Source organism: Marmota monax, unplaced genomic scaffold (genome assembly GCF_021218885.2).
Source record: "Marmota monax isolate L192 unplaced genomic scaffold, Marmota_monax_Labrador192_F-V1.1 WCK01_AAM20220418_F8-fsc00149, whole genome shotgun sequence".
Taxonomy (NCBI): domain Eukaryota; kingdom Metazoa; phylum Chordata; class Mammalia; order Rodentia; family Sciuridae; genus Marmota; species Marmota monax.
In genome coordinates, this window is record NW_026693170.1 from 1,477,178 (window position 1) to 1,546,519 (window position 69,342).

At 51.0% G+C, this 69,342-nt stretch overlaps 4 protein-coding genes and 1 long non-coding RNA gene across 7 annotated transcripts in view; 4 read left to right on the forward strand and 1 right to left on the reverse strand.

Moving 5' to 3' along the window:
- Positions 1-1,938: 1,938 nt before the first annotated feature.
- LOC124100138 (uncharacterized) lies at positions 1,939-3,366 on the forward strand. Its single transcript, XM_046455466.1, has 3 exons — positions 1,939-1,974; positions 2,342-2,758; positions 3,058-3,366. Exons 1-3 carry the CDS (start codon positions 1,939-1,941, stop codon positions 3,364-3,366), a joined length of 762 nt encoding a protein of 253 aa, XP_046311422.1.
- A 12,834-nt stretch (positions 3,367-16,200) lies between these two features.
- On the forward strand, positions 16,201-19,294 carry Pglyrp1 (peptidoglycan recognition protein 1). Its single transcript, XM_046455653.2, has 3 exons — positions 16,201-16,652; positions 18,284-18,405; positions 18,852-19,294. The coding sequence occupies exons 1-3, from the start codon at positions 16,366-16,368 to the stop codon at positions 19,028-19,030; spliced, it is 588 nt and encodes a 195-aa protein (XP_046311609.1). The 5' UTR covers positions 16,201-16,365; the 3' UTR covers positions 19,031-19,294.
- A 524-nt stretch (positions 19,295-19,818) lies between these two features.
- Positions 19,819-37,331, reverse strand: Ccdc61 (coiled-coil domain containing 61). Of its 3 annotated transcripts, none has more exons than XM_046455651.1 (14): positions 37,283-37,331; positions 30,955-31,113; positions 30,628-30,710; positions 27,509-27,666; positions 26,138-26,299; positions 22,751-22,961; positions 22,577-22,659; positions 21,890-22,059; positions 21,700-21,775; positions 21,184-21,329; positions 21,029-21,107; positions 20,791-20,848; positions 20,249-20,321; positions 19,819-20,132 (listed from the first exon to the last, which is right to left on the reverse strand). In XM_046455651.1, exons 2-14 carry the CDS (start codon positions 31,100-31,102, stop codon positions 20,035-20,037), a joined length of 1,545 nt encoding a protein of 514 aa, XP_046311607.1. In that variant the 5' UTR covers positions 31,103-31,113; positions 37,283-37,331; the 3' UTR covers positions 19,819-20,034. The 3 variants fall into 3 exon arrangements, with proteins under 3 accessions (XP_046311607.1, XP_046311606.1, XP_046311608.1); XM_046455650.2 differs by lacking the exon at positions 37,283-37,331 and adding an exon at positions 33,731-34,210; XM_046455652.2 differs by lacking the exon at positions 37,283-37,331 and adding an exon at positions 33,043-33,196.
- On the forward strand, positions 21,583-24,794 carry LOC124100224 (uncharacterized). The gene is made up of 2 exons (XR_009227907.1): positions 21,583-21,828; positions 23,506-24,794. It is a non-coding gene; the product is annotated as an uncharacterized LOC124100224 (long non-coding RNA).
- Positions 37,332-51,602: 14,271 nt separating the features above from the next.
- The window catches only part of Nova2 (NOVA alternative splicing regulator 2), a 20,664-nt gene continuing 2,924 nt past the window's right edge, over positions 51,603-69,342 (forward strand). Inside the window, exons 1-3 of the mRNA XM_046455809.2 lie at positions 51,603-51,751; positions 59,706-59,849; positions 64,732-64,898. Of these exons, the coding sequence (XP_046311765.1) occupies positions 51,667-51,751; positions 59,706-59,849; positions 64,732-64,898 (396 nt within the window). The 5' untranslated portion in view covers positions 51,603-51,666. The remainder of the gene's footprint in view (positions 51,752-59,705; positions 59,850-64,731; positions 64,899-69,342) is intronic.

A 69,342-nucleotide genomic window follows, 5' to 3' on the forward strand; every position in this document is an offset into this window, starting at 1 on the left:
TAACGATGATGAACACCTTTGCGGTCTTTGCAAGTCTTGGCTGGTGTTGTCTCTCCCTGCTCCCAGGATTTCTAACCTCAGCCCCTCCCACGCCTCTCTGAACCCCAGGGGCTATTTTCAGCTGGCGTCAAGCCCAGAGCAAACTCAGGAGTAACCAGACGGCGTGGGCGGCCAGCAGTGGGCCCTCTGGGTTCCCAGAGCTGCGGGCCCAGCAGAAAAAGCGCTGTGGAGAGGCTGGTCCAATTAACTCCCCCAGAAAAACATCGGAGAGGGAGGCAGGGCAGAGGAGCCCCAGAACAGAGTCTGGAAGTAAACAATCAGGGGGGGAAGAAATGGAAGAGAAAGGGGAGTGGGGGAGGAAACCCACGGGGAGGGCCCCGGAATCTGGGATTCTCCAGTCTGTGTCCTTGTTCAGGGGAGTCGGGGACCTCAAACCCACCCCATCAGTCTTCCCAGCACAGCTGCAGTAATGGTCACTGGGTCGCAGGGGCCAGGCCCTAGGCACCCAGATAGCTCAACCCTGAGTTGAAGAGGTCACTGCTATGACCTTAAACAAAGTGCTTGGCATGGGACACCCATGCCTGTCTGGGTCCCCTTCATTCTTCCACACTGCAGACCATGGACGCTTCCTTCAAGGACATCCATCAGTGACCAACAGCTCTCCTTTTTCTCGGTAAAAGCTGTGTGGCTCAGATACCACCCACTCCCTGGTGTCCCACCTCAGTCTCTGCCTGTATGAGGCAGGACACTCCAAGCTCTGCTGCTGTCCCTGATCACTTACATTTGGCTCACAGCAGACTCACAGGGGACAGGAGGATGCCTGGGTTTGGAGACAGACAGCCCTGGCTGCACCTTACCACTTACTGACCATATATGACTTGGGACAAGCTCTCTGTGCAATGGGACTTTTAATAGACCCTCCTTCCCAGGGTCTGGGGAAGGGGTGTTCAATGAGAGCCCTGGGCATGGGACTGGCCCCAAGGAGACCTTCAGCAAGGGAGTCCCTAGGCTTATTGCATTAATTGTGCCTGAGTCACCATCGTGCCATTTCATGAGCACCTGGCCCAGGCCGGGCTCTGTGCTGGGACTTAGTGATCACAACAGCAGTCCGTGCTCTGGGGCAGGTGCTGACATCATCTTGGAACAACACAAGAGGAAACTGAGGCTGGGCAGAGTTAAATAACCAGCTGTTCAGAGCTGCAGGGAGTAGCCAGGGTTGAACCTGGGGCTGCTTCCTGAGCACTTATTGATGATGCTCTCTGTCCCCTCTCCAAACTATGGGAAAATTGTGCTCAACTCACGGCCAGGGTCCTCTGCCCCTTCTCCAGTGTTTCTGGAGATAAGACATAGGTGTCAATCTCAACTCTGCCTCTTCCCTACTGTGTGACCTTAAGTACATTCTTTAACTTCACAGTCTCTTTTTCTCCTTTATAAAATGTAAATAATCGTTGTCACCTCCTTGACATTCAAAGAGATCATGTGCACTGAGCACTGTAGCATATGCCCAATAAATATTCCTTGACTAAGTGTCTCCTTCTGGGTCTGGAGGTGTGGCTCAGTGGTAAAGTGCATGCTTAGCATGGGCAAGGCCCTATGTTCAATCCCTAGAGCACATACATTCACAAGCACATGCACACACACACACACACACACAAAAGTAGTTCAGAATGTAACTCAGCGGTCTAGTACTTGCCTAGCATGCTCAAGGCCCTGGGTTTCATTCCCAGTATAGCAAGAGGGGAAAAGTGGCTTCCACTTTAGGATTGATAAAAAGGTTTAAGAAGGACTTGCTTTGGAGTTCCACAGGCCCACTCCTGCCAATTGCATGCTGTGTGACCATGGGCCAATGAGTTTCCCTTCCAGAGCCTCAGTCAGCATCCATAAAACAAGATCATGACTGTGGCCCTCATGGAAATATTGTGAGGACTAAGTCAGATCATGCAGGTGACTGTGCCGCCCAGTGTCTGGCTCACAGTAAGGGACAGTTATAAAGAATAGCAATGGCTCTGGAGTATTCAGAGGGATCACCCTCCAGCCTTGGAGAAAGGAGGATGGTCAGGGCATTAAAAACCATATATCCTAATTGAGCAGACAGGGAAACTGAGGCCCAGGGAGTGGAAGGGCCTTTGCAGAGGACTCACAGCACCTTAGAGGCAACAGGACCAGGACCTGGAAATGACCGCCTTCTGGACCTCCGTGGGAGACCAGAGTCAAATGGGGGTCATAGGCAGGAGTGGGCCCTTTAAATCTAAACTCCACTTTGCTTAGAAGGGGGCTCTGGGGAGTATAAAAGGGGGTGCAGCTCCTTTGCTCCACAAAACACTGCTGCTCCTGCCCACAGGTCCTCAGGCCCAGCCCCCCTCCAGCCGCCCCCTGCCAGGAGCTGCCACCCTTTGACATGTGGAAGGACTACCTCAACCTGAACCAGGTGGTGCTGACTCTGACCCAGAGCAGGAGCCAGAGGCTGGAGGCAGAGGAGCTGGAGCAGCAGGGACCTGGCCCCCAGCTGGGGCAGGATCAGGGGCTGGGGACTGCCCTCTGCAACTTCTGCAAGCACAACGGGGAGTCCCGCCACGTCTACTCCTCCCACAAGCTGAAGACAGCCGAGGGCGTGGTGCTGTGTCCCATCCTGAGGCACTACGTGTGTCCCCTGTGCGGCGCCACCGGGGGCCAGGCCCACACTCTCAAGTATTGCCCTCTTAACGGCAACCAGCAGTCCCTCTACCGCCGCAGTGGACGCAACTCAGCCGGCCGCAAGGTCAAGCACTGAGGACCATGAGGTGCCCACCGCCCGCACCCCGCACCCCTCCCGGATCAGCCCCACCCAGTCCCTCCACCCTCCCTCCCACTCCCACAGCCCTGGGATCCCTGGCCCCCAGCACTCCATCCCTGCTGGATCCCCAAATAACGGAGGCTGCTGGCAGCCAGGCCTGGCGCAGGAGCCCTGCGCTGAGCACTCCCGCCCGCCCCCGTGGCTGTCTCTGGGCCACAGGTCTCAGAACTTCAGTCCTTCTGGGGCCTGCTGGTAGCACTAGCCCTGCTCCTTTGACTTCTCAGCCCCAGGCCTGGGGGAACCCCGGATCCCTGGCCCCACAGGACCCCGTGTGCTTCTCCAAACTGGCCTCAGAATTTGGAGTGGGTGACAAGCTGGCCCGACGCTCCCACCGAGAACTTGAGAATGGGCGCTGGCTCCACACCCACCTTCCCTGGTCCTTCAGCACCTGCAGACCCACGGAGGCAGCAGGGACCACGCTGTTCATTCCTCCCTGCCTCATCGCCTATCGCCAGGAGCTGAGGCAAGGGACTGGACCACACTGGAGGGATCCTGTGTCTTCCCAGGCTACCTGGAGTGCGGCCTTCCAGTGAGCGGACACTCTCATGCTCCCTTGTTGTTCTCCGTTCTTCAACCCATTTCACTCCGCTGCTGTCCCCAACTCCAGTTCCCGCAGTGAGATGCATCTCCCTGCCACCTCCTCCCCACCCCCAAATCATGAGAGGTGACTTTTTCATCCTCCAACAGTTAAATTTGCAAAGCTCCCACAGGAAAGAGTCTGCGTGCCTGGATGGGAATGGCAACTGCCTAGATTTTGTTTTATTTTAGTAATATTTTTTTAGTTATAGATGGACACAATTCCTTTATTTATTTATTTTTATGTGGTGCTGAGGGTGGAACCCAGGGCCTCCCACATGCCAGGCAACTGCAAGGGGAATAAAAAGAGCCCTGGTCAGATTTTAAGTTAATTGCTTATTTCTTTATTATTATTTATTTATTTATTTTACACAAATGCAGCCCAACAAATTGATTGCTTTTGGGCTCAGAATGGAAGGCCTTGGCATTAAGCTCTGTTGAATAAAGATCGTTTTGACTTGTCCTTGAAGTCCTTGTGCTTCTGCCTTGTCTCCTGGCCCTGCCCTTGGAGATAGGGGAGGATGCCCAGGAGCTGTATTTACCCCAAATCCCAGGAAGCAGGAGGTGGGGTGGGAAGGGATGCAGGGCTCCTCTCCAGCCCTGTCCACAGGTGTCCAGTTCCCAAGTTCCTCCACAGCCTCCACCTTGACCTCATATTCCCTTTCCATGCCCTGGCTGTGGATTCTCATCCCACCCTGCAAAACCTGACTTTTGGATAGTTCTGAAGAAGTATTGAAAAATATGGTCCCTCCCAGGAAACACACACACCAGCACAAAATGCTGCGTGTAGTATCACTGGGTTTCTATTCCCTTGTTGCACAATTATTTATTGGGTATCTCTTAGGTGCCACTGTTCTGGGCACTGGGGAAACAGTGGGATCAAAACAGACAAGGTCAGGGTCACCTCGTGGAGCTGACATTCTAGTGGAGGGTGCTAAAATAATGTTAGAGGGTGAGAAGCCCAGTGAAGGACAACAAGGTCGGGTAGCAGAGGGAGAATGGAAGAGGGTGGTGGTCAGTGGGTCACATCTGAACAGAGTCCAAATGAAAGGCGGGACCAACAGAGTATCTGGAGGAGGGCATTCCTGGCAGAGGGAGAGCAAGTTCAAAGGTCCTGAGGTGGCACTGGGAACCTGGTGTGTTTGCAGAATGTGCAGGAAGCTGGCTAGGACAGAAGATCAGAGTGGAGGACGGGGTGGGGCGCGCAGAGAGTTCAGGATGTTGCTGACCCTGGAGAGAACCTGGCCTTTAGTGTTCGTTCTCAAGACGCTCAAATCCACCCGTGGACTCTGTGGATTCTTCATCCAGACACTGGTTACAGGGAGAACCAAAGACCCCAGCTAAGTCCTCCACTCACAGCTCCTCTGAATACGCAGCTCTGCCCCCAGGAGCCTGACTCCCAGGTGGAACCAAACAGTGGGGGAAAATAAAAGAAGCCCAAGTTCAGAGCTGGGGTGCCGGCATGGCGGGCAGGGGGAGTCCTACACAAGAGCACCCAGCAGGGGTCCTGCTGTTCCTGCTCTGCCCACTGGAGGAAGGGCACCCCTTTCTGATTCATATCTAGGCCAATGGCCTCTCAACTGAGTGACAGTTTAAAGGGACTGATCCCTGACAAGGTGTGGGCAGTGGTTATGGAAAGCAATGGATGGTGTCCTCAGTACTTGGGAGAACTACTCATGCTCAGTGCTCAGGAAAATACTCAGGACTCAGGATGGGGGGGGGGTGTAGATCTGCAAAAGTGAGAAAGGGCAGATGCTGAGTCAGCTGGGGAATGGAGGATACATAGTACCTGGGGGCATCCAAGGTGAAATTTCTGGAAGTGATGGACACCCTGGAGAGGCTCAGGGTTGGAGACAGACAAATCACGATCATCAAATTTTTTGGTAATGAATTGAGTCATTTATTCAACAATTATTGTCTGAACTAGAACTGGGGACACTCAGGGAGCTGAGGAACCAAGGCCCTAGCCTCTCCCCCCAGACTCCCAGGGAGCCTGCAGCCCAGCAATTCGTCTCCTAGGGCTGTTGTCACAAAGTGCCACAAGCCCAGTGGTTCCAAACAAAGGAACCGGCCAGGCACAGTGATGCATCCACCCTCACAGAAACTCAAGTTCAAGGCCAGCTCAGCAACTTTGGGAGACCCTCAGCAACTTAGTGAGACCCTGTCTTAAAAGAAAAAATAAAAAGGGCTGGAGATGTAGCTCAGCAGTAGAGTGCCCTTGGGGTCAATTTCCAGTGGAAGAAAGAAGAAACCAACAAACAAAACAAATGGACGCCTGGTCCCGGAGGCCGGCACCTGAGATCAAGATGTGGGAGGCCTCCCGCTTCCAAGAGCCTTGGCCCTTCCCTGGCTTGAGGCTGCACTGCTCCTGCCTCTGCCTCTCAGCCCTCTGCAGTCTGAGCCCCTCTGTCCTCTTCTTACAAGGACACTAATTATTTGGGATCAAGGGCCCACCCTACTGCAGCATGACCTCACCTTAACTAAGGACATCTCCAATGACCTATTTTCAGAGAAGGTCACATACTGAAGGGCTGGGGGTTGGGACACAAGCAGCAACAGCCACTACACTCAGTGAGCATCCCACAACCACCATATCCTAGGTGAAACCACACCTTCATCTGGTTCCTGGGCTCGGGACCTGGGTGTCCCCTATACTTCCCCTCCCCTCCCCTCCCAGTGCTCTGAATCCTGCCTCTCAAACTGTCTCTCCAGTTCATTCCCAACCATGCCACTGTCTGCCCTGATCTAGTCTCTCCCTTCCCTGTCCCCAGTTCCCTCCTCACCCCTGCCCCAGATGTCCCTGACACTCAGCCCCTGTCCTTCCCTGCTCAATCCTGCTTACAGCTCATGTTCAACCTCCTTTAAAACACTGACCATGGGCTGAGGCTGGAGCTCAGTGGTAGAGAGGTTGCCTAGCCCATGTGAGGCACTGGGTTTGATACTCAGCACCACATAAAAATAAATGAATTTTTAAAAAGGCATTATGTGGGAATGAATAAAATAAAGGCATTGTATCCATCTACAACTAAAAATATTTTTTTAATTTGCCCATAATGCCCAGTGTGGACCCTGATCTCATGACACATGGCGGGACCTCACCTAAGACCAGCTGGCCACTGCTCACAAAAGCAGGACCAGAGAAACACACCCCAGGGCCTGCCTCACTCCAGTTTCATCACCAGCAATCTCAGGTTGGCTCTACTTGTCAACATTTCCCCGTCCCCAATGAGACCCTGAAGACTCCCAAGTTTATATCTCTTGTCCCCTAACCCAGCATCTCCCCGTCACCCGTGACCCAGCTTCCTGCTCTACTGAGACCACAACAGAGAATGTTCACGTCTCCTGACCCTACAGCTCTCCTCATGCCTGCAGCAGCCCTGCATCCCCTCCCCTGCCGCTGCAGGACCCAGGCCCCTTAGTCCCCTTCCACTTGTGCTCTGGGTCCCACCCGCCTCAATCTCCTGTTTTATAGCACAGAAACATACTGTTAGATTTCCTTGATTAAATAAGCCTCATGTGACCCCAAACTCCCTTCCAGATACCACCAATGTCTCTGCTTGAATGCTAGAGAGGACCATCTTCACTAAACCCTCTCCTGAACACACTCAATTAGCCATCACCCTCACCACACCACCCAAAATCCTTCCCCCCACTTCAGCACTGGGGATTGACCGCAGAGTGCTCTACCACCACTGAGCTCAAATCTCAGTCTTCCTTTTTTTTTTTTTAATTTTGAGACAGGGTCTTGCTAGCCTCAAACTTGTCATCCTCCTGCCTCAACCTCCTGAGTGAATGGTTACAGGAGTGCATCACTGTGCCCAGCAAAAGTGCTCTTTCAAGATTAGACAATTGATCCAGTGGCATGGGAGGCTGAGACAGGAGAATCTTGCATTCAAAGCCAGCCTCAACAAAAGCGAGGTGCTAAGCAACTCAGTGAGACCCTGTCTCTAAATAAAATGCAAACAAGACTCAGTGATTGAGTGCTACTGAGTTCAATCCCAGGTACACCCCTCAAAAAAAAAAAAGGATTGTACAACTGGACTGATGATACAGCTCAGTGGAAAAGCACTTCCCTAGATTGTGTGTGGACCAGATTTTTATCCCAGCACTATAAATGAATAAGATAGATCACTGACAATCTCCATATTGCTAGCTCTGGTGGCCAGTTCTCAGTTTACACTGGGCTTGGCCTCTGGGCAGCATTTGGCACCCTGAGTCTTTCCCTCATCCTCGAATTCACCCTTCACTTGGCCTCCTGGCCACCACATAGCCCTGCTCCTCCCTGGTACCTTTGCTGATTCCTGCCCTTACCTTCCAAGTAGGAATGTACAGCCTCAGCCTTCAGAACTCTTCTCTATCTACACCTGCTTCCTTAGGAACCCCTCTTAGTCACACATAATTAAATGTCACTTACTCACTGACGACTCCCAAATTTATATCTCAAGCCTGGATGTTGGTCCCCAAGTCCAGACTCAAATATCTAACATTCACACTTAACAGCAACTTGTAGAAGGGCAGTTCTTCCCCTCAATGAGGAGGAAGAAAGAAACAGTGTTTCTCACCTGTGTTCCCACTTGCTCAGAAAACAGCTGACAGATGGTGGCCAGATGAGTCAAAAGCCACCCACCCCCTTCCCGCCTCTGACCCCAGCTCCCCAGAGTGAACCGCAGGCTTTGATAGAAGAGTGATCCATTCAGAATCTGCGCTGTCCACAGTCGTTTGATGTGGGCTGTTGCCTGGTACCTCTCTCCCTCTCTGTTTTGTTTTTGAAGGTGTGTCCTTGGTGCAGGGGGTAGACCAGATGTCATTTAGCAGCTGTTAGTGTAATATGTAAGTTTCACCACTTTAATCAACTACATGTATTCCCTCCCCTGTACTCTGTCCAGGAGCCCACAGATGAGGAGCAGCCCTGATGCAGGCAACAGCCCTGTGGGAGAGGAACTGTCACTAAGTCCCAATGCACAGATGGGGAAACTGAGAACAGATCCATGTGTGTGACTCAACTGCACAGATCACAACCTAGGATGTGCACTAGGGACCGGGTTTATAATAGTGAGGGAGAAATGGCCGTCCCTTCCTTATCTTTAAATGGGACAGTGTTACATCTGGGACTGAGACAGTCTTCCTGTGCCTATTGACCCAGAATAGATATTCAGAGCAGCCTCCTTTGCTCTCAGAGTTGGCATTTGGACAATGAGCCATTACCAGTCTCACCTGAACCCCTGCAGGCACTTCTCACTGGGCACCTACCTCCCACCACGCCCCAGGAATCTCATGAAAGCCTGGGTCAGAGCTCACCTTCCTCTACTCCTGACCCTCCATGGCTCTCACCAGTTTGGGCTGGCTTTTGTGAAGCTCCTTCCAGCTCATGTAACATAAGGTAACTCTGTTACCTTATACATATTTAGGTATATTTAGGGTCAGCTCAAAGAGGAAACTCAGGTGATAGAGTTATTTTCCATGTCAAAAGATGGAGAGGTTCCTAGCTACACAGGAGGCTGAGGCAGGAGGATTGCAAGTGTGAGTACAGCCTCAGCAACTTAGCAAGACCCTGTCCCAAAATAAAACCTAAAAAAGGGCTGGGGATGTGGCTCCGTGGTTAAGCACCCCTGGGTTCAATCCCTGGTACAAAAAAAAAAAAAAGCTAAGTGAAGCGCATCACTTCCTGAAATGCTCTTCCATGGCTCCCTGGGGCCCACAGCATGAAGTGCAGACCCTTATAATGCCCGGCAAGCCCAGGAGTGGTCTGGCTCCGCTGGCCTGGCCAGCTGCCTCACTGCCCTTCACACCCCGGCAACACCAGCCTCTTGTACTTGCAGACACACCGGCCTCCTCTCCTCTGTGCCTCTGCTCGCGCGGGGCCATCTGCTGGAGCAGCCTCCGCTCCTCACCCTGCCCCTGAGGGACTGAAATACTGTGGACAGCAGCATAAACCCGGTAGCCCTCGGCTCTTGGTATTTCACACTGTGGTCCTTACTACTGTTGACCGGAGCAGACTGCTCCCTGGGGGAGGCGGACCTCAGGGAAATCACAGAAGGCGCCCTGCCAGGCCGAGGCGGTCTCTGCACCAGCGGGTGTTGGACAGAGCTGCGGGGAGGACAAATGCCCACGGCGCGCTCTGGCGGTGGAAGAGGGAACTGCAGGGAACCACGAGGCTTCTTTTCCCCGGAGCCAAGCCCAAGCCCAAGCCCAGGGTCAGAATTGATGATAGAGCCTCCCTGGGAGCTTGTCACCTGCCACTACCACGCTAACCGCGCCATTCACGTGAAATGTAGCGTATCTGTGTGAACACTTACCAGTTTTTTTCATTTATTGCCTGTCTTCCCCACTGCTACCTGTGAGTACCGAAACTTCAATAAGTAATGGAATGGAATAGAAGTCACATCAATTCTGCCTTTAGATTCAAGCCTGAGTGTCCCCCACAGAGCAAGGAGTCCTTACCAGCAAAGAGATGTGCCCGTGCCGTTTCTGTTTCCTTCCTCCCTCCCTCGCTTCCTTCCTTCCTTCCTTTTTAATGTGGTGCTGAGAATCCGACCCAGTGCCTCACAGTCCTAGGCAAACACTCCACCATTAAGCCACAACCCCAGCCCCAGTCCCTTTCTGGATCTCCAGATCCTGGAATTGCCCATACAGACAGCCCCAAGCCTCCTTCCAGAACCTGCACCAGCCTCTTCCCCGAATCTGTGATGGAAGAGGGTCAGGTGTGATTCCTAAACCCAAAGGGCACCTGTCACTGGGGCTATGCCCAGAACTGGTGCAAGTTGTGGTGTGCCCAGGAGCCCCTCACCTCCACTGTGGGGAAGGATGCCAAGGATTTAGGGACAAAGAGAACTGCAAGTTGGGAGCCAGAAGCTGCCTCTGGGCAAAATTTTAAATTGTCTAAGAATTCTAAATGCCAACAAGTTCTTCTAGCCTCTGGCTCTTCTAAGGAACTGAAAAGGGTGCTGCCTACAGTGGGGGGCTGGGAGCACCTGGAAAGAGAGATTACCTGAGTTAGCTCAGGTGAGGGCAGGCGAGAGGGCAGTTCTCCCCCTCAATGAGGAGGAAGAAACGGCCTTTCTCACCTGTGTTCCCACATTGCTCAGAAAAGAGCTGACAGATGGTGGCCAGGTGAGTCAACAAAAGCTACCCACATCCGGTCGCCTACCCCAGCTCCAGAGAGAGCCACAGGCTTTGATAGAAGAGTAGTCCACTCAGAATCTGCGCTGTCCAGTCATTTGATATGGGCTGTCGTCTGGCACCTGTGTTTTGTCTTTTTGAAGGTGTGTTGGTGCAGGGGGTAGATCAGATGTCGTTTAGCAGCTGTTAGCTTGATGTGTAAGTGTCACCACTTAATCAATTACATGTGTTCCCTCCCTGAATTCTTGTCCAGGAGCCCACAGATGAGGGGCAGCCCTGATGCAGGCAACAGTCCTGTGGGGGAGGGACTGTCGCTAAGTCCCAATGCACAGATGGGGAAACTGAGAACAGATCTGTGTGTGTGTGACTCACCTGCACAGATCACCACCTAGGATGTGCACTAGGGACCGGGTTTGTAATGGCGAGGGGGAAATGGCCGTCCCCTCTTTGTCTTTAACTGGGACAGTGATACATCTGGGACTATCTAAGACAGTCTAACTTGACCATTGACCCAGAATAGGTATTCATAGCTTCCTCCTTTGCTCTCAGAGTTGGCATTTGGACAATAAATTAAATGATGACCCTATGTATAGACATCATTATACACTAGGAAAGATAGAAATTGACCAAAGAAGAAAACCGGCAAATAAAAAGCTACAGTTGTGATAATAGTAAGAGAGGAAATGGTGTGGAGAAAACAGAGGGATTTTTTCCTACTCTGACATACTAGAAAGGAGCATGTCCCCTTAAGGAGGGAACATGGAAGGAACATAGGTCACAACTAGGATGGGAGAGGAGGAGGAGAGCATTCTAGGCTTAGGGACATCAAAAAAATCAAGATGCCACTTTGTAGTTAAATGTCACCTTCATTTAAGATTATTTCTATCATTTCTGATACAACAAAGAAAACAAATGTTTTTACCAACTCCGGGAGAATCTGAGTTCTCACACGAGCTAAACTAAGACAACATGTGAGGTAAAGGCAGCTGGTGGGCTAGAGATTTTAAAATTCAACTTTCTTGGGGGCTGGGGATGTGGCTCAAGCGGTAGCGTGCTCGCCTGGCATGTGTGAGGCCCGGGTTCGATCCTCAGCACCACATACAAACAAAGATGTTGCGTCAGCCGAAAACTAAAAAATAAATATTAAAAAAAAATTCTTCTCTCTCCCTATGTCTCTCTCTCTCTCTCTCTCTCTCTCAAAAAAAAAAAAAATTCAACTTTCTAAAACATATAGGAAGTAATTTCTCTCATTAAAAACATACACAGTAATATAGACTCAGGATTGAATGTAATATATAAAAATTACCCATTGAAGCTGCAGTAAATGCCTATAAGGCATGCTTCCTTTTACGCTGGCAGAATACAGAATAAATCAAACTCTAACAAGGGGAGACTTCACCCCATCTGGCTAATGTTCATATTCTTAGGACCCATAAGGAATCTGATATGCTAATGTCCCTGTCCTTTTACAAAAAGCTAGCTCAGTGTTTTGTAATCTTAAAGCTGAGGGACAAAGTTCCTGATTTCTCAAGTTTCCCCTATTTAGAATTTGTACAGGGTATGTACAAAGTCCCCGTGGTTACAGGGCAGACCACATATATTCAAGTGTAGTAAGGACAGGGTGGCTGGGGGTCTCAGGCACGGCTGTGGTAAGAGCAGTCTATGCTGTCAGTCATGGCAAAGAGCTCAGGATTTATCCTACAGATCATGAGAAATCACAAGAGATGTGACTCATTTTGAAGATGACTTTCAGAAAAGACTTGACCAGATCTGAACTTTGGCCTCACAGGGCAAGAGTGCATACTAGGAGATCACTGAGGAGCAGGGAGAGAAATCCAAGTGAGAGGAGATGGTGATTAGACAGAGTGGAGGAAGTGGAACATACAGAAGCAGTCCAATGCCTAAGATATTTGGAGGTAACAGCAACGTGACTTGGAGGAGGATTGTATATTCATTCAACCATCCAGTAACTATTTGTTGAGCACCTGCTATGTGCAGGGCATTGTGTTAGGTGCTAAAGGTACAAAAGGAGAAAGAATAGAAATTGATCAAGGAAGGTGCTCAGATTTATGGTTTCTGTAACAGATAGATGCTGATATCATCCCCTTGTATAGGGACCCCTGAAAGAGGACTAATTTGAAGGAGAATATCTCCAGCCATCATCTGCTGGAGGTGGTAGGATGTCAAGTAGGCAGGTGGACATACAGATCCAGAACTCAGCTGAGGCTAGACATAAAAATCTCACAGTTGCAGGGTGTGAAGGCACATGCCTGCAATCCCAGCAGCTCAGGAGGCTGGGACAGGAGGACCTCGAGTCCAAGACCAGCCTCAGCAACTTAGTGAGGCCCTAAGCAAGATAGTGAGACCCTGTCTCCAAAAAAGGGGGAGAGGGGGATTGGGATATGGCTCAGTGGTAAAGCACCCCTGGGTTAAATCTCTCAGTACCAAAAAAAAAATAAAAATAAATAAAATAAACCTTAGAGTCATCTGCATCTCAGTGGTAGCTGAAGGCAGAATGTAGATAAGATCCCCCTGCAGCAGCAGAAGAGTATATGATCCGGGGCAGAAAAATAAGTCTGAAAGAAAGAAAAAAAAAAAAAGACCACACAAAAGCCAAAGGAAAACCAAGACAGTCTTGCATCACAGAAGCTAGAGAAGTGACCATTTCAAGAAGGAGGGGGTCAACTGTGTGAAATGTTGCCCAAGGTCATCCTGCTAATAAGTGGGAAGAATGAAACTTAAAACCAAGTCCAGCTATATAATAATGATGCTGGAGTAAATGGTCAGCCATTTAGAAACAAAGTTAGACCCCTACCTCACACCACATGGAAACATAAATGAGAGCAGAGTAAAGTTCTAAAAGTAAAATGCAGAACAACAATATTTTTTAAAACACAAAAAGTTTTATAATCATGGTATGGAAAGTCTTCTTAAAAGAGGAAACACAGAAATCATAAAAGAAATTGGATTTTTAAAACAGATTGGAGGAAAATATTTGACAGACAACCCAATAGAAAAAATATTAAGAGATGAATAGACAGTTCACAAAACATGGATACAAACAGCCAGAAATACATTAAAAAGACAAATGCCTCTCTAATGTTCAAGAAAATGCAAATAAACTTTGAGATATCATTCCTTGGATTGGTAAAGCATGTATTTCTGTTGCTGGGGAAAAGAAATACAAAACCCTTTTGGAGATGGCATTGGCAGTATCTATGAAACTTTTACATGTGTTCTATTTGTTGATTTAGGTGCTCATACATGGGGGGATTCACTTTGTGAAAATTAATTGTATGTGCAATCAATTCTATTAAGTCCATAAACTCTATTCTATCAAATCTATTAAATCTGTTAAAAGTGCATTTATACATTTTTCCATATGCATATTATTCTTTATTGCTTCTAAAAAGAACTGAGACACATAAAACACACATACCTGACAAGTCAATAATCTTAGTGATGGTATTCTTTGTTTCACAAATTGATAACAAAAAGACAACCAGATTATTTTTAATGGACAATGAATACAAACAGGTATTGACAGAAGGGCAAATCCAAAGGGACAACACACAGAAAACTCCTCAATCTCCTGGTTGGTCATAAAAATGTCAATTGAAGTTCCAAAGAGATATCACTTTGTGTCTATAAATTTGAGAAATAATAGCACCTGCTTTAAGGGTGGGGATGAGAAAGCACCAATACATCAGTGGTGGAAATGTGAATTGTTAATAGTCTTTGCGGGGAAAGCAATGTAGTAAAATCTATTAAATATGTACTTTTGATTTAACAAGTCTGTCTTTATAATATATTTATAAATGCTCTAGTGTATAGGGACACTGAACACTTTGGGCAGCACAAGGTGGAAAAAGGACCAGAGAACCTTCCAAAAAAGAGTACATCAACAGTGCTGCACTACACCAGGAAATACTGTGCAACTCTAGGAGGAATTCATGAACAATGGCCACTTTGCCCTGGAGGATACACGTGAAATACCAGGTGACAAAAGGTGAACAGAGGCTGGGCATGGTGGCACATGCCTATAATCCCAGCAACTGGGGAGGCTGAGGCAGGAGGATCACAAGTTCAAAGACCAGCCTCAGGAACTTAGCCAGACCCTGTGTCAAATTAAAATTTTAAAAAGGGCTCAGGATGTGGCTCAGTGGGTAGCACTCCTGGGTTCAATCTCCAGCACCACAAAAAGGAGGGGGAAAGCTGATGCATCTGATTTTGATTTGGTTGGTTTTGATGCCCTTATACAAGCTTACAGGAAGTAGAATTGATTAAGAACCCTATGTCTGGAGGCAGGAAGCAGGGGGCCAAACCCTGGCTTCACCATCTCCTCCCTGGGTGTGGTAACCTGCACTCCTGTTTCCTCAACTGTGAAAGGTGGTAAAATAATATGTACCTCACAAGCCTCTTGTGAGCATGGGACAATTTCTGTGGTACTTAGAGTTGTCGTGCTTAGAGCTGCCTGGTGTGTCATTTTGGTGCTATCATGACTGTGAATATAATTTACATGAGCATGGAAAATGTGCAGGAAAAAGTACACCCTCATCCCTCATTGGGGACCTCAGGTGTGCAGAGCTGGAGAGGGCAATTAACCTCTGCAGAATTCAATTTGTTACAACTAGTGTGTTTCTTGAAAGTTTTTTTTTTTTTTTTTTAATATGGGGACTGAGGGTTGAACGCAGAAGCCCTCTACCACTGACTGAGCTACACCCCAGGCCTTTTTATTTTGCTTTGAGACAGGGTCTCACCAACTTGCTGAGGCTGGCCTCAGACATAATTGCCTCAGCCCCCCAAGTTGCTGGGATTACAGAGGGCATTTTTTAAACTTTTTAAAGATTCACTAAAGTGGAAGGAAAACAGGAAGAGGAAGCCAGACAGTCTGCCCCAAGTTCTCCATGTGCTCCAGGGAAGGCCTGGGAAAGGAGATGCGGGCAGGGCAGGAGTCTGGGGAAAGCCCTCTGCCCCACAGGAGATCTGAAGCCACTCAGAGGCCAAGGCAAGCGGCTGCTGCTTTCTGGATTCAGTTGACTCCTCTCCAGGATGGAGCTCCCAGTGGCACCCATGAAAGGCATGGTGCTTACTACCAAGGGCAGACCTGAGTCTGGGTCCCAGTGATGTTTATGTGTCACTGTGTGCCAGACATCCAAGAGCCCTATTCTGCTCAACCCATTTAATTCCTCCCCAACCCTCTGAGCTGAGACCCTCACCTTATCATCCCCGCATTGCAGATGGGGAAACTGAAACACTGAAAGATTACATCATTTGCCAGAGCTCACACACCAGAAAGTGCCCAGAATTCCAAGGTGGGCAGCTTGGTCCTGAATTCTAGTTCGGGACCACTGGGCTCTAGGGCCTGCCTATATGTTTTGTTAATTGTCCCTCTTCCAACCTCATTTTATTCAGCTGTGACCATTACTCACCTCTTTGGATGGCTGCAAGGGTTAAATGCGCCTTTGGGCCTGTGAAAAGCATTTTTTTAAATGGGAACCTTTGTTAGCTCAGTCCCTGCAGGAAGGAAGAGATGTGCCAAGGCCCTGGGCCCCTCTCCCTCCTGTGCAAGTTCCTGGTTAGTTATCCAATACCCGCCCCTAGCGAAGCGCCCAGGGCTCTGCGCCCATCCCCACCTGACCCAGATTCACCGCCCGACCACACCGCATCCTGTGGGGCCCTACCAAAGGAGGAAGTTGGAAACCGGGGTTCCGCGTGATTGACCCAAGAAGTCCTGCAGGGGTGTGAGGCAAGCACTTCCCAGCTGCTGTGCTCCAGCAGATAAAGGTGGCCCGCCCGCTGCCAGGTCCTAGCCCGCTCTGCGCGCCCTGCCGGCCATGTCCCGCCCCTGCGCGCTGCTCGCCTGGGCCCTCCTCGCCCTCTTCGGACTAGGAGCAGCTCAAAATAAAGAAACCCCAGCCTGCTGCGGCCCCATCGTGCCCCGGAGTGAGTGGGGGGCCCGGCCGTCGGAGTGCTCCCAGCCCCTGAGACAGCCAGTGCGCTACGTGGTGATATCGCACACTGCGGGCAGCAACTGCGACACCCCGGCCTCCTGCCGGCAGCAGGCCCAGAACGTACAGCACTACCACGCGAGCACGAGGCGCTGGTGCGACGTGGCGTACAAGTGAGTGCGGAGGGAGGCAAGGCTGAACTGGGACCGTAGGGGACAGGGGTGCAGTCGTGAGCCGGTGGACCTGGTTATAGATCTGGTCCTGGAGCCACCTGGCTGAGCTCTCGGGGGTTGTGGTTTCTCCCAGGGTCACCACCCAGGACTGGACAGGTAGGTGCAGACAGCAGCAGATGCTCTGAGGACCTCAGGTCCCGGCTGTGATGCCCAGAGGAGGGGGCAGACAGACTGTCTCATGCACCAGAGATCCTCTCCACCTCCTCCAAGGAATCCCTTCACAATGGCTGGCGCCTTGTCAGGAGGCTGGAGCCTTGTCAGGAGGCTGGAGTGTAAGGCCAGGCTGGGCTTAGTGCTTCCTGAGACCCAGCAGATCCCTCCCCAGCCAGGACAGGTCCTCTCCCCTTCAGCCCCCCTCTCTGTAGTGAACTGGGCTTAGGCCAGATGCACGGGAAGCACTTAGCATATCGAAAGAGCCCAAAACCCATGCCTTATGAACATTAAGCACCTACTGTGTGTCTGTCTTGTGCAGAAGCTGGAGCCAGACTCCCCAGAGGCGCCTTCAGAAGGCTGGCTGGAGGAAAGGACCTGAGAGGATGGCTCTGGGATGGGGGGCTGAGGGAAGCTGCAGGGGGAACAGGGGCAAATGCTTTGAAGCCCAGTGGGCAGATCACACCTGAATGGCAGAATGGCGGGACACTGGAAGGGGCCTGGTGGGCCAGTGAGGACTTTGGTTTTTACTCTGAGAGGGAACCACGGAGGGGAGGGGGAAATTAGATGCATCCAGGCAATAAACACACAGAGCCCGTGACAGAACCATCACGGGCCAGTCCCCACAGCCAGCATCATTAGAGTATTTCTAGTCTCTGTAAAGGCAGATCCTGTGAGCTGGCTTCATAAAGGGCAGATCCAGGAGTTGGATTCAGAAGTTCCAACATTCTGTGTATCCTCAGTGACTCTGTGACCCAGAGAGCTGAGTCCGAAGATAATGCAGTTCCAAGGTGTGACCTTCCAGTGAATTCCCTGGTGCCGGTCAGACTTGCTCAGTCAAGACGTGTTCAATGAGTGAATCTTTAGGATCTGCTGCCAGGATTGGAAACCCCAAAGAAGCAGATGTGATCCCAACCCTTGAGCCCCTGATTCCGAGGGGCAAGTGCCTATAGGGGCAGGACCCTGTGAAAATCATGTGGCTTTCTGAGTCTTTGCTCTTCAGCTTAATGTGGCAAAGACACCTCAGAGGGTGGTCTTGTGAGGGTTCAGCAAAGTAAGGGTTCAACAAATCCAAAAGGCAGGCAGGAAGAACAAGAAATAAGACCATGAGGATGGGCATCCTGGAGACCCGAGCAAAACTCTGGCTCTGCCTGACTGTGACCTTGGACAGGAGTGCCCACTCCCCCAAATCTCTTTATAATGTGGGGTGGCAGTGACCCATGGATTGTATGGGAATTTTAAAAAAAAGGTACACACAGAGCTGTGCTTGGCATGTGGCAGGGGCCACAGTGATTGTTCTTGTGGAAAACTAGAGAATGAGGAGGGGGTACTGGAAATTGAACGTGCTGTGGCAGGAACAGGGTGGGATGAATGAAGGAGGGAAGCCCTTCCTCCTCATCAAGTCTGACCCCCCCACGCAGCTTTCTGATTGGAGAAGATGGGCTCGTATATGAGGGCCGCGGCTGGAACATCAAGGGAGAACACACAGGCCCCACCTGGAACCCCATTTCCATTGGCATCACCTTCATGGGCAACTACATGGGTGAGTCACTGTCCAGAAGGCTGGCATGGGCTCAGGGAATGGGGCAGCAGGTGGAAGGTGGCTGAGAGGTTCTGCCACTTACAAGGTCTGTGACCTCGGGTAAAGGATTCCATTTCCTGAGCCTCATCTACTCCTTGAGTAATGGTGGGAGCCGCAGGGTGGGAAGGAGGAGTAGCTGATCTATACACCCAGTCCAGATGTGGGTGCTGGCTATCAGCATGGGCAGAACACAGAGGAGGGAGAATAAGCAATAATGATTAGGGCAGCCAGTGCTTGCTAAGGCTTCTAGGGATGTTCCTTGGGTTTTCCATAAAGTAGCTGCCATTACTATCTCCTTTCATGAAGGAGCAAACAGGCCAGAGAGGGCCCCATTCACCCTACCTCGTACTATACTACTTCTGTCCTTCAAGGAAGCCCCAGACTAACTTCTGCATCTATCCCTCCAGAGCGGGTGCCCCCACCACGGGCCATCCGGGCAGCCCAGAGTCTGATGGCCTGCGGCGTGGCTATAGGAGCCCTGAGACCTGACTATGAGATCAAAGGACACCGGGATGTGCAGCAGACACTCTCTCCAGGTGACCAGCTCTATGCAATCATCCAGAACTGGCCACACTACCGCGAGTGAGGCCCTGCTTGTCAGCCCCCTGCCCCATGCCTCTCTCCCAAAGAGCTGGGAAAACCCCTGCCTCCTCCTCCTCCTCCTCCAATAAAGATGCAGCTTGAGAGGCTGAGGCAGGAGGATCACAAGTTCAAGACCAGCCTGGGCAACTTAATGAGATCCTGTCTCAAAATAAAATAAAAAGGCCTGGGGATATAGCTCAGTGGGAGAACACCCCTAGGTTCAATCCCCAGTACCTCCACATATATAAATAAATAAACGCAACTCCAACTGTGTTCCTGAACTGCCCCCCCCACATGCCCAGCTCCTCCCTCCCACGAGGTCCCAGCATCACCCTTCCTCCCAGCACTCTGCCCTTGATGGTGCTCAGAACCCAGAGGCCCCGACCCTGAACCAAGACCCCGGAGATCCCAGCTCGGAAGCAACATCACAGCTCAGAACCCAGAGGTCTCAGGTCAGAGCCCAGGAATCAGCACCAAGTAGGTTCAGATGTCACCACCAGCAGCTCAGGGGGCTTCCCAGGCAGTGGACCATGCTGCAAGACACCCCTTCCCCACCACACCACCAAAGACATCCTGTGCAGAACATCCTGCTTGAACTCCTTTGGAGCTGGATGGCTTGCTCCCACTCCTCAGGTCTCCCCTTGCATTGCTTGAGAGAAGGTAGAAGTTCTTCCTGAGCTTGAGCCCCCATCTGCCTCCAGACATGTCCAGAAATACCCACAGATCCCAATTACACACCCCCTCCCCCTTTCTCTTCACTCCACCCCCACCCTTCAGTCATAAGTTGAGGGGTCCCAAGGACAAACAAGTTTATTTACAAAACACACATACCCTATCTCCCAGCATGCACTGCCTGGAGAGTGGGTGGGGTCAGGGCTTCACAAACCTAAGACCTCAGGAGCACCTGGAGGGGTGGAGCCTGGGTGGGGCTGGAAGGCCGCCCCGGCCCTACCCCACACCATACCCACTGGTGAATGGTGGTGGAGGGGCAGTACCACCTCTCCATGGTCATGACCGGGTGTCCAGTCGATTCATGTATTCTTGCAAGGCCTTCAGGCGGGCATCTATTTCAGCCATATCAGCCGCCTGGTGGTCGGAGCTGTACTCTGTGAGAGCAGGCATGGGTATGGGGGGCTATGAAGGGCCTGCAGCCAGAGGGAGCTCAGGGCCCATGCGCTGCCCTCAGTCCCTTCCCTGCAGGATCTGGGGCTGGTGCACTCACCTTTGATGGGGACCCAGCCCCCTGAATTTGCCAGGTGTCTCCGATGATTGCTGTGTTCCTGAGAGGTGCACTTCTGGTGATGGGAAAACAAGAAAGCAACAAAGGGGATCAGGCACCTTCCCTCTGTTCTTGCCCCCACCCCAACCCCAATTCCACTGGAATTTCTAAAACCAAGGACCTCAGGGGAAATAAGGGCTGACACCTACTGGGCACCAAAATATCCTCCTGTGTCATCACAAGGACCCTTTAAGGGAACCATCCTTGATTAAGAAAGTGCAACCCAGAGATAAGTAATGAGTATTTCCGGTCATTCAGGTAGAAAGAGCCAGGTGTGAAGACCTGGCAATTTGGACCTAGATCCTGTGTCCCCCACTATTTCTCTCCAATCCCACAGTGGCAAAACACCCTGTTTTTTGAGGCCTTTCAGAGTCACCTCTGCAACCTGATCCCAAGGAGGGAATCATGGGAAACTGGGACAGCTGGCTGCCAGGAGCTTAATGCTAATCACCTCTCCTACTCCAAGGCCTGGGAGAGACACTCACCATATTGGACGCACTCCACGGTGTAGGGCTGGGTGGTTTCCCACGGCCGCGGCGAAGGCTGAGAGAGGAAGGTAATCAAGGACCAACGTGGAGTCCTTGCTACAGCCCACCTGCTCCGCCTTTGAAGTTTTAAGAACCACCACCCCCCAGCCTCCATCACCCAATTTCCCTGCAAAAGAAGGTTTCCAGTCTCCCCAAACACCCTTTCGAGATGATCCTACCAGGATCCAAGTTTTACCCTCTGGAGAGTGACTCAGAGAAATCTTCGAACTCGCTGCAGGAGCTGGCAGAGGAGCAGCGGCTGCGGAAACTGTCCACTAGAGCGAGAGGCAGGTGTGAGTCCCCTGCAATCGCCAGCCCCGCCCCGCCTGCCCCCAGCTCCAAGCCCGTTACCCGAGGAGCTGCGGTTCCGGGAGCGGTTAGCTGCGTCCCCACGGCCAGTCACGGCAGCTGGGGGCCGGGTCTGACGAGACCATGAGATGGAAGGGCCATCCCCGCTCCCTCCACTACCCAATCGGTTCCGCTGCTGCTGCTGTTGCCTGAAAAAAAAAAAAAAAAAAAACGAAAAGGAGACGCCCCGCTGTGCGCCCAACTAATGCAGGAAGGGCGTCGCTGCGAGAGCCGATGATCCACCAGAGGTAACTTGTCCTGGGAGAGGAAAAAGATGCGGGAACCCAGACCAAGTTGGGGGTGGGGGAGGGAACAAGTAAGCAGTTCAGTAAGGGGTCAGGAGAGGAGGTGGGGTCAGGTGAGAAGTGGGAACGGGGAAGGGGAAGAGGAGACATGCTGCAGGTGACAGGAGACAGAGGCTGATAGGAGGCGGGGACACCAGTGGCAAGAGAGTAAGCACAGGTTAGGGAACCAGTACCGGAGGGGAATAAGGGCAGGGAAGAGAGAATGCGCACTAACTTCATCCTGATCTCTTTCTGCTTCTTCTCCTTTGCTTTCACAAAGGCCGTGGGGTCGAAACGGGTCACACGACCACCTATGACAGTGTGGGCAAGTGGAGAGAGGAGGCTGAATCAGGCTCTCACAACGGTAGTCTGTTCCGCCTCCCCCCAAGGCAGGGCAGGGCAGGGCAGGATGGGTGGAGAGAGACCTGTGGGCGAAGGCGAGGGGCGGGCAGGTCGGCCTCGACCTCGGATCCCATGGCCGCTCTCCCGGGATGAGGAACGGGCGGCGGCGCGGCCACGAGACGTGGAGCGCTCCCGGGACGATGAAGCCCGGCCTTCCCGGGCTGGGGGAGGCACCGCGGGTGAAGACCGCCTCCTGAGAGCACAGGATGCGCTATTAGTTTCCGCAGGCCAAGACAACCCCAGCCTTTCTCTGAATCCCCAGGCCTATCCCCACCAATTCCTGCAAGTTCACGCTGACCCACCGGGCACTCTCCGCCGCGCTCCTTCTCTCCCAACCCCACAGACGCCTGTCACTTCCCTACATAACATTCACGACTCTTTTTCCCAGGCCTCCCACAGACCCCTGAAAACCCTTCCCAATTTTCTTCCACCCACCCCCATAAATGCTGGCACTATCTTCCTGATCCCACAGATGAGCCACACCTGGTCGCTCCGCACAATACCTTGGCCCTTCCCCTCAAGTCCTGCCCATCTCCCCACAGGCTCCGCCCACCATTTCCACTAGTATTACGAATCCCTCCCTAAGCCCCACGTTTAGGACCCTCCTACCCGACAAGCCACGCCCACCTCCAGGCTCCGCCTATCCTCTCCCACCTGCCTCGGACTCCACCCCCTCCCGGCCCCGCCCTCCCCTGGCCGAGGTCCCTCACCCCCTTTTGTACAAGGCCAGCTCGCAGTTCAGCGTCTTCAGCCGGGATCTCAGGCTCCGCTCGGACGCCTTCACCTCCTCCAGCTGCAGGAAGTGGAGGGGAGCGGCGTGGTCCAGGATGAGGCCAGCGTCCGCGCCCTGCGGGCCATACCCGCCGGCCACCCGGCCCCCTCACCTCCTTAGCCAGGCGGCGGCAGTCCTGGCTGCGGCGGCCGGCTCCCCTGTGACCCAGGCCGCGCTCCTGCCGCAGCTCTAGCTCCAGGCCGCGCACCAGCCCGCGCAGCGCCTCTGCCTCCTGGCGCGCCGCCCGCCCGGCCAGCGCCTCCTCACGAGACCGGCCCAGCTGTGCTTCCAGCTCCCGCTTCTCAGATGCCAGGCGAGACACCCTACGGGGAGCAGGTGGCGAGGGCTGAAGGCGCACGGCCCCTCCAATCCTGCTTCTCCACCGGGGCTGGGCATGGCCAAACCTTTCACCTCCCCACCAAGTGGGAACGGGATCCCATCAGTCCCAGCTGCCCCCCGGGTGGAGTGGTTAAGGTGGTTATCTCCGCGGGGGAAGGGACACAGTCACATCACCCTCATTCATCCCATGAGACGGGCACGACCCCATCTCTCACACACACACACCCGTGAGGGGTGGGGGACACGGCGTTTGCGTTCTGATTTTTAAAGATTTCATCCGTCTGGCCATCTCTACACCATGAAAGCCTGGCCCTGAGTCCTTACTCTGGCCTCCAGGACCTTCCCAGCCAGATCTTCCCTCTGTCTCTCACCAGAGGATTTTATGAAATGCAAATCTGACCAGGTCACTACGTGATCAAAATGCCTCTTTGAGGAAATGACATATACATAAGGCTCTTTGATGTGAAAGAGTAGAAATAACCAAAATGCCCATCAACAGAACTAGCTGAATTTCTGTGGTACTTCCAGGCAGAGTGCCAACAACTGTGGAAAGGAATGGATGAGGAGGACCTGTCTTCTGCCCCCAGGTGGTCACCAGGATACATTGTAAATCAGCACAGAAGACTGGGTTCTGCAAGTCCCTTTTTATAAAAGAACGTAATTATAAATTACAGGTATGTTCATATTTTCAGAATAGAATAACTAAAAAGCTTTAAAATGGGGAAGGACTGACTGGAGATGTAGCCGTGATAAAAGTACTTACCTAGCAAGTGTGGGGCCCTGGGTTCAATCCCCAGCACCATAAAAAAAAAGCAGGGGGAGGAGGACTGATTACCCGTGGAAAAAGGAGGAAGAACAGGGATAGAAACTGGACCTCTCTGAATGGAAACCCCTTTTTCACTCTGACTCTAGAACTATGAAAATATTGTATATAAAGAGTTACAAGCTCTGTTACCCAAGCTGGCCTCAAACTCCTGGGTCATTTCAACATGAAGGGTTCCTACTGGCCAAAGACAAGACATTATCTACATCACAAAGAATAAATGCAAGGCTGAGGTTGTGGCTCAGTGGTTGTGGCTCACTTGCCTAGCATGTGTGAGGCATTGGGTTCGATTCTCAGCACCGCATATAAATAAATGAATAAAATAAAGGTCTATCAACATCTAAAAAAACATTTAAAAAAAGAATGAATGCAATTAATGAATCTGTGGCAGGCTAAATAGTGCCCCCCTCCCTGAGGAAAAAGAGATATCCCCGTCCTTTTCCCTGGAATCTGTGACTCTTAGCTGATATGGCAACAAGGCACTTATGGGTCTGATAAATTAAGGATCTTGAGATGAGATTTTCCTGGCTTATCAGGGTGGGCCCTAAATGTAATCCCAAGTATCCCGATTCAGAATCAGAGAAACTAGACACAGAAGAGGAAAGGACAGTGTGACCACAGGCAGAGACTGGAGTGAGGTGGTCATAAGCCAAAGAATGTCAGCAGACACCAGAAGCTGGAAGAGGCAACAGAGTCCCCCAGCGTCTCTGGAGGGAGCCCAGCCCTGCCGATGTCTTGACCTCAGTCCAGTGAAAGTGGTTTCAGAACTCTGGCCTCCAGAACTGGAAGACAACAAATTTCGGTGTTTTAAAGCCACCAATTTTGTGGAACTTTGTCACAGAAGCCATAGGAAACCAACACAAGATCAATTAAGTTGAAGTTCACAGAGTTTATAATGATACAAGAACAAAAGTCACTGATCTCCATGGTGAATGAGAAGGAACCAATACATTATTCTGATGAAAGTTAAATAAAAGAAAGAGTTAAGCATTAATCATGCCTTTCCGGTACAAAATGTACCTGGGGGAAACCAAATGAGAGAATGTTTTTCTTTATTGAAAACCTGAAGCTAACAAAAGCAGAAAGAACTATGGAATTAGATCACCACTTATGATCCTTGTAGTGAAAAATCAATCCAGCCAACAATCATCAATATCTGTCAAAGCTACACATTAACTCAGTTGTTCTCACTCTGCCTGAAAACTAAAATCAATTAGGAAGATAAAACATTCAGATGACCACATTTTTGGCAAAATGTTGAAGTTCCCCTTTGCGATCCAAAAGGCTGGGGCGCCACCTTGTGGCCATTCTGGAAAGTGCATGTGCACACAACCCTACCCAGGAAAGAACTGATCCGTGAAGCTTCTCCTGCTTCCCACCCTGGCCTCCCCACTGTGGCTTTCCTCCCTCCCCATCCAGCTGTGCACGGCCACATGTCTCCCAGCCCCATAAGTTCCCATTCCTGGCAAAAGAGAGGACCAATCTGCTCTGTGAGCACTTGGCGCTCAGTCCTGGGCTAGCAGCTGTCAACAGGGCACACCAGCAGGGAGGAGGGGCTTGGCACTGGCTGCCTGGGTCTGAGGTCTAGCTTGGCTGTATCACTCACTGAGTGACCTGGGGAAAGTCTCCTAACTTCTCTGGGACTCTATAAAATGAGGACGACAGCAGTGCCCACCTGTCTACCTCATAGGGCAGCTTTGAGAATAAAATTAATTCCCCACAAAGCATTGAACAGGGTCCCTGGCACGCAGGTAAATGCTCACTAAACATAGTCTCTGGTACTATTATTATTATTATTACATCATGTTTCCACCAGCACCAGGACTGCACGCGCTGTTCCCTTTGTCTAGAACACTCTTGCCCAACTCCTCCTAACCCGCCCCAAAGCCGGTCAGGCCCTGTCCCTCCCCTCTTCACCCCATCTCTGCTTAGGGAGACAGCCTGGGTGGCCATGTGATTAGCATTCACTTGCGCTGGGCTGGGCACCACATGAGGGGCAGGGAGGGGCCAGAGACACCTGCTGAAGGTGGACTTAAGTGACTCTCGGCCTGCCTGCACACCTGCCGCTTCCTCTGCCAACAGGGAGGACGAGGACCCCCTCAGGACCAGCCCCACCTACTCTGAGCCTTCAGTGTCCACAGACATTTCTGTCTCCCTCACTGGCTGGAAGTCCAAGAGGGAAAGGCCAGATTGTCGTGGTCACCGCTGTGTCCCGAGCACCACCCAGCACAAGGCAGGCACACAGGAGAGCTCAGAATGAACAGGGTGGATGAGGGATGGCACGGAGGCCCCTGCCCCCCACCCCCAGCCCTGGCCGCCCACCCCTCCCAGACTCACTGCTCCCGCAGGTGCCAGATCTCAGTCTCCCGAGAGTCCCGAGCATCCTGGCCGTCCAGCCCTCGGAGGCGGCCCAGCTCCTCCTTCAGTGAGCGGATGATGCCCTGCAGGACCACAGGGTCTGGCTTGCCCTGGTACGGAAGGGGCAGCGGGTAGTGAATCCTGAAGAGGGGGATTAGAACCAGGGCATCTCAGAGGCTGAGCAGCTGCCTGAGGGTGAAACCAGGTTCTGAGAGCCAGAGTCAAAACACAACCCACGCCCCATGCCCTGCCCTGCCCTGCCCCAGGCCCCTTGTACCAGCCACCCCTAGGGGCCTCTTCCACGCACTTCTGAGACCACAGGGACTAGGCCCTGGAGCAGTCTCAGGCAATTTTGTGTTGCACACTGCTGGCAGAGAGGACATGTGACCAGCCGAGCACAGTCCTAATTCAGACTCCACAGTGAGAGGTTCCGGTTGCCTGAGCTGGTCACCCCTTGGCTGAGGAAAAGGATTGCAGGTTGGTTAACTGCCCCGCTGTCTACAATTCACAGAGGACTGGCCCCTTCCCACTAGAACATCCAGCAGCCATTACCAAGAGGGGCAGACGCTGCCCTCAGCTACTCCAGAATCATTCCCAGTTCCCTTCTCCCTGTCAGAACAGCTACAAAGCCATACACTCACTTTCCCAGCAATCCTCTACAAATGGCCAAATATTATGAGAAATCTGTTAGGAGTCTTTTGGCCATATTTTTGTTTTCCTGATAAACCAGCAAATTCAATTAGCAAACTCAGCGCTGTCCCTTTTCTACCTGCTTTAATACAGACGTAATGCCTGGAGATACAGCAGCTATTTTGTGACTGTAAGAGATAAATATGAAGTCAAAATGCCAATATCTTAAGTATGACAAAGGAAAAAATAAAACAAAAACAGCCTGAGTTCCTAATGGAACTGTTGATTGGCAGTCATCTAGACATTTTGTTATGTGATAAACTGTTGCTTGTTGAAAGCACTGGCAATGGAGCCAAGCACAATGGTGTATGCCTGTAATCCCAGTGATGTGGGAGGCTGAGGCAGGAGGATGGCAAGTTTGAAGCCAGCCTCAGCAACTTAGAGAGATCTTGACTCAAAATTAAATTAGAAGGGCTACAGAAGTAGGCAGTGGTATAGCAACCCTGGATTCAATCCTCAGTATCTTGAAATAAATAAACAAACACTAGTAATGGTTATTCGGCTACTTGTAGCCAAACACAATAATAAATAATGTAAACCCCACACCCAAGACTCCAAAGGCAAAGCATAAATAACACCCCCGCATGATCCAGGCTCCAAGGGGTTCTTCCCCCAGCCCTGCCCACCAGCCCGGGCCTGGAGCCGGCCCCTTGTGCCCACCTGTCAAACTCCACAGAATAGATAAGGATCAGGTAGCGCTTGGAGTTGAGCTGGTTCGATCTAGGGGCCAAAGTGCTCGGGCGACCCCCCAGCTTGCGGTTCCGCAGGGACTCCAGGTCTGTGTAGGTCAGAAGGTCTAGGGTGACCGATTCACTGCTCTATTGGAGAGGAAGGAAGAAGCTGCCCCAGGGCTGGCAGGGCCACCCCAGAGCACACACCCACACTCCCAGGACCACCTCGCCCCGGGCAGCTGGACTACCCTGCGCTGAGGCTGCGGGACAGGATCTGGGCATGCGCACAGGACAGGACTGGCGAAAGAAGCTACAAAGAACCTTCATGCTCGGGGGTGGCTTAGGTCTGTGGCTCTCTACATGTTGTCTGCAGGACCTGGGGGCCCTCTCGGGAGCCCATGAGGCCAAAACTATTTTCATAATGATGCAAAGACTTGGTGTGCTTTCTATTTCTTCTGGGTTGATATTCACGCTAATGATGCAAAGGCAAGGGTGGCTTTGGGAAACTGCTGCCGCCTTGGCGAAATCAAACCAGCTGCACCAGTGGTCCCCAGCTTCTCCATGCCAGGCAGCCTCATCGGGCTCGGATGAGGAAGAAGAAATCAGCAAGCAAACCAACAAATTCAACACAAGAGGTGAAACAGAAACGTTCATGTGGAAGCAGTGAAACTGCTCCATTTGTTGACCCAAGACCTCCAAGTGCCCGTCTCTTCACTCTTCTGTACAAGAAATCGGGCAGGAGCCACCAGGTGCCCCTGCTGCATATCCAAGCCCTGACAGTGGCCTGCGGAAAGCCCTTGTGCAACCACGTTTCAAACCAAATAAGCCACTTTTTCATGGAACAGTATTTTTACTTGAAAGAACTGACAGACAAAACTATGGTTCCTTCAGAGCTGGGCACTTGGCAGGCATTTTTTCCAAAATGAACACAGTGAGCCTGTCTGCAAGGAAAACAGTATCCGAGTTGGTTGCCAATGATAAACTTCAAGCTTTGCACTTGGAATTCGAATTAGAATTTTGGAAAATTTGCCCTTGCACTATGCTTGAGGGCTTTTCCCTGTTTCAAGACTCAGCCTGTTGAGATCAGTGGGGATGTTACTAAATGTCACTCCTGGCTTTCAATCATAAAATGGGTCAACATTTGAAAGGTCTGTGTAACTCAATGAAGCAATATTTTCCAAATGACCAATGTGTGATATTACAAACTCACTTAAAAAGCCATGCAGAGTACAAGATGCAGCCTCGGGTTTGCTGGGGGAAGAGGGCCTTAGGTTTGGGTTTTCTTTATTCTGCAGTGCTGGAAACCAAACCAGGGCCTTGCAAATGCTGCTTGAGCACTCTGCTCCTGAGCTCCAGCCCCAGCCTCAATTAACAGGTCTGAATCTTTTTAAAGCAACAATATAAGTTCGCTGATGAGATTTCAGATTCCACACTGCAACTAACCTTCAAGAAACTACACTTGTCCAGTTTTAGTGTTAACAAAGATGAATAATCACAACTATTTGAAAAAGCTATTAAAATACTACCTTTTCTAACTATGTACCTGTGTAAGGCAGGATTTTTCTATATATTCTTCAACCAAAACATAGCACAAAAGACTAAATACAGGAGCATGTGAGAATCCAGAATTTTCTATCATGAAGCCAGACATTAAACAGATTTGCAAAAATGTAATTTTTCTTTTAGAAAATGTATTTTTCATTAAAATGATATTTAGGTTAACATAAAGGTTTGCTATTGCTATTTCTAAATGAACTCATAAACTCCTTTAAATTTATTTTAATTCCTAATATGGTAAATAAATATTGATAGATAGAATCTATATAAACAAAAGCTCTTTGGTGTCCTCCACAGTTTTTAAGAGTATAAAGGAGTCATAAGACCAAACAGTTTGAGAACCACTGGGTTATATACATCATGATGCATGCGTACAATATTAAGCAACCACTAACAAGGATGATAAATTCAAAAGTTGATAATAATAAAAAACTGTATCTGTATACCTGTTATGATTAGCCAACATTTTACATATAGTAACTCATCATCTTCACAATATTATGAAATGGGAACTACTATTATTCCCAGTTTATAGGCATTGAGGGGGAAGTGACTGGCTGAGTTCCCATCTAGGAAGTGGCAATAGTAAGTCTGAATTCAAAGAAAAATGTTACAGTCTGGACGGAGAATAAAAAGGGAATTATAAAGGACTCTGAGTCATGCTCAAATATCTTCACAGTTTTATGAGGGCATATTTTATCTGTAATCAGAGAAACAATATGGTTCATAACTTTTAAAAATATCTAAATACCCTCTATATCCTAAGTTATAACCTGCTTTTGTTCTCCCATTAATACTTTTAACTACTTGACATTATAAATTTTTTTCAACTGTCTGTCTCTCCCACTAGAATGTCAGCAGCAGAGACCTGGTCTCCTGGGTTCACTGCTCTACCTCCAGTGCCTGCGACAGTGCCGGGCACCCTGTAGATGCTCAGCAAACGAAATGAACAGACTATTAAACTCTCTGATGGGACTAAATTCCTATGAAATATTGTTGAATCTTTTAAAGGTTGGTTGTAAGCCAGGCATGGTGGCACATGCCTGTGATCCCAGCAGCTCGGGCAGAAGGATCGTGAGTTCAAAGCCAACCTCAGCAACTTAATGAGGCCCTAAGCAACTCAGTGAGACCCTGTCTCTAATAAAATATTAAAAAAAGGGCTGGGGATATGGCTCAGTAATTAAGTGTCTCTGTCCACAGTACCAAAAAAAAAAAAAGTTGGTTGTAGAATACCTTGGAAAATATATCCACTCATTGTCAATTACAGATCTGCCAACACAGAGGTGGGGGAAGGGGAAAGAAATGAAGAAATGGCTGGGGCGACTTTCACCAGAAATATTAACAAAGGTGCATACTAGTAGCAGAATGGTTTTCTTCTTTATATTTCTGTAATCTGAATTTTCTACATAACTATACTTAGAATCAGAAAATCCACTTAAATTGAGAAAGAAAAAGCCCAATCCCTTCAATGAAGGAGACAAAGGGTCACACAAACATCACATGGGCCTCTACCCCAGAACCAACCCCTAACCCTCAATGCCTGGTCCCTACCTGGGTGAGAGCCGACTCCAGCATGTTACAGAAGATGTTGAACTGTTTGAAGTTCCCTGTCTTATGAGTCAAATCTTCAATGACTGGGTGGGGGGAAAAAAGTCCCTCTTGATATCTGACCACTTGCCCAACCCAAGGGTAATACATCCTAGCCCTCAGACTCTACCCAGCTTGGGTGCCTCTGGCCTAGGGCATGAGACCTCCCCACCTTGGGAGCTCTGGTCAGATAGAAGAGGCAGGCAGGCAGAACTAGGGGGAACCTCATCTTTTAGGGAAAGCTGGCCCTAGGGAATGGGAGGCGAGCCCACCTAAGGGAGGCACACTCACAGCTGGCATCGAACTCGCCGCGCCACTGGTCGGCTGTCATCCGGTCCTCCACCTCCAGCTCCAGCACCTGCCCAGAAACCACCACCCGCACAGCATGCTCCACACCCCGGAAGACGTAGTCCACCTGAAGGCCAGCGGGCTGGTCCATGGCCAGGGTCACTGGAGAGAGGGATGAGACAAGAGACCCAGAGGGGCTGAGAGGCCAGACTTTTGAGCTGAAGACCATTCCTATCCTGGGTTCACCACTTACCAGCTGCACCTTGGGAAAATGAGTTCACTTCTCTCTGAGCCTCAGTTTCCTCATCTGGAAACTGTGCCCCCTATCTCACAGAGTTAGCATGAGGATTCAACTCAACAACATACATAAAAGCTCCAAGAACTCTGTCCTCACACTACTGTGCCCAACACAGGCTGGCTAGCAAGAGTGGGTGACACCCATAGGTAGGTCAGTCAGGACCAGTACTACTGATTATTACTTATTCATTAATTCAGCAAACATTTGTGGAGAAAAATTAAACTGGAGAGGGAAATATTGGGGTTGGGCAGGTCAGAGAAGGCCACTCAGAGTAGGTGACAATTGAGCAGAGACCTGAACAGGTGAGGAGGCCAGAAAATGTATGGAGAAAATGTTATCACATCCAAGGAATAGCCACTTCCATATGTTATATATGATATACTGAAAATATTAACACCGATTTAATAATTGATTTTATTAATTAGTCTATTATAAGCGTAAATGCCTTCTCCTAGCCAACAGAGCTACTACTCTTATGTTAGGTCAACAAAGAGCTAGCTGGAGGAGACTCCCAGGCCTCTGCCCTCCACCCGGGAGTCCTAGGGGTGGTTCAGAATGGGGGCCTGGGCTGCCTGAGTTCCCATCCAGGTCCCACCTGCTCATGAGCAAGTTAATTACTCTCTCCATGAGTCAGAATCCCAGCCATGAAGCAAGTGGCATCCTGGATGATGGGGATGTGATAAGAAACCAGGCTGTATCCATGCCCCGTGGGGCAGTCAGGTATATAAAAATGCCAATGGTGGAGAATGGAGCCAATGATGGGGAAGGGGCTGCTCTGTAGCTAAGATGGCCAGGAGAGGCCTCTCTGAGCAAAGGCCAAGGGAAGGAAAGGAGGGAGGGAGGGAGACGGCTATCACTGTCCAGGCAGAGGGAAAGGCCCCTGTGAGATGTTCCTGGTCTGTTCAGCAGGGAAGCTGGCAGTCTGCAAGAGAACGAACAGGGGAGGGGGCTGAATGATGAGATCTGAGATGTCACAGGTGGCCAGATGATGATCACACCGACAAGCCTACAGCTGGCTAGCAGCACCACCTCCTTGGACTGGTGTGAGGATTAAATGAGTGAAGTGTGTTGAAATCTTTGGCAAAATTCAGCAGCGCCTGACACACAGCACACATTCCATGCATACTAACACTGCCATCATCTTGCGGTTGTTATCTTATTGTTGTTTCTGGGGCTCCCAGAATACCACACCCTAGGCCCATCCATTGATCCCCTATCCCAGAGGTCCAAGGACAACTGCCTGAACCCCAGGGGTCCTAAAAAACACCTCTCTGTCTCTAGATCTGAGCTCTTAACTTTATTTGGGGGAAGGGTCTCTAGTGCTTTTTGTAAAGGCTCATGATATCTGGGAGTCTCTTTCCCCAGAAAGCTCAGAATCCAGATATTGTGCTTTTATTTTCTGGAGATTCAGGTATTGGACTAAAAATCCCTGATTTCCATGCAAGCAGATCGCTGCACATTTCAACAGATTCCTCATTTTCTGACCCTTAATACCGTGCCTGGCAGCGCAGGCCCCACCCCACCGGGAGTACAGGACCCCGCCCTCAGGCCCCGCCCACAGACCCCGCCCCTCAGACTCCACCAGCCAATCAGCGGGCGCGCCATCCCCGTTACCAAGGCACCGGAGGTTACTAAGGCGTTGGAGGAACCCGCGGAACACCTAAGAAGCCACGCAGCATCACCGCCCCCACTCGTGGCACCTGAGAGGAAGGGGTCCGCCACACGCCATCCCTACCGCCAACCGGGCCCTGCCCTCCTTTCCCCACTCCACCACATAAGCCCCCCATCCTCACCCCGTGACAGCAGCGGCCCCTCTCCGTGCTCAACTGTCTGATGTCCTTAGCTCCCATCCAGTCACCTCGGTCCCAGCCATTCAGCCTCGGAACAATCTGCCTAAATCCAACTCGCCCCTACACCACACACGTGCCTCCCCACTGCCCATCTCTTCTGGGAAGCGAAAGTGTCCTTAGCGGCTGATGACAAACATCTCACACTTCTGCCAGCTCCACCCTCACTCCCTAGATGGCCACCGGATTCTAGCTCGGCTTCCCCTTCTCTCTGCAGAATCTCGCTCCCTCCATGTCCCAGCCCTCTCCCCTTGTGCTGTTCCCCAGAAACCAGTCCCCTCTCCCCTCCAAAGTCTCCTATTTGCATCCATCTCTCACTGATTGGGGGGTGGGGGAAACTGTCACACTGCTTCTCCCTACACCAGTCCCCCCATCTTCCTAGGGTTCCCCACATATCCCACCAGAATTCTCCCCCCCAAAAAAAAAAATCATTTCGCCAGGATTCTGCCCGCATATTTATTCAAGGTAACCCCACTTTTAGCCTGTATTCTATCATCCCATATTTCCCTTGGATTCCTCCCAAATTGTATATAAAGCCCCCTCTCCACTGCACACACATTTCCCACCTCTCTTCCCTTCGGAGAGCCTTCCCAGAACACCCCCGCCCCCCTCCAGCCCCACCCTATCCCTCTACCTGCAGCTTCCATCTTCGCTGTGTGACCAGGGGCCCATCCTGATTGTTGATTTCATTCCAGTCCCAGGTTCTCCCAGCTCCTCTTCTCTGCCTCAGCCTCCTGACCCTGCATCCCAGCAGCGCGTTCCAGGCCCCGCCCTCACCAACTCATGACGTCACCCCCCAACCCTGCACGTGTGTGGGCACCCCAGCACCCCATTCTGGCCCACACTCCTGACCCCAGTGTTCAGGGTTCATGACATCAAACCTCCAGCTCACTGCACACTCGATTTCCCAGTCCCCAGCCCTCCCTTCACTAAGGTGACCCCTTCTCCTTTCCAGTGTTACATCACCGCTCCTGGCTCCTCCTCCCCAACTGCACTACCTGGCTGGCAGACTTCACAGCTCTCACCCAGGGTAGGAGCTGCGAGCCCTTCTCACTGGCTCCCCAAAGACAAATCCACACCACTACTCCCCACACCAAACATGGGCAAACCCAACCCCGGGCAGCCGCCCCTCCCTCCATGGCTGTTGGCCCACCCTCTGCAGCCCCTGTGACCACCACACATCCCAGCCCAGCCGTGGCCTCACTGGCTTCTCCAATGCAGCGTACCCCCCATCCCTCACACATCTGTGGCCTGGCCTGGATGACACCCCTCTCCCCTATTCTGAATTCCCTTCCCCTTCACCCCTGCACTTCCCCAAACACAAAACCTTCCACTGCCCCCTGGAATATATAAAAACAAAAGTCCTTTAGTGCACCCCACAGCCCCCAGTGCCTCCCAGGGTGTCCATACTCCACTTGTACTGTCCTTCAAATGCGTTTTGAGAAGGACCAAGCATGCTTATAACCCTGGGACTCCCTTAATTCTCTGGCAGGTTTTATAACCATCCCCATTTTAGAGGATAAAGCTGAGGCTTGCTTTCGACTCCACAGCGAGGGAGCATTCATACCCTACTCATTGTCCAGCTGCCCTTCCCTGACCACCTGCCCTTTCCTCCCATAACTCTGCTCCTGTCTCAGCCCTAACCTAAATGTGGCCTCGTGTATAAGGATGGTACTTGCTGCAGGCTGGGGATTCCTGGGTTCGGATCCCAGCTCCTCCCTTACCCAGTGTAATCTTAAGAAAGGCACTTGACATCTCTGGGCCTTTCCCCATCAACACAGGGAGATAAGCACTCCTGTCTCACTGGATTGTGAAGATTAAGTTTGTTAATGCATTCAGGGTGTGTCAGGTGCCTGTCACTGGATGTTACCAATATGATCCACTGATTGACAGACCAGAGTGTCATTTTGATTAATCTTACATTATCAGTACCCTGGCATGGCATAGATTAGGGAATGCTTGTCAATTTGATGGGAGATGCCAGGGAACAGGTCAGAAGCACTGTGGATACAGCCCAGGTCTTCTCCCCTCAGCTCACTCCCAATCACTCGCCTGGTCTCAGTTCCAAGGCCCTCTCATGTGGAAGCCCTCCCGACTCCCAGGTTAAGTCAGGGGCTGTCCTGATAACCAGTATCCCACCACCCCACTCCTGGCCCTGCCCAGCAGGGGATCAGCCTAAGAGAAGGAGCTTGATGTAGAATGAAGCAGCCTTCTCCAACCCAGGTTCTGAACAGGCCTCACAGCATTTCTCCAAAGGAGCTGAGGACTGTGGGGCATCAGCATGACCTTAGGCCCCTATGGAAATGCAGGCTCCTGGGCCTGGTCCCCACCTGGAGAAGCACAATCTCTAGGGTGGGCCCAGGAATCTGCATTTCCTATAAGCTCCTTCAGACACTTAAGTTGTTAAGACTCTCTGCCCTCAGGCACCCGATATGCCCAGTTTTTTACCCCACTCCCACCACCAAACAGAAGTTCAGCAACCTGCCCCATACCCAGGGAGACCAGAGGAAGGGTGCTAATGGTGGCATCACAGAAGTAACACTGTTCACACACCTACATGCTCTTCCAGGGGCCACCCAGAGCCAAACACTCTAGTGAGCAGGTCTGAGAAGCCCAATGGACATAGACAAATTATCGCTATCCCACGGTGGTTAGTGTTATGGAGAAAAACAAAGCCCGGTATAGGGCCAGGAAGTGACAGGAGCTTTCTTAGCTTGAGTGGTCAGCAGGGCTTGTCTATGAGGTTGACATCTGAATAGAGACCTGAAAGAGGGGAGGGGGAAGCCATGTAGACATGGGGCAGGAGCCCAATCCAGATGGAGGGGATGGCAAACACAAAGGCCCTGAGGTGGCAATGTATTTGCTATGTCCAAAGGTCAGTAAGGAAGCCAGGGTGGCTGCAGTAATGGGGCAGGGGATCTGGGAATGGTGGGAATTGAGGGGAGGGTGAAGGAGGAAGCTGGATTGCTTAGAGATCTGGTAGGGACTTTTGCTGAATGAAGTGTGAGCCAGAGGGGCCCTGAACAGGAATGACATGATCTGACATTTGTTTCAACAGGATCCCTTGACTTTGGGGGTCAAGGACAAATGCAGGGAGCCCAGTGAGGATGCCACGCAACAGAGCAGGGAAAGCCAAAGATGGCTTGCACCACAGGGGCAGCAAAGGTGCCAGTGAACTGGTTGGATCCCATCCAGACTACAATGATGGGTGGACCGTGTATGTGGGTGAGAGAAAAGGGAGGAGTGACAGGCAACTTCAAAGGTGACATCAGCTGGGTTTGGAGGCTGAAGGGGATAAACAACAAGTTTGTTTGGGCCAAGTTCCAGTCTGGATGTGAGCTATACCTTCAAGTACCGCACAGTGGGCCCTGGAGTCCAGGGCAAAGGTCCAGACTGGAAAAAAGACAGCTGGGAGTTATCACTGGGTAAAGAGAGTGAGGCTACTAGGTGAGGAGACAGGTCCTTCTCAGGATGATGAAACTAAACAACTTGCCAAAATCATGTGATGTTCAGGGTCAGCAGCAAAACCCAAGATTCAAACTCCAGCAACCAGACGCCAGAACTCAATCTTAACCACTGGGAGGGCTTGTTAGGAAGTGTAAGAGTTCATGCAGGGGTTCGGTGCAGCTCAGTGATAGAGCACTTACCTAGCGCGTGCAACCCCTGGATTCCATCCCCAGAACAATCGGGGAAAATAAGTTAATACAACATAGTAAACGCTACATGTGATATGCTTCACATGTCACAAAGCACACTCAGATCCCTGGAGGTTCCCTCTCCCTCAACGTTGTTTCTTCGCAAGCCCTCCACCCAAAGTTTCTAACCCACCACAGGGAACCGGTCCGCCCGCCCATCCACCCCGCGCTGGAATAATGCTCTGCCTTCAAACCTCTCATTAAATCGCAACGCTGTATTACAAGGGGATCTCTAAATCCCACCATCTGCCGTCTCCTGCATTAAAATCTCCCCTTTAAAGACCCTCCTATGCAACACCCACCCCCGACTCACCTACTAACCTCTGCCCCACAACCCCTCATTCAACAGCCTACCCGGGTTAAAGGGCACCCCCTGCCGATTCCCACACTGCCGGGTCAGCTGCCCGCCGCAGTCCCCTCTCCCCAGAGAACCCCTCCCCCGCGAGATCGCAGCCCCAGTCCGCGCACCCGCCGCGCCCGCCGCCTCTCACCTTCTCCGCGGACACCCCTCCTCGCGAGCGGTTCAACTGCCGAAGCACAGGCCCCGCCCCAGGATCCGGCCCTCTCACTTCTGATTGGTCCTAGCTTACCCGCAATCAAATTTCCATTAGTCAATAAAGGCATCAATCACTCTGTCCCGCCCCAGAAGAGAACCCTCCCACTCAAAGCTTATGATTGGTTAACTTCGAAAAGGTGTTCCTAAATGAGTTTTGGGAGAACCCCCATCGTCTGTCTCATCCCTAATCACTACTGGTTAATGCTACTGCCAATCATATAAAAGGGTTGTTCCCTGAAGTAGGGTCGAGGGAGGATCCCGGAAGTAGCCTCTTGGTTCCGCCCACCACGCCTGTGGCGGGGTAGGCCTCGCCCCCGAGAAGGGGAGGACTTGTGGAGTCGCTTGTGCATGCGCACTGGAAGGTCTTGGCCGCTGTCCGGAAGCTGCGGGAGGGTTTCTAGCGTCCAGATGGGTTGTTGCTTCTGATCGCTCAAAGTGGTTAGTACATCCCAGGCATGCACTAACCACTTTGCAGGCCTTGGCTTATTTAAAGTTTATAACAACCCGGCAAAGCAGCACTATTATGACCTCCATTTAACCACCAAGGTAACAGGCTCAGAGAGGTATAGCTACTATCCCGGACCTCAGAGCTTGTGAGTGACCCCTATTTCAAGCCCGTGAGTCATCAAGAGGGAGGATTCAGCTCATATAATTGAGGGGGTGGGCCCTCTTTAAAAGAATACAAAATCACAAACTGGATAGGAATATGAAAATTAACTTAGAATGTGAAATAATAACAAATTAAAGAGAGCTGAGAAATAGCCCAAACATTGCAAAATCCCAAAGGGTAATGTAACGTTTTTGTTAACTTACTGCCTGACGCACCTCTAAGACATGTTTTCTAATTTTTGAGCTGCATACACACTTCATAATATCCTTATGTACAGTGGAAAGAGAAAAATTAATTGCCTCTTACTTGGCTGATGGAGCTTTTGTTATTATTCATTATAATTTAGAAAAAATCCCAGCTTCACAAATCAGTATTGGTGATCTCATCTGAATTTTTTGGAAAACTTTCATAAAGTTTCATTCATATGTTAGCTACATAGTTTAGAAAATGTTTTCACAGACTAGCTTCTGGCTCAATCATTTCAATTCTTGACTCACTTCTCTTACACAAGAGCTTCTAGGTAAGCCACGAAAGGACACATTCATGCCACACTAGACACTGGCTTGGCACCTCGTGTTTGTTTTCTAAATGGTACTAAACATTGAACCCAGGGCATTCTGCCATTGAGAAACATCCTCATATTCCCCCCCACCACCCTCCCACCCTCTTTTTTTTTTTTTTTATAAATTTTGAGAGGACGTCTTGGTAAATAGCTGAGGCTGGCCTTGAACTTGCAATCCTCCTGCCTCAGCCTCCCAAGTTGCAGGGATTACAGGCATGGGCCACATGCCTGACTCCTAATACGTTATTGAAGCATTCTTAGAAGCCATTCCTACACCAGAATGAGCTACATAATTCAAGTAACTGCCCAAGGCTATTCCAACACCATTCATGGCAAAAGGATGCACAACCAAGGGGAAGTATTCCTGGGGAAAGACAGTGGTCTTAACCAAATGAACTTTAAATACTTCCCCTTTGCAAATTTTACAAGAACATCAGGCTATAGGAAAGGTCTATACAAATCAAGTGCCCTGAAACTTGGATAAGCTTTACTATAAAGCTACCCCTAAATGCAGTAATCATGCATTTATTGAGTATTTACTATGTGCCAGGGACTAGTGTCAGAGAAAAGCATAATACCAGTCCTGATATTGCCACCAACTGGTCATGGAGCCCTTTTCCCTCTCTAGGTATGAGTTTTCTAGCCTGTAAATTGAATATCGTTAAAAATCTAACATTTAGGGTTATTACGTATCCAAGATATAAAGTTCACAAAATAGACCAGTTAAAACCTTGATCTCTGCTGTCAGAGAAATGCAGATTGGGATCTAGACCCTCCTCTGACCAGTTGTGGGATGTCTCACAAGTCACGGCTCTCCTGTGAAATTTCCTTTCTTCGTCTGTAGGTGGATTTTGATTCATTTATTCATCAAACATTTCTTGGCACCTGCTATGTTCCAGGCACTTTCTGGGTGGTGGAAATGCATGCTTAGTGAACAAACAGAAAAAGTCCATCCCTAGTAATAGGGAGACAAATAAAAACAATAAATAAATGTCAGGTGGTAAGTGCTACAAAGAAAACAAAGCAAAGAGGACAGGATGATTGGGGAAGGTGACTCAGAGAAGCTGACTGAGAGCAGAGATCTAAAGGAAGTAAATGAATGACCAGCAGAGAATGATCTTGTAACCCAGCAACTCCACTTCTAGATCTATCCCCAAGAAAATTGAAAACAGATGTTCAAATAATTATTTGTGTATGAGTGTTCATGGCAACACTATTTACAATGGCTAAATTGTGGAAACAACCTAAGAGTCTGTGAATAAATAAACACAATGTGGTATATCCCTACAATGGAATAGTATTCAGCCATAAAAAGGAATGAAGAACTGATACACACTGTAGCATGGGTGAAGACACTATGCTAAGTGAAAGAAACCGGACCCAAAGTGCGATATAGTCTATGATTCAGAATAGACAAGTCCAGAGAGACAGAAAATAGATTAGTGATGCCAGGCACTGGCCAGAAGAAGGAGCAGGGAGTCACTGTTAATGGGTGTGAGGTCTCCTTTAGGATGAAGATGACGTTTTGGTACTAAATAAGAGGTAATAATTGAACAGCGTTGTGAACATGCTATCATACACTTCAAAATGGTTAATTTTATGTTATGTGGATTTTTCCCTCAATAAGAAAAATTAAGCAAAAGATAAAAAGAATAATTCGAATGAGAGATGATGGGGGCTTTTCCGAGGGCGGCAGCCGTGGAGGAGGTGGTGACAGTGGTTAGAATCTGCATATATTCTGCAGGTAGGGCTGACAGGATTTGCTGATGGATTGGGTGTTGGGAGACAGAAAGAAAGAGAGGAGTCAAAAAGGATTCCGAAGTTCCTGATCAGAGAAGCAGCTGCCAAGAGGAGGTTCCCATATATGGAAGCTCGATGAATGGGGGGTGGAGCGTGGGGATGGGGAGGTTGACTTTGGACCTGTGGAGGTGCCCGATGGCTTTCCAGGTGGGAACGCGGAGGGAAGAGGTGAACAGATGGGTCTGGTCCAGCTTAGAGAGTGGATATGGACAGAGAGACAGGCAGACAGACAGACAAATCCAGGAGTTCATCACCAAAGGAGTGAAGAGGACCAAGCCAAGACCTTCAAACCCTCCAGTATTTAAAGACCCTGAGGATGAAGAGGAAACCAGAGAGAAAACTGCAAAGGACCAGCCACTGAGTGGAGAGGGGAATCAGGAGAAAGGGGTCCTGGGTGCCAGGGAGGAAAATAAACCAAGATGCATGTGACCCTTAGGATGTGGGAGTGCTGCTCATGTGATATCAGGGCAGATCATTGGACGGTTGGATTGAGCCACGTGGAGGTCACTGACAACCTCATTGAGAGCGGATTTGGCCAAGTGGCAGAGCCAAAGCCTGCTTGGAGGTGTCTCAGGAGATTGGGAGAAGAGGAATGGAAGACATTAGAAGACACCTTTTCTGAGAGTTTTGTTGTAAAGGGCAGCAGGACACTGGAGCTAGAGCTAGACACAGAGGGCTGAAGACACATGCTCATATTAGAACCTGTTTGTTTATTTGTTTGGTACCAGGGATTGAACCCAGGGGTGCTTAACCACTGAGCCACATCCCCAGCCCTTTTTATTTTTGATTTTGAGACAAGGTCACGCTAAGTTGCATAGGACTTTGCTAAATTGCTGAGGCTGGCCTCCAAATCATGATCCTCCTGCCTCAGCCCCCTGAGTCACTGGGACTACAGATCTGCACCTGCCGTGTCCAGCTACAATTTGTTTTTATGCTAATGAGAATGATCCAGGAAACAGGGGACAACTGCTGGTGCAGGAGAGATGTCTCTGGGCACACGAGTGCACACAGTCACCTTGGCCAAGTGACTCCCCACTTGGCAGCAGAGCAGGCAGACAATAGCCCCAGATGCAGGCTGGTATGGGAGGAACCTGGGAAGGTTTTTCAACTGATGGCTTCTCCTCTCTCTGGGAACTGGGAGCAGGGTCAAGGATGAGAGGGAGGATGGCAGGAGGCGGAGGCGCAGGTGTGAAATACCTTTGCAGGATGGTGGGGGGGTGAGGGCCAGGCAGCCCCAGGCTGAGGTCAGGTGTGAGGTCATGGTGAGCCCCCTCTCACTGTGAGCTCTTCTCCAGCCGCATTCAGCAGGTACACAGTGAGTGCAGAGTTCAGCAAACTGTTTGGAGCCCACAAAAAAAAAAAAAAAAAAAGGCTGGGAATGGTACATGGTAGCCGGAAATGATGGAAAGGAACGCAGCAGTGATAATCAGAAATTCCTGGATCTGGGAAACTGGACTCTGGAGGTCCAACCCTGTCACTTTATAGACAGTGCAACAGGCTCAGAAGAGGTCCCTTCCAAGTTTTATATATTCTACCTTGATTTTTTTTAATGTAAGATGCTATCATCATCAACATCATCATCATCATCATCATTATCATCATGCTTGTAAAATGTCCCAGATGGTGCTGGATGTGGTGGTGCACACTTGTAGTCCCAGCTACTCAGGAGGCTGAAGCAGGAGGATCGCTGGAGCCCATGAGTTCAGATTACCTTCTAATTTGTTCATCCGAATCCCGCACAGAATTTCTCTTCCAAGGTTGGACTTGTGTCCTCTTGAACACATTTTGATGTTCCTTCTGACACCATCCAGAGGTAACCCTCTCAACTAGAAAAACAAAAAAAATGTTGTCAATAACCAGCATCCCATAAACATTTGTATTTGGACTTGATTGTGTTTCTTTGAAATTCACTCATCCATTCCTTTGTATGGAGGTCCTGGGAATCCAACCTGGGCATAATGCATTCCAGGGAAAGTCTCCACCACTCAGCCCCATCCCCAGACCTGGGAGGTTAGCAGTTCTAGGTAAAGAAGTTTCCAGCTTCCCAACAGTGCTAAACCCAGGAGAAACCACCCGCGGCACACAGCCTGGGCTACAAAGCAAGGTACTGTCTCAACAACAACAATAACAAAATGCCAGGTGCGGTGGTGCACATCTGTAATCCCAGCACCTCGGAAGACTGAGACAGAGGATCCTGAGTTTAAAGTCAGCCTCAGCAACTCAGTGAGACCTTGTCTCTAAATAAAATACAAAAATAGGGCTGGGGATGTGGCTCAGTGGTTGAATGCTGCTGAGTTCAATCTCCAGTACCAAAAATAAAATAAAATAACAAAAATGTTTCAATAGCTCAACTCATTATATAATTTGCATAGGCAATCTGCAAACATGCCCCCAACCCCTCTGAGTCACTGTGTTGCAGCTAATTGCTGCAGCTGTGATAATAGAGAGCACTCAGTAAGCTCTAGGTGTTTTCCTGAACCGTCTCTGAGAGGCGATGAGCCTGTCAGCCTGCGTTTGAATCCCAGTTCTGCTTCTGACAGGCAACTTCTCCGTGTGTCAGTATTCTCATCTGAAAAATGGGGCAGTAACAGCAGCAGATCCTCTTGGTGTTCCCGTGAGGAATAAACGAGTCGACACATGTAAAGTGCTTGGCACAGTGCCTACCGTGCAGCAAGCACCTGACAGACGGTGTTATTATCACTGCAGTGCATTACAAAAGTCTGAAAGGGAGGTACCAGTACGATCCCTTTTCTATTGTAAGAGGGAGTGAAATATTCAAAGTCTTGCATAGAGCCAGGGTGCAAACCTGTAATTCCAGTGACTCAGGGGGCTGAGGCAGGAGGATCCCAAGTTGGAGATCAGCCTCAGCAACTTAGTGAGCCCCTTGGCAACTTGGTGAGAACCTGTCTCAAAATAAAATAAAATAAAGGGCTGGGGTTTTGGCTCAATGGTGAAGCACCCCTGGGTTCAATGTCCTCCCCACCCCACCCCCCAAAAGAAGCCCTACACAAATGCACACGCATGCACATACACGCACCTATTAATTCTAGGTAGTGATGAAGACTAAATAAAGAATGCCTGACCTGAGCCAGGAGTGGTGGTGCACCCTGTAATTTCAGTGACTCTGGAGGCTGAGGCAGGAGGATTGCAAGTTCAAAGCCAACCTCAGCAACTTTAGCGAAGCCCTAAGCAACTTGGTAAGACCCTGACTCAAAATAAAAGATAGAAAGGGCGGGGTGTGTGGCTCAGTGGATATGTGCCCCTGGGTTCAATCCCTGGTACAAAAAAAAAAAAAAATGCCTGATGACCTAATTATCTCGCTCTGCAAACAGCCTATGAATGAGGTAGGGATGATGTACCACTGAAATGTGTGTAGTAATTTAGGTAGTAAGGCGTTGGAAGGAACTAGATCTCTATTATCAGAACTGAAGAGGTGGCATGTAGAATGCACATGGAATACTACACAACAGTATAAAGAGGGATAAGGTAATATGGGGTATGGTGCTCAGTAACCATCCAATGCTGCATGCTTTTAGATGCCAACTTGCAGCAATTCTATGAAAAGGGGACTATGATTTAAAACTCTCATTTTACAAATGAAGAAACTGAAGCCTAGAGAGGTTAAGTAACTCGCCCAAGGTCATTCAGCTGGTAAGCAGTGGGACAGGAACTTGAACCTAGGCAGTCTCTCCAGAGTCTAGAAAATTCACTCATCCTGAACTGAAAACAAGCATCGCCAAATGGACACATCTCTAAAGGTGAAAAGAGAAAGAGAGAGAAAATGAAGTTTGTGTCTTGGTGACATTTTCTTATAAATATAGAACACATACAGCAAAACTAAAATAATGCATAAGGCATGGATTTTTTTTTTTTTTTGGTACCAGGGATTGAAGTCAAGGACACTTAACCACTGAGCCACATCCCACATCTCCAGCCCTTTATTTTTTGAGACAGAGTCTCACAAAGTTACTGAGGCTGGTCTTGAACTTGTGGTCCTCCTGGCTCAGCTGCCCGAGTTGCTGGGATTACAGATATGCACCACTGTGCCTTGAATGAATTTTTTTTTTTTTTTGAGGGGAGTGGTACAAGGGATTGAAGCTAGGGGCACTTACTACTGAGCCACATCCCCAAACCTTTTTTATATTTTATTTAGAGACAGGGCCTCTTGAATTGCTTAGGGCTTCGCTAAATTGCTGAGGCTGGCTTTGAACTTGTGATCCTCATGCCTCAGCCTCTATAGCTGCTGGGATTACCAGTATGTGCCACCATGACCAGCCCCTTCATGGATCTTAATAAAAGAATAGAAGAAAGATTGGAAAGCCAAAGATTAAGCACATTAGAGTGGATGCCTACAGGGGACGGATGAAGGGCAGGAATTACTAAAATTAAATTCAACCAAAGACGATTGCATAGGATCAGCACAAGTCCTCACACTAGCGGTTCTAAGCAAAGGAAGCATCAAAATCTCCAAGGAAGAAGGGGACCATGGGGTAAGGGAGGTGCCGGGGCTGATGGGGGTGGTGCCTGAGAAAGAGGCAGTCCCTACAGCTAGACTGCCAAAGCCAAAGCCCAGCTCTGCTACAATTCCCCTCTTGAATTAGCCTCCTTGTCACTGAGTTTCCCTGTCCACACTATTTGTAAAGTCACACTATGTGGAAAGATACACAGAAAGCTCCTTCCTCCACAAACAGAAGGCAAGAGACAGAGCAAGGTACAGCTTATCATCAAGACACCTGCACTCTGGTGTTCTTGTAGAGCTCTCCACGATAGTCAAGGTGTCAGCCGGGGTGTCCGTCAGCAAATGAACAGGCACAGGAAACAGGGTACATATGTACCATGGAATATTATTCAGTGGTTTTAAAAAAGAATGAAATTCTGAAAATATGTATACACACACACTGTGGAATATTATTCAGTGACTTAAAAAGAATTAAATCCTGTTCTCAGAAGTTTAAAAAGTCCATCTGGAAGAAGAAGAGAGTAGAATAGTGATTACTAGAGACTGAGAGGGGTAGGGGGTTGGGGACAGAAGGAGATTGGATGACAGTTACCTGTTACACACACAAACACACATACGCGTAGACACACAGACGGGGATTGAACCCAGGGATGCTCTACTACTGAGCCACACCCCTAGCCCTTTTTACTCTTTATTTTGAGGGATCAGCCTCAAAAATTCTACATTGCTGAGGCTGGCCTCAAACTTGTGATCCTCCTGCCTCAGACTCCTGAGGCTGGGATTACAGGCATGTGCCACCATGCCCAGCTACCTGTTATATATTTTAAGGAGGATAGAAGACAGGAGTTCAAGGTCTCAGAACACAAAGAAATGATGAAGAGATGGCAGTGCTCATTATCCTGATTTGATCGTAACATACTGCATACATGTATTGATTTATCACACTGTACCCCAGAAATGGGTACAATTATGGGTTAATTGAAAAGAGAAACGGCTGGAGGTGTAGTTCAGTGGTGGGGCATTTAACTAGCATGTGTGAGGCCCTGGGTTTGACCCCCAGCACTAAAAGAAAGATGAGAGAGTGAGAGTGAGAGAGAGAGGAAAAGAAAAGAAGTAAAAGCAATATAAACTGCTTCTCGATGTTTCTACAGAAACTCCCATTTTATTTCTTTTGAAGACAACACACAACACAGTGTACAGTCTGACTTCCCCTTGAAAAGGAAGCCCCTGGCTGCCATTTGGAAAGGGTAGACAAGGTCAAAGCAGGGAACGGAAGAAGAAGGCTCCTGATAAAGTCCGGGTTGAGGTGGAAGGTGGTGGCCCCGGGTGGTGTTGGTGGAGCTGGAGAGAAGGGACCAGATTCAGAGCCTAAAGGAGCAGCAGGAAGGGCCAGCTGCAGGTAAGGGGAAGGGGTTTCAAGGGCAGCAGCAAGGTTTCTGGCCTGAGCCACCCAAAGAATTTGGAATGGATCCCAGAGGCAGGAGGGAGTCACAGGAAGATGTTGAGGCTGGGGTGGGGGTGGGGACTGGGTCAGATGCCAAAATCACCAAGGTGGCAGCCAGCACCAGAAACCCGGGCCTGAGAGACAAGAGATGGGGATGATTCCAGGGCCAACTCAGTCCCCCAACACACTGTGGCTTCCTGGGCAAAGAAATAAAAACGCTCTCTGGGCCTCAAGGTCCCTGTCCTACAAAAAGCCTGTTAGGAACAAAAGACCCCAAAGGCCTCTCAAAGCCAAAGCATTTTTGCTCCAAGTTCCTCTGCCTCAAACGTCCCCAGGACCAATGAGACTCAGCCAGCATACAGCACGCAACCTCCTCTCCCCAGCCTCCTCCCCAAACCCCTCCCTTGTACCCCTAGACGGGACACAGAAATGTCCCAGCCCAGAAGCCTGGAGGACAGTGACAAAACCAGGCAGTACCAGTTGAACACTTAGCCACACCAGACCCCAAGGAGCCCTACACCCCCATTTATAAATGGGGAAACTGAGGCTCTGGAAAGTGAGACGTCGGATGCTCCCAAGACAGCTTGGTCTCCAAGGTGGCTCCGCGCCTGCACCACTGCCTCTCATCCGGCCCAGCCGCAGCCCCCCTCACCTGGACAGCCCACATCACCTCCTGGACGGGTTCCTTCTGTCACTGCCCCTGACACTGTTCTCCACGTGTAGTCAGAAGGATCTTGCCGTCTAAGTCAGCTCGTATCCTTCCTCAGCTCAAAAGCCTTCCATTGCTCCCGCTTAGAAGCAAATCTGTCTCCACGGTGTCACCAAGATAGCTGCTTCAGGTGTTGGCTTCTGGTCACATGCCCGCATCTCCCCAGCTCTGACTGGGGCAGGGCGGGGGGTGGTCCAGGCCAAGGGGACTCCTCCCAGGAGCCTGCACTGGCCCCATCCCAACTCCAAGTCTGCCCTCTTTCCTTCCCTTGCCCCCTTGATGCTTAAGTCATTCCCTGCTTGGAATCCTCCGGTGACCGCAGGACTGACTATGACAACTCCACACCAGGGTTTTTCATACTGTTGGTCACAACCAGTTAGTGAGCTGTAAAATCAACCAGCATTTTTTAATAGAGGAGAAGAGATCAGCATGTGATCATTCAGCATAGACACAGCATAGACCAAGGTAGAGAGAGAGCACGGTTCAGGTGAAACTTGGGTTTCAGTCACCGCAAGTCAAAAAAGTTTGCAAAACCCTACGCTACGCGGTCCTGCCTCTGCCTTTCCTAAATCCCGTGGACTGAGTGGATGGATGATATTAATAGCAGCTCAAATTTATCTCCTTGCTGAGACCTGTGCCAAGTGGCTTTGTGTGCTTCTGCTGGTGGACTGCGTACCACATCCCGAGCACGGCGATCCTTCCCTCCTGACAGATGGTGAGATTGAGGCTCGGACTGGAGGCAAACTATGCCTGAGGTCACCAGCTTGGGAAGGCCGGGCCTCCAGCCCTCACGAGCCTCCTTCCTGAGCCTGAGCATGGGAAGCCCGCCCACTTGGCCTCTGGTCCCACCCCTCCTGTTCTGCTCCTGGCCGACTTGGAGCACTGTCCTGAGAACCCCATAGGTACAAGCTGCCTCATAGGTCCAACAGCCCACCCAGCAATAGCATTTCGATTCCCACTTTGCAGGCTAGAAAACTGAGGCCTTTCATCCCAGGATACAAAAGCTGAAAAGCGGGGCTGGGGATATGGCTCAAGCAGTAGCGCGCTCGCCTGGCATGCATGCGGCCAGGGTTTGATCCTAAGCACCACATACAAAGAAAGATGTTGCGTCCGCCAAGAACTGAAAAATAAATATTAAAAAATTCTCTCTCTCTCTCTCTCTCTCTCTCTCTCTCTCTTAAAAAAAAAAAAAAAGCTGAAAAGCGTTTCCAAGAATCTACCACTCCATCACCCTTCTCCAAACTCCCGCCTCTCAGAGGCAGGAGAGAGACGTGGCTAAGAATGGGTCTTTGCCTGGGTTCAATCCCAAACTTCAGAACTTTATGGCTATGTGACTCCAGGCAAGCTCTGTGTGCCTCAGTTTCCCTTTCTGTAAAATGGGGTGATAGCAGCAACCTATCCACAAGGCCATGCTTAAGTCTTCAATAAGTTAGAATATGTACAAAATTCTTAGAACAGTGGCCACCTCTCCCTTCGGTGGGGGAATCTTCCAAACAGCCCAATGTAAATGGACTACTATCTGGTCCCCAACTTTGTCACAGAATAAGGAAGTCCCCTGCCTTAGTTCACAAAGCTAGAAAGTGGGAAGATCAGAATTTGGTTGTAGATCTGTCTGGACTTTTAGTCACCGAGTCACAACAGCTCTTTAAGGAATATGAGTGTCAACAGCAACATTTTCCAAATTAAGGAATGGAAGACTCAGAGAGGGTAAGGATGTCCCCAAATCACACAGCCTGTAAATGGCAAAGCCAGGATTAAGTGCAATCTCGTGTGTGCCCAGGTGCAGGCTGACCTTCACTGCGGTGAACCCCTCCATTCAGCACTGATGGGGCAGGAGCGAAGAGCAGGTGGAGGGCTCCCTGTTCCAGCCTGATCTGGGTCTCTGGTGTCCTTGCCTCTGGCCCATGTCCAACCTAGGATGAGTGCTCCCCTGAAAACCCTAGGATGGGGTAGTGGGTGGCATAGACGAGGACAGAGGGTGCAGCCCCCTTCCCCTGCCTCTGATTGGGGCCCTGCAATCCCCCAGGATTTGGTGCTTGGAAAGCTGACGTTGGGTTGCTATGGTGATGGGTTTGGGGCGGTTGCCATGGCAGCGGAACTAGCCTAGGTTTAAAAATATCTAGGAGGAGGTTTGTGTTTGTGTGTGAGTGTGAGTGCGTGACCGACCGTGCTGTTGTGTGTGTCCAAATGGGAGGATTTGCAAGGGGTGGGTGGGGCCGGGGCTGCAGGCATGATGGGGGGGGGATGCTGAGCCACACAGCACTCCATGTGTGTCGTGTGGCCCGAGAGGTCCGATCATTGTGTATGTTAAGCTTAGGTATCTAAATTTGTGTGATCAAGGCGGTTCATCAGTCTATACAGCTCATGTCACTAACATGTATGTCTTATGTAACATAGGCGATGCGTGTCTATAGCTTTAATCACATCATATAACTTTTCAGGGCTTTGGGGCCACACATGAGATTGTGAATCTGAACGTGTGCACCTGGATATTAGGTGTGACTGCCTTGATATTAGATATGCATCTCTTTATCTGCGTGTGTTAGTGTATGATGTGGCTTTGGGTCCACATGACTGAATGTGCATTTGAGGTGAGTATGGGTGTGTGTGTGTGTGTGTGTGTGTGTGCAAGCGCGCGCGCACGGTGGGTCCCCTGGGAGTTTTCATCCATCCATCAGTGAGCTTGTGTGAAACTGTGTCGAGTCCGTGCACCTGTGTATCCACAGGTCTTGTGTGTATGTGAGGGGGGACCTTCACCCCCAACTCCATGGACACTGGGATATGTACCTGTGTGGCATGAGTCTCCCCGCCTAAGAGGGCCTAAGGTGTAGATCTCAGCCTGACCTCAGTACCTCCCTGCATCCCTCTCGCCTCTTCCCTGTCTCCATGACAACCAGCTCCTCAGCTCCCTCCAGGAAGATAGAGGGGGAGGATCCAGACTGCAGTGGACCACAACCCCCTCCCATCCCCCTTGGCTCCAGGGACAATGGGGGGGAGGGGACAGATGGGCGGTCACCCCATCCACCCCAGGCCATCTGCTCCCCCCCCCATTCTGGGGACCTGAGAGTGTAGCAAGGGAGGGGCAGGTGGGATGGAGCAGATCCCAGAGCCACAGACCCCCACAGCTGCCACAATTATTCTCACCCAGGCCCCCTCTGAGCCTAACCTTGCCTCTGGCCAAACTAGGAGGGAAGGAATCCTTGGAGACCAGGAATCTAGGAGAAGATAATTCATGTATCAGAGAACACAGACTACTATCAATGATCTCATTCCAAAGAAGAACCCGCTCCTTCCCATGACTTCAGGCTGCAAACTTAAGCTTGTCCTCTGTTCAAAATTCCAGTTTTCCCTCTGTCTAGCTGTGTGCCTCTGAACAAGTCACACTCCACGTCCCGAGACCTCCACTTTGTCATCTGAAAAATCAGAATTTCTCACTGACCTGAATGGTAATACTCTTCAAGGGCCCAAACTGGGTTTTGTGCCCTGTTGGGTCCTGGAGTCTCAGTCCTTAGCAGCTGGCTCACAAGCACTGCCGATGGAAGTTGTGTACCAGCCTCAGGGCTACATGTTTTAACTCGGGCACTTACTGAATTCAGTTCCCTGGGTCTATGTAGCAACCTCGTGTTGATTCTTCATGGGATAGACGAGAGGTTTGAAAGGGAAATCCCATGATGTCGGGGTTAGGAGACATTAAAAAATTAAATGTATTTTGACCAAGTGAGGTCAAGTCCCTTGGATTCAGTTTCCTCATCTGTAAAATGGGAGTTATAAAAGTCCTTCACAATATTGTTTGCTCTGGGATTAAATGCGATAAAGTCTGTGAAGTGCTTACTTAGAATCAGTCCTGGCACTTAATACGTGCTCAAGAAATGCTCATTAAAGGTGAGGGTGGAGAAGGCGTGGAGGAGCCCAGAGTCCTTATTATATCCTGGGGGGAAATCGGGTCCCTCGCTCCCCCGCTGTGATGGGCGTGGCTAACCCAGAGGGACGTGGCCCAGGCTTCAAGGGTGGACCAATGGGGGTGCCGAAGGGCGTGGCCCTGACCGGCATGGGCGTGACCTTGCGCGGGTGGGAGGGGCCAGGCCGCTGTGGGAGCCTCCGGGAAGAAGATGCTCGGGCCAGCAGCCACCGCCAGCCCAGTCGCCGCTGCCACCCGCACCCGCCGCCCCCCGGGCCCCCACTAGCGGCCGCCTCCGCTTCCCACCTCCGGCCCCCCGCCCCGAGCAGGGCCTGGGGGGCTCGGCCCTCCGCCCCGGGTAGCAAAGAAGGGGGGATCCTGTCCCCCCAGTGGCGCGGCCAGTTCCCGGCCTCCGTGATCTTGAGAGAGACCCCACCCCTCAGTTCTCTCCGGGCTCTGTCGGAGACCCCCTCTGCCCTCCCATCCCGCTCACATCCGCTCTCCAAGCTCTGTCACCCCCCAGAACCAGCTCCCTCCCTCCTTCCCTCTCCGGGGTTCCCCCTCCCCCATCCCTCCGCCGCCCCCTCCCCCTCCCACATCCCCTTCCCTCCCCCTCCCCCGTCCCCCGTCCCCCGCCCCCCCACCATGAGGATGATGGCCGCCGGCGCGGTGCACGGCCTCTTCACGGCCTCCGCGGCCCCGCAGCCGCCGCCGCCCCCGCCGCCGCCGCCGCCGCAACCCCAGCCTCCCCAGCAGCCGTCGCCGCCGCCACAGCAGCCGCCGCCGCCGCCGCCGCAGCCGCCGCAGCAGCAGCAGCCGCCGCCCCAGGCCCCCCCCATGGAGCCCGAGGCCCCGGATTCCCGCAAGAGGCCCCTCGAAACGCCCCCCGAGGTGGTCTGCACCAAGCGCAGCAACACGGGAGGTGAGGAAGGGCTGCGCTCGGCGGGGCGCGGGCGGGGGCCTCGCCTTTCTCGGCCTCCCCCTCCCCTGGCAGGTGCACGGGCTCTGGGGAGGGAGGGGCGCCCCTCCCGTGGCGGGGGCAGGGGGAGCTGGGGAGGAGGCCGGACCCCCTCCTCCTCTCGCCGCGGCCGGGCAGGGAGCTTTGTCTTCGATGAGAGGGGTTGGGGGGAGGGGGTGGCGAGTGTCCTTGGGGGGGCGCGGAGGATGGGGGGCATGGGTTCCTCTGGGAGGGTGTCTGCGTGTCCTTGAGGGGTGTGTGATGTGACCCTTTCAGGGCAGGGGTGTTCCCCGGCTTGCGTGTCTTGGCTGGGGGAGGGGAAGGAGTAAAGGAGGCCTACGGACCGGAGCTTCCCAGCCTCGCTCTCTGGGGATGTCCTGAGCAAGGGTTGTCCCGAAGGAAGGGATGTGTGGGCCACAGTGGGGATTGTGCGTGGGGACAGGCGAGGTGGGTGTGTTGGGTGACATAGAGGAAAGGGCGGGTGTATAAAGCTGGGTGGGAGAATGTGAGTCTAGGACAGGTGTGTGTGTGTGTGGGGGTCTGTGTGGGCCCTGCAAGGCCTGGATATGTGACATTAGGGATCATGACAGGATAGAAGGGGTGTGTGTGTGTGTAAGAAACAGGACTAAATAAGAAGGACTGGGCTCCACGGTTGAGACCCTCAAGGAGCACATGTGACAGTGGACAGTGCATGCTTGTCACCCCAGAGGGGCTGTGGTGGACCGTGACACATGAGTGAGAGGGTGTGTGTGACATGCAAGGGGGTGTGTGGGGGACATGAAATGGGATGGCCCTGGGCATGAGCCAGGAGAGGCTGCGTGGATCAAGGAATGGGTTTCTGTGTGTGTGATACAAGCATGCACGGGGCGGGTGGGACCAGAAGCTGGTGAGGGGATGTGACAAGAAAAGGGTGTGGGTGTGACTCCAGAGAGGCTGTGGCTGGGTCTGACACATGGAGGTGTGCAACAGTGACATCAGAGGGGGTGTGTGCGACAGGGGAAGGTGGGTGTATGAGAAGGGAGGGGCTGGGCTTGTGGGTGAAACGCACGAGGGTGTGTAAGGAGGAAAGGGGAGGACTGTCCCCCAGGAACCAGGACCAGGGGAGGTGTGTATAACACCCTGGGGGCAAGGTGTGTGAATGTGCAACAAGGGAAGGGTGTGTGTGAAAAGGCTGGTGTATGACACCAGAGATGTGGAGTGATTCTGTGTGTGTGACAAGGGACAGCATGTGTATGCGTGTGTGTGTAAGGTAAAAAGGTTTGATGACACAGAGGTGTGTCTGTGACACAAGAAGGGCCCTTTCTGTGTGTGACCGTGTAAATGTGTGGTGGACCAGAGAAGCCAAGCTGGGGACCAAGCGCTTGCCTTGCTGGTGGGGGTGCAGGGCTTTCGGGGTTCTCAGCCCAGCACTCCAGCTCCCTGGAAGGAGGGAGACCCCTGAGCAGACAAGCCCCACCCCGCGGTCACCTTGGCCAAAATCTCCACTTCCTCTGGCCTTTTCCTCCGGATGGGAAAGGGATGGCCTCCGGCAGAGTGCACCCTTCCCTTTGCCTGGCTCCGGGTGGGTGGGGCGAGGGCCTCCCACCTCCTTCCCTAGATGAATACCAGCCGGTCCATCCAGGTAGGGCAGGATCAGGGACCCCCTGGATGCCTGGGAGGGTGTCCAGCAGAAATTGGAGGAAAGGGAAGTTGGGGGAAGGGTAGGAGGGAGTTTCCTGTCCTTCTTCCTGCACCCCCACCCCCAGCACACACATGAATGTGTCCCCGCCAACTTCCTTCCCTTCTTCCTGCCCCACTGCCATTCCCAGTCCCGGAGAGGATCAGGGACCTCCTAGGTCCCTGAGCCAGCCTGGCTGACCAGCTCTCTTCCTTGGGGTGGGGGCTTCCACCATTGTCTTAAAGGGGCTGAGATGCTCCAAATCTGATGGCTCACGGCAGACTGTAACAATGCTGCTGCTAAAGACTGTCACCTTCACCTGCATGGCCCCTACTGTGAGGCAGGCTCTGAGACACGGTGAACTTCTCAACAGAACCCTTGGGAGCTGGGAATGTGGCTCAGTGGTAGAGGCTAGGCTGTGCTAGGCCCCGGGTTCAACCCACAGCACTGAAAAAACAAACAACAAACAAAAGAACCCTCTGGAGACATGCTTTGAACTGCTTTTTCACAGATGAGGAAACTGAGGTTCAGCAAAATGCAACCACTTGCCCGAGGTCACACAGCTCCTAAGCCCTGGGATGCTGGTTCCAGGGCACACGTACTTGCCCGCTGGGCTGGCCTGCCTGTCTTGCCCGTGGTGAAACTAGGATGAGCCTATAGGGACCATCTCTTCCAGGTGTCCTCCAGTTCCCTCTCCAGGGCACCCTTGGGGAAACTGAGGCCAGGAGATGAAAAGGGATGGAAATACTCAAGAGCAGGGCAAGCGAGGGTCTAGGGCTTTGACCTCAAAACCAAAGACTCCTTTCAATAATGGACCTTCATAACAGGGAGGCTGGGTCAACCCGTCCTCTTTTCCAAGGTTCAGTGTCCCCATCTGCCAAATGGGGATCTCACAGTAACCCTAGTGATGATGTAGTAATAGTTATCAATATTCTTGTTTAATGCTTTACATGGAATTTCATTTAATTCTCCCAGTGCTTTATAATGTGCTGATGATGATGTTGATAATAATAATAATAATAAATTACAACAATGGCTAAATTATAGTAATGCTGTTAAAATGTGCCAGGAAGTATTATGGAATGTGCTTAACACAGATCATTTAATCCTTACAGCAATTCTATTCTATTACCCATATTACAGATGAAAAACTGAGGCCCAGAAAGGTCAAGTTCCTTGCCCATGTCTGTCGATAAGAAGCAGAGCTGTGATTTGAATTCAGCAGGCCGGCTCCGTGGTGTGGTTACACACTATAGCGAACCGTGTGTTCAGATAGGGAAACTGAGGCTCACGATGGTGAGGAGCTTTTCTAGGGTGTCACAGCAAGTAGTGGCAGACTGGATAGAGCCAGCTCTTGCCCTCACTACCAGCCTGTCCCTCCTGCTTGTTCCTGAGAGCGGATGCGAGGAACAGAGGAGATGGTGACTATTCTGACTTCCTAGCACTAGTCTGGTTGACAGACACTGTTGGGAAGAAGGGGGAGGCATCAGGGCAAGAGGGCTTGGCCAAGAGGTTGAGTGGAAACCTGGCCTGGCCGGGGAGTCATCTGAGAAATAAAGGACCCCTGTCTGGTGGGACAATAATAAAGAGTGTCCCCAAAGTACATATCATAACTCCTAAACTGCAACTACAGTTGTCCCCATGACCTGACTATATTCCAACCTCTTTTGCTCCCTTGGCCACCAAAATACAGAAGGAAAAAAAAATACTCATTTCTTTTACTCCAGACACAGCCTACAGCAGCCAGGTCCTACCTTTCATACTCTTTAACACAAAGACAGTGTCACCAGGGCAGGGCCCTCGAATGAGCCCTTTCAGTGTTCAACTCTGTGGCTGTCAGGTGCTTGGCAAGGGACCCTCAGGCAAGTTATTTTGTGGTTCTGAGCCTCGGTTTCCCTGTGGGGAAGATGGGGACAGGAAGATTGACCTCTCTGGTGGTTGAGTGTGTTCAGTGAGATAGTGTACATCCAGGGCAGGGCACGCAGCCTGGTAGTTGTTCCGGATACAATAGTCATCTTCGTTGTTGCCATCAGTGCCACCAAGGATGGGATAATATTCTTTTTTTTTTCTGCCATTGATTAGAGATTCACCCCAAGGAAATCGCACCCCTGCACCCTCCTCTCTGTCGGTGACAGCCGCAGCTCCAGCCACCGTCCCACCTTTCTGCTCCCCATCCCTACAGAAGCGCGGTCCAGTTGTTCTGCATTTTGCACACAGACAAGCACATCAGCCTTTACAGAGAGACTCTCCACTCCCGCACCACACCCTTGCCATCTCTGTCTTTCACCAGTGACATCCCCACATGCTCCCAATGACAACGCCAGCCTCACATCCCAGCCTCTTCCTAACAGTAGAACAGGCCAACTCTCCCATTCCCAGCCCTCAAGCAACAGCGGGCACCTAAAACAGCACTCCAACTTTGGTTCCCTCCAGATGTATTGCCACCAGAAACAACTCCTTCACGACACTCAGGTCTTGGGCTCCACTTTTGTCCTTAGTGATCTCCACACAGATCCAAGTCCCCCACAGGGTCAACTCTATGACATCCACACTGAGACACCCCAAATCTCTTGGGTGGAAAGACATTATTTGCTGGTGGAGAGGAGTACTGGTGGGTTTTTTGGAGGCCTCCAGAAGCATCCCAAAGGGATGTAGTCACACAGGGGAGGAGGAGGCCAGAGAATCAGTGACTTGAAGGGGAAAGACGGCCCAGCCTCCTTCCAAGGTAAAAGTGCTCCAGATTGCGGAGAAAGGGAGACAGGCCCATCTGGGCAGATGCAGTTGTCATCTTCAGGTTGCCAGTCACTGTCAGGGGGTCAAAGGAGCTGTCTGGACCCCAAGAGGGAAGCTAAGAGAGGGCTGGGAGTGGGTGGGGTGGAGTTCTGGCAACTAGATTCTGCCTCTGCAGAAGGAAGAACTTTCTCACAGGCGGAGAAAGTTCAGACTCGGTTGTTGCAACAGGATAGGAGCCAGTGACGTCTGGGGACTCCGAGTTCAGCTGAGGTCATGTCTCTGCCCTTGCTACAAGGAAGGCTGGGAAATAGAGGCTTGGCCTCTCCCCAGCAGAGGTGGGATGCACATGCGGGAAACACCCCCAAACAGGAAGGATGTACGGAAGATTCTAAAAAGGACCAGAAGTAGACTGATGTCCACTGTGGGGACTCTGGGACTTGGAGTTCTGAGTTTCTGCAGGCAGAAGGTCTCAGCTCATCCCTCTCCATAGCAGACTGGCATGAGAAAGAAAGGACCCAGAAAGGTGTCTAGGAAGGAGAGTAGGGACAGGATGTCCATTTTATCTGCTAGAGGACATTTCTCCTCCAAGAAGCAGGTGAAGCCTGGGGCAGCCCCCTAGGGGGATCGGTGATAAAAGAAGTGGGGTATCCCCTCTTCCTCTACCTCTCAACAAAAGCCCCAAGCCTTCCAGTAGTTTCCCCATTGATAGGTCACGCTGCACTGAACACTGTGATAATATTTTGCTTGTGTTCATGAAGTGGATAATAATAATAATGATAATAATGATATCTGACATTTCCCAAGCCTCTGTGTGCCCCGGATCATCCTGAGTACTTTCCATTTCATAGCTTGGTGAATCACCATGGCCCTGAGCAGTGATCACGTTCTCCATTTTATGGATGGGGAAACTGAGGCCCAAAGAGGTGAGGAAACTTGCCGGCAGCCACACAGCCATCAGTGACAAAATCCACAGTTGGTCTAGGGGAATGTCTGCCATTTCATATGGACATTCTCAGACAAAACTCAGGGAAAATGAGAGAGGAAGCGGAGAATGGGGAGAGGGAGTCCCAGTTCTCTTCAGAGCAGATGAATGCCTTTCACCCTCAAGGAGAAGTGGGGGGGAAGGAAGGGGAGAGAACGTGAAGGGGTCCCAAGTATTGCTGAGAACTCCCTCCCCATCTTTCTGAGCCTCCTGTGACAGGTGTAGGGGTGGGGAAGAGGGGACACCTCTGTGAGCCCTGGGGAGAAAGTGATGGGGGGGTCAGGATGATGGATGGGGAGGCACCCTGGGGGTAGATCTCCTAATGGGCTTAACTTTCTGATGAGGCAGTTTTCAAAGAGGATTGCCCTGGGCTCAGGGAAACCCCTTTATTCTGGACCCCTCCCTACCCTGCAGGTCCACATCCAGCCCCACTCCCCACAGCCCCATCCTGACCAGTCAGGGAACCCCGACCTTCACTCTTAAGGGAACAGGCGCCAGCTTCCACCCTTGGCCCTTCTTTAGAGTTCTCCTCCTCCTCCTCCTCTTTTCCTCTTCGTCTTCCTCTTTCTGGGGATGGAACTCAGGTAGGCTAGGTCTCTGCCACGGAGCCAGACCCCAGGCCCTATGTTGGGATTTCATGTGAACCACTGAAAATGGGCTTTTTCTGCTTAAAAGAAAAAGTTGTTTTTTGTTTTTTTTTTTTAGGGAATTGTTTGAGGCCTTAAGTTTTAAAAAGCAGAGTGTCCTGACCCCCTTCCTTTTCCCAGTGTTCATTTGAGCTCTATCCATGTGGTCCACTGTGGACCTCTGTGATAAGTTGCTCAGAAGACATAAAACAGGGGTCTTTCTCATTCTCAAGGTTCAAGGAAATCTTCCAAGAAGCAATATTTGAGTGGAGTCCTAAAGGACAAAAGGGAGATGGGAATGCTGGGAGAGAAAGTGCAAAGGCCCTGGGGTGGGAGGGAGCAGTGAACATTTGAGAAACAAAAAGGACAGTGAGTCTGGTTCCTGTAGAGGGAGATGAGGAAATGAAGTGGGAAAAGTGGGAGGAGCCAAAATATAGTGTCTTCTACTGAGAGGGCTCCAGAATTTCTACCCTGGGAGCACAAGGGGCAACAGTTTGGTTAGATGGTAAGAGAGGTTAGGACTCGCTTGGAGGCTGCATTTAAAAAAGTGCGGTAGGTGTAGCCAGTTGGTCTATAAGAAAGAAAGACCAAAGCCCCAACCACTGGCACCACTTCTAGATCTTTCAGGCTGACATGGAACTGTGGGTCTTTAGCTACCACCAGGGGAGGGTGTGAGGCAAGGGTGAGCCACAGCAGAACCGAATTGGATTGGAAACCACCTGGCAACTGTCTCGGTACCCTGGGGCTGGTGCCCTCACTTCTCTGTGCCCCTCTGTGCCTCGGTTTCCTCTTGTGTAGAAATGGAGCTCATTCTTTGCTTCTCACGGGGGGGGGGGGCCGTGAGGGAGCCATCAGAGCAGCCTTGCTGAGCACTGGTCAAAAGTAAGGGTTTGGAACATCTCCAGGGCTGGGCCTCTCCACCTCCCACCCCAGCAGTGAGACCACTGTCACCTCCCATCTGGACCATGGCTGTCACCTCCTCTCGGGACATGCAGCTCTTGCTCTTGCTTCTCACATCCCTCCAAGGCCCCCATCTCACTTGGAGTAAGAGCCCCAGATGCGGTCCAGAGCTTCAACCCCCCCTAGCAGCCCCCTGCTCTCGCTCCTCCCATGAACCCATCTGCCCCCCAGCCAGACTCAGCCCTCCTTGCTCCTTTCCAACATCCACACACTGTGCCACCCCAGGGCCTTTGCAACTTGCTCACCTGCCACATAGCCACATGGTCCTGTCCCTTCCTCTAGAGCCTGATGGTTCCCAACACAGACTCCAGGGCCAGGTTGAGTCCAGACCTGAGCCCCGCCCCCTCCTCTCTCTGAGCTTCAGCAACATCTTCACCTTTGTTTCCTCATCTGTAGAATGGATCTCTAAATAACGCTTCCCCCATAAAACCAGGGTAAAAATCAGAAGGACTGGTATTTGTAAGGGACTTGGAACAGAGCCTAGTGTGTCGCAGGTGCTGTGGCAGCGAGTGATGGATAAGGAGTGGCACGCTCCTGGGAAGGGCTTTCCTGGCCTCCGTATCTGACATCACAGCCGCTACACCCTCCCGTCCCCTTTCCCTGCCTCTTGGACTCTCAGTACTTACAACCATGTGACATGAAATAGAGTCTGTCTCCCCCTCCTGAAGAGTGTAGCTCTGTGTGCTCTCGGCTGAATCACTGAAATTCTTCCAGCCTTATGTGCCCGCAAAATCAGGGGCTGTTTCCCCAAACTGGTGCCAAGCACAGAGTAGCCAGAGCTTAGGCTCGATTTCTTGAATAAATGAATGAATGAATGGATGGGTGAATGGAGCTCGGGCTGGGTGTTCTCTTCTTCCCCGCTCCTTTCATGGTATTGCTCCTGTGTCACTGTGATTTCCCCAGCCACCCATGCTGGGGCCTCCCGGGAATGACTCCCCTCTACCCTGTGTGCTCCTGCAGAGGAAGGTGAATACTTCCTGAAGGTGCTCATCCCCAGCTACGCAGCTGGCTCCATCATCGGCAAGGGCGGGCAGACCATCGTGCAGCTGCAGAAGGAGACGGGAGCCACCATCAAACTGTCCAAGTCCAAAGACTTCTACCCTGGTGAGCCCTGGCCCGGTCTCTGCCCTGGGCCTCCCTCTCTTCCTCCTTCCCTTCCACCTGGGCCCTGGATGAGGAAGAAGGGCTCCCCTAGGGGCTGGGAGAGTGATGGGGGGCCTCCCCTTCCTCCCCCTAAGGGAGCAGAGCTGCCCCCAGCCCAAGCAGCCTGGCCTGAGCAGATGGGGGTGGGGGCAGGGCCAGACAATAGGCCTGCTGCATATTCATGGACTCATTTGCATGATGTGCTGGCAGATGTGTCCCTTCCCACACACCTGCCCCCTCGGGTCAGTTGGAGGAGCTAGGGTGGGGAGGGAGGCAGGTGCCAGGGTGTCCCTCCGGGCTCGGGGCCAGGCGTCCGTGTTACTGTACCCCCACTCTTTCCCTTTGGATTTGTCACCCCATCTTGCCCATCTCCATCTCACGACTCTCCCCTCCATGGCTCCTGATGTGCCCCTTCCTCCTACTGTTCCAGCTTCTCTCCTTCCCCTCCGCCCCTCTCTGCCTCCTCCTGCCCCTCCGTGTGCCTCTCTGTCTCTCTGTCCCCTCTCCTGTCCTCTGAGGCTGCATCCCTTCTGCCTGCCCCTTTCCCTCTCCCACCTCCCCCTTTTCCTTTCCCTCCACCCCTCAGGGTCGCCCCCTTTCTTCCTCCCTTCTCTGAACTCTGCATTCATCCACTCGGCGACGCTTAGCAACACCTGCCATGGGGTCCTCTCTGCCCGTCCCCTCGTCCCCTCGCTGGCTTCTGCTCCCTCTTGCCACCTCTCCCTTTATGTTTCTTTCTCCTGAGTCTCAGCTCCTACACTCTGTTCTCTCCTCCCTCCCACCCAGCCCCTTCTCTACTCCACTCTGTCTCCATCTCAGTGTCCACAACCCTTCGTTTTTAAAGGTTCCTCTGCTTTCTCTAACCCCCCTCAGTATTTCTCCATATCTCCCTCCCAAGGCCAGTGTCTGAGCTTCAATATCTAGGAATCCAGGGAAGGCCCCCAAATTATATCTGTGGTCCAGCGCTGGTTCTGGTTCATTCTTAATCCCCTTGGAGTTTTTTAGGTCAAACACCAGAGATGGAACGCAGGGTTAGGATACATTCATTTCTCTCTCTCTCTCTCTCTCTCTCTCTCCTCACCCCCACTCTCTCCTGCTCTCCCTCTCTTTCTCCTGCCCCCCCTCTTTCTCCTGCCCCTCCCTGCATCCCTCCCTCCCATGTCACTAAGCACCTTTGGCAAAGAGTTTAGAGAAAAATCTAGTGGCCCAGGCACAGCATCCCGTTTTCTCTTCCGCCCTGGCCCAGTTTCCCTGCGCCTCTCTAGCCCACAAGATGTCGATAAGACTTCTGCTTAGGATAGTCATCCGAGGACACTTGGTTCCTGGCCCTGGATTGCATTCTGTGCCACGATGTCATCCACTCCTAGCTCAATGATCTGCCCCACAAGCCAGGCTGCTAAGAAACCCAGAAAATGGGACAGGCCTTGGTTCTCTGAGACCAGACACTACACAGATGGCAACATGAACCAGGTCTCTCCCCAGCCCCTGGACAAGCAGCCGGTCCCCACTCCTGAGCTGGAACATCCAAAACACACAGCCTGTGCCAGCTCCTGCCTCGGAGATGCAGGGCACGGCTCCCTACAGTCTCAAGCATTTTCCAGGGTCCACAGGAACACAGGAAGTGCAAATGCTACTGCATGAGACAAAGAGCATATTTCCCTCCATTCCTGGGTGACATCCTTTCATTGGTTCATTCAGCAAACATCCTCTGAGCACCTTTCTATGCCAGCCCTGGGCTGGACAGAGATGGGGCACAGTGAGACTGAGGGTCCCAGCCTTTGTCTCTTGGACCTCATGCCTAGTCAGGAGACAAAGGCCACACGTGACAGCCCAGAGTGTCCAGGACTGGAATGGGGAAGCCCAGGGAGGTCGGGAAAGGAAGTCCAGACAAATAAGTGAGCTGTGAACTAGGGAAAGAGCAGAGAAGGACACTCCAGGAAGAAGAAGTCGCACGTTTAAAGGCCGAGAAGTCATTTGTTGCTCACTGTGGCTGAGGCCTAGAGAGCAAGTGACAAACGACAGTGGGAAAGCCGAGAGGGTCCTCTGGGCCTCACAGGTTCACACACACACCCACACACACACACACTCACCCCAAAACCCTGCGCTGTGTCTGGAAGAACACACAAAGGACATCCCCTTCTCGATAATGGATCCCAAAGCTCCAGGTTCAATCCTTCCCACTCTTGGAGAAACCAAGACCTAGAAATAAGCAAGTGTCTGCCCAAGGCCTCGCAGACTGCTCCCCAGCCAGACTTCCCAGATGAGAACAGCTTCTGAGCACCCGTCTGTAGCTCTGGATTAAGTTCCAGGGGAAAAGCATGACTCGCGCTGCTGATTGTCCTCACAGTTTTTATTAATTTATAACGTACTTGCGTCAAAGTACAAAGTCATAAGTGCCTCCTTAAATTCACACATATTCTTTCTTAACATTAAAAACAAAAACAAAACTACAGTCATTTATTGCCCCCAACCCATACACTTAGAGCTACTCATGAACCCCAAAATCAGCAGCGGGGAGCAGAGTGGTTAAGACTCTATAGACTCTAAAGCTAGATATCTGGGTTAAAAACCTAATTGTTCCGAGTGAACTTGGACAAGATCCAAACCCTTTCTGTGCCTCAGTGTCCTCAGCAGGAAATTGGGGGCAATAAAACTGCCCATCTTGTATTTTAAGTGGATAAATATATGCAAGGGCTTAAAATGGTACCTGGTGCTTAGCCTTATATAATCACCAGCTGTTACTATGAATGCTTTTTCAGAGTTTTACTGGGTCCCCTGAAAAACCCCTCAGACCCCAGGTTAAGGACTACAGGGGACAGGAGGTCACAGACTCATAGAATTGGAAGGAAGCCTGGCCACTGCAGCCAGGCTCTCCCTGGGGCCTCCTGGGGCTTCCCCCTCCCCTCTGTCCCCTGCTCCATCCCGGTTCCAGCCCAACCCACACCCTTTCCTATTTACACCCAGACCGAGGCAGCCTGCGCTGACTCACCCTGGCTCAGACCAAGCTATTGTTCTGGGGTGGAGGGAGCAAGGGTGAGGATTGTGCCCCAAAGCGGGTGGGGGCTTTCAGCCACACAAGTGACCCTCAGGCAGTGACACCCGGGCACATGGCAAGGTCAGCATGCCAGGCTGAGCAATAGCAAGCGAGAGGTCAGGGTCGCAGCACCAGCACCCTGCACAGAAGTGCTGGACAGACAGTGGCACTCGCTGCCAAGTGTCCCAGACACAGGCACACACAGAACCTGGCATACCTTCAAGACCTTTTCCAAATCCAGGGAAACCCAGTCCTTCAGACAGAGCCCACAACCCTGGGGAGATGGACACATCCTCCCTTCACCCATCAAACACCGGCCTCACTGTGATGGTCACATGCTCACACAGCCCGGTCACAGCCAGTCTTCTTTGTCCAGCTGTAATACACACTGGGACACACGCACGTCACAAGCACACCTGCCATCCCAACAGTCTCACCTGAGTCGGCCCCTCTCTGTCTTTCTGTCTCCCCATGATCACACACGCCAGTCAGAGGGTCATGTGCACAGAGACACAAACCACACACCAGTCATCCAGATAGTCTGTGAACACCGGAGGTGGGGACATGTTTCTCTTGCTCTTACAGATGCAGACACACCCACCACCAATGAAGGGCACACCCGTCAACAGCCTCAGTGCCGCTTTGTGACATTCTTTGTTTCTTTCTCTCACACACACTCAGCTCAGTCTTACAAATAGTGTACAGGTCACCACTCGACACCAAAATCTTTCCTACGCACAGGGGTGCACCCAGGCCTTGTTACCGGAAGGAGTCACTGTGTCGCATAGGCCGTTTCCATCGCAGCCACTCCTGTTCTTTCTCTTATACACACAAACACCGATTCAGGTGATCTAGCCTGTCCAGCCCAAGTACACAAAAGCACACACACCACCCACCCCAGGCAGCCTCACAGGTACACACACAGTCACAACGTCACCCAGAGTCTCTCTCCCCCACACATATACCCCAACACCACCCAGCTTCTTTTTCCTGTGCCCTACCCAGAACACACACACAGAAGTGAGGAGGGTGCCCAGGTCAGAACCGCAGCCCGAAACCTGGAGGGTATCCAGCAAACACAGCACCCTACTCCCCTTTCCCAGCCCCTCAGGCTCCATGGCTCCAAGAGTTGCCTTTGACCCATCAGGCTCTTCCCTATCCACACCCCTGCCCTCCCCCACCCCTCAGCCCTCCATCTGGTGGGTCCAGGCAGGCACTCAGGCCTCTCTTCTGCCTCCCCCATCCCCCAGCCCTTCCCCATCCTCTCCAAAAGCCCAGAGGCCTGCGCTGCAGGCTTTCAGGGGTTGCCATGGCAACGGGGCCTCGTCCCTCATCCCCCTGGGGGTGGGCTGAGGACCTGGCCAGCCAGACCGATAAGGGGGTTCCAGTTACTGTGGCAACCACTGCAGGCCTGAGTGCTCCGCTTCTAGAAGGAGGGGGCCAGTGAGTGAATGGTTGCCAAAGCAACCGGGGAGCCCGCAAGAACTGGGAAGAGGCAGCTGAGCCCTGTCTCCCCTTCCCAGGGCTGCTGTGGGCATCCTGGAGCACTTAAGCATCATTCTTCCATTCCCCGGAGTTGTTTTAGGGGAGGGAGATAAAGTGTAGATTATAAAACAAGGATTCCATTCATTTTCCCAGTTACCCATGTGGCCTGAGTACCCATTCCAGCTTGCCCAGATTCACTGTGTGGCCTAGAAACAGGTCCGCTCCCTGGACCTCAGTTTTCCCGTCCGTTAAGTGGGGCCTGTCTCTCAGGAATGTCCCCATTCCTGTCTGATGAGTGTGCCCTCTCTCTCCCTTGCTCAACAGGAACCACAGAGCGGGTATGCCTAGTACAGGGCACAGCAGAGGCCTTGAATGCTGTGCACAGCTTTATTGCCGAGAAGGTCCGAGAAATCCCTCAAGCGATGACCAAGCCTGAGGTGGTCAACATCCTTCAACCCCAAACCACGATGAACCCCGACAGAGCCAAGCAGGTCAGCTGGGGCAGAGTGGGCTGCTGTAAAGCTGGTGAGGTTCAGGAGGCAACATTCCTCCCAGATGCCTGCACGAGAGTTCGAACCATTGGGACAATTCCCATTTAAAAAAAAAAAAAAGTTTACCAAACACATGCCAGTGGTTCATATTATGAGGGAGTCAGCGCTACTAGTCTAGAAAGGAATTCAGACCACTTGGAGAGGGCTTGATGCTGAAGGAGTGAAGGCCTAGGGAGAATTTGGCGGGGACCCTCCCACTCATCCACCCTGCCTGAGATTCTCTAGATCCTCCTCTCCCACCTCATCCCATTGTCTCTCTGAGCAACCTGCCTCCGACTTCCTGTACTCACCGGAAGTGACCTCAGTGACAGCCCATTCCAAAAAAATTTAGAAATGGCCTCTTATTTTCCCTCCCTGATAATTACCATTATGGGGGCCGACTTGGTGCTTCGTTAGCGAGAGAGGGGGCGGGTCCCTGTCCTACTCAGCCCTCTCCAGGAAGGGCTGGGAGCGGGGAGGGCAACGCCCCTCCGTTGCCTCAGTTACCGGGCAGCGGTAGGGGCGTGGCAGGGAGCGGGCCAATCGCTTCCCGAGCCTCTTTGGTTGCCATGACGACGGTTCCCCTGGACAGGTGGGCTCCCAGTGAAGCCCTTAGTTGCGGTCCTGACTCGTAGTGGGCCAGGGGAGGAGGAGCACGGGGCTGGCTGCGCGCTCCCCGTTTTCTCTGCCCCGCTCACTCCCACGTACGTGCGCACCTAATGCGAAAGGAGAGAGGAGCCCTGCGCCGGCGGACAGGCGGCTGTCGGGAGTTCCTTCAAGTCCGCCTAGAAAGTAAAGACTGAGGCCAGGCAGCTGGGATTCTTGGGTCCTGGCATTACCTGAGGTGGGGGAGACCATGAACCTGAGTTCCAGCAAGTTCGTGGGGACATGGGGGACCGAGAACCTTGGAGGAGCGCTGCCGGGTAGATCGCTCCCCAAAAAGGACTGAGGGCTTGGGGCAGGGAACGCGGCCGCTGTCCTTGGTGCTGAAGCGGCTCTGCTCCTCACGCCTTGCCAGGCCTCTCCTGAATCCCTTCCCACCAGCAGAGCACAGCTTGCTACCCACAGCTTACACAGGCGAGAGGATTGCCTCTTTCCTCCGCCTCGATCGTGGCCACAAGGGACTCAGGGTTCATCGAGAGTTTGTGGATGTTGCAGGGAAAATGGGGTCAGCACCATCTGTGCCTCAGCCTTCTAGCGCCTCCCCCTAATCCACAGGAACTCACACAGCAGAGTCAAGAGGTTACAGAACCAGGATTTATCCTCTGCCTTGTTATTCAAGGGTTCCAAAGAATGAGAGAGAGAATGACTGAAGGCTCAGACTCTGGAGTTAGATGTCAAACTGAGTCCTACTCTTTCTTACTTCCTGACCTTGGGCAAGACTTGATTTCTCCATGCCTTGTTTTTCTCATTTGTAAAATGAGATTCATTATGGTGCCTACTTAAGGGTGGTGGTTACTGTTCATTGATGTTTGAAAAGTACTTGGCATGTATGCCTACAGCATAGAAAGTTCTCCCCCCCAAAAAAAAAAATCCTTAGCTGTTGTTATGCCTATGGGATTTTTTAGTCAGAAGATAATGTCTCCTCCTTTTCTGCTTTGGACCTGCTATGTTACTCAGGGCCCCCTGCCCTTCTGCAGGTCTCGGTTTCTCTTTCTTTACAGTGTAGCATCTGGGTCACACCAGGGATTATAAACTGAAATGCCTCCAAGAAAGGGAACATAAAAGATTAAGGACCATGGGCCCTCTGAAGAGGGAGCAGTCACTGCTCAATTCCACCCTGTCCATTCTTGTCCTTTGGGAATATGGACAGTGTTTCTATGTCCTCCAAACTTTTCAAAAGAAGCCACAAATCTCTAAAATCTACTGTTTTAAAAAGGTTGGCCCAATTTTTAAAACACTATGAAAGTCAAAGAAAATATGGCTATAGTCTGGCTGTGGCCTTAGGACCACCAGTTTACCACCTCTGGGCTGAACAAGTTGTTCTCAGCCCTGGCTAATATGGTAGCTTAGCATTCAGACTCCAAAGCCCCACCCCAGAACCGCTGGATCAGAATTTCTGGGAATGAGACCTGGGATCAGATCCTGACTCTACTACTCACTCCTGTGTCACCTTGCACAATTTACTTAACCTCTTTGTTACTCCATTTCCCAATCTAGAAAATGTGATAATAATAGAATTATAACAAACCTTATAGGTTCATTGTGCAATCTAAGTAAATTACTATTCAAAAAAGTTAGAAAAGTTCCTAGCAAATTCTAAGCCCTGTGTTTTCTGCTGCTGCTGTTAGTGTTTGTAATTTTCCTTGGAATTGCAGATCATCAGAGAAGATAGTCTCTGTGTTCCTCCTGCCTTTAAACCTCCTGAAGTTCTATGACTCTGTTATTTCAAGATTCTAGGCTTATATTCTAAGATTCTACCATTCTAGCATTCTGGGATTACAAGATTCTATGGTCTGTGCCTGCAGCTCTCTCTAAGATGCTATGATACTACAATTCAGGGTCTATCATAAAGGCATCTGCCACTTTCTCGGGGCTTCCCATTTGCCAGGCATTGAAAAGTCACTTTATAGTCCCTAATTAATTATACAGGGCAGCTGAGGTTATGCCACTGTTGGACATGAGGAAACTGAGGCACAGAAAGGTGAAAGTATTTGCCTAAGGTCACACAGTTAGAAGTACCAACTACAATTGGGACCTCGCTGTGTTGAGAAAATAGCAAAACAGTTAACATTGACTGAATGATTACCTTGGAGCAGGTCACCCATATCTCACTGAATGCCTGTCACAAATATGAATCAGGAATCATATGCCCATTTTACAGATGTAGAAAAGGAGAGAGTAGTAAAGGAACTTCACTAAACCATGCATACAAAACATCTATATTCATGTGATTTTTATTCAATTTCTTTTAAACTAATGCATAAAAACTTAAGAATTGTACATATTAATGGGATGCCATGTACATGTATACATTATATACTATTTATAGTCAGTTTAAACATATCTATCTCCTTAAACATCTTTTCCTATTCAAAGTCCTTTCTCCCAGCTTTTTAAAAATATTTCTTGGGCTGGGGATGTGGCTCAAGCGGTAGCACGCTTGCCTGGCATGCGTGCGGCCCGGGTTCGATCCTCAGCACCACATACAAACAAAGATGTTGTGTCCGCCAAAAAGTAAAAAAAATAAATAAATAAAAATAAAAATATTTCTTTAGTTGTAGGTGGACACACCGCCTTTATTTTATTTATTTATTTTAATGCTGTGCTGAGGATCAAACCCAGTGCCTTACACATGCTAGGCAAGCACTCTGTCACTAAGCTACAGCCCCAGCCCTCTCCCAGTTTTTTGAAATATACAGTACATAATTGTTATTCACCCATAAGATTGTCAGCCGTTTTACTGAGACATAATTCACATACCTACAACTCACCAATTTGATGGGTACAGCCCAATGGCTTTTGTTATAGTCACAGAGTTGTGGAGCCATTACCACAATTAATTTTAAAGCATTTTCCAAACCTCCAAAAGAAAAATTTTTGAGGAATCAAAACCAGAGTCTTGCATGTGCTAGGTGAATGCTCTACCACCAAATTGCCTCCCAAGCCAAAAAGAAACCTTCCTAAACTGTCACCCCTCAACCTCCCTGCTCTCCAGCTAACCCTTCTCTGTCCTCATGCCACCACTAATCTACTTTCTGTGTTTGTAGATTTGCCTATTCTGGACACATGTAAATGGCATCATAGACTATATGGTCAACCATCACTACCATCTAATTCCAGAATGTTTCCATCATCCCCAAAAGAAACCCTGTTCCTGTTAGCAATCACCCCCAGCCCCTCTCTCCCATCCCTTGGCAACCAAGAATCTACCTTTTGTCTCTGTGGGTTTGCAAAGTTCTGGACATTCTCGTGATTAGAATCCTATGTGGCCTTTTGTGACTAGCTCCTTTCACTTTGCATAAAGTTTTCTAGATTTATCCTGCTGCGGTATGTATTGTATCAGTACTTTATTTGAATTTATTGCCAAATAATATTCCATTGCATGCATATACCACACATTTTATCTATCCCATGAGACCTTTTTAAATACAGGAGAAATAAAACAAAGGTTATTTGTTATAAAATCAGATGAACTTTAATTTGTAAATATTCAACAGGGACTGCAGTAGAAGACATTATAAAATAGTCTCAGCTCACACCCAGACATAGCTGAGTGGTGCAGCTACTGAGGCAAAGTGACGTGGCATGGAGTCCTGGAGACTTAAATGACAACAGTGGCATTCCTACTGATGTCAGGGTTTTGTAACACAATGGCCGGCCACTGGAAAAGTTCAGAACAAAGCAATCTCCCCTTGATTTACTGACGATTTCCATAGCTCAAAAATACTTAGGATGTATCACG

Bases quoted from the DNA above. Each gene is read 5' to 3' on its own strand.
- LOC124100138 (XM_046455466.1), top strand. From the start codon at position 1,939: ATGCAGGTGACTGTGCCGCCCAGTGTCTGGCTCACA. The intron at 1,975-2,341 runs GTAAGGGACAGT...TCCTGCCCACAG, and splicing joins CGCCCAGTGTCTGGCTCACA to GTCCTCAGGCCCAGCCCCCC. The intron at 2,759-3,057 runs GTCAAGCACTGA...TTGACTTCTCAG, and splicing joins GCAACTCAGCCGGCCGCAAG to CCCCAGGCCTGGGGGAACCC.
- Ccdc61 (XM_046455650.2), bottom strand. The intron at 21,330-21,699 runs GTTAGTGCGCAT...TTTTTTTTTCAG, and splicing joins CAGAAAGAGATCAGGATGAA to GCAACAGCAGCAGCAGCGGA. The intron at 20,133-20,248 runs GTGAGTGCACCA...CTGCTCTCACAG, and splicing joins GGGCTGGGTCCCCATCAAAG to AGTACAGCTCCGACCACCAG.
- Pglyrp1 (XM_046455653.2), top strand. From the start codon at position 16,366: ATGTCCCGCCCCTGCGCGCTGCTCGCCTGGGCCCTCCTCGCCCTCTTC. The intron at 16,653-18,283 runs GTGAGTGCGGAG...CCCCCCACGCAG, and splicing joins TGGTGCGACGTGGCGTACAA to CTTTCTGATTGGAGAAGATG. The intron at 18,406-18,851 runs GTGAGTCACTGT...CTATCCCTCCAG, and splicing joins CTTCATGGGCAACTACATGG to AGCGGGTGCCCCCACCACGG.